This window comes from Canis aureus, chromosome 12 (assembly GCF_053574225.1).
Source record: "Canis aureus isolate CA01 chromosome 12, VMU_Caureus_v.1.0, whole genome shotgun sequence".
NCBI classification, from domain to species: domain Eukaryota; kingdom Metazoa; phylum Chordata; class Mammalia; order Carnivora; family Canidae; genus Canis; species Canis aureus.
Window position 1 is genome coordinate 25,436,673 of NC_135622.1, and position 61,882 is coordinate 25,498,554.

The 61,882-nt window shown below is 52.2% G+C and overlaps 1 protein-coding gene and 3 long non-coding RNA genes across 11 annotated transcripts; 2 read left to right on the forward strand and 2 right to left on the reverse strand.

Annotated features, from left to right (window-relative positions):
- The first annotated feature begins 6,605 nt into the window (after nt 1-6,605).
- On the forward strand, nt 6,606-12,628 carry LOC144280776 (uncharacterized). Of its 2 annotated transcripts, XR_013349188.1 has the most exons (5): nt 6,606-6,699; nt 7,028-7,237; nt 10,101-10,804; nt 11,045-11,146; nt 12,084-12,627. It is a non-coding gene; the product is annotated as an uncharacterized LOC144280776 (long non-coding RNA). The 2 variants fall into 2 exon arrangements; XR_013349189.1 differs by lacking the exon at nt 10,101-10,804 and having other exon boundaries at nt 12,084-12,628.
- A 9,364-nt stretch (nt 12,629-21,992) lies between these two features.
- On the reverse strand, nt 21,993-26,824 carry LOC144280777 (uncharacterized). Of its 2 annotated transcripts, XR_013349191.1 has the most exons (5): nt 26,414-26,824; nt 24,610-24,746; nt 24,443-24,523; nt 23,282-23,474; nt 21,993-22,267 (listed from the first exon to the last, which is right to left on the reverse strand). It is a non-coding gene; the product is annotated as an uncharacterized LOC144280777 (long non-coding RNA). The 2 variants fall into 2 exon arrangements; XR_013349190.1 differs by lacking the exon at nt 23,282-23,474.
- On the forward strand, nt 25,813-60,721 carry ATOH8 (atonal bHLH transcription factor 8). 6 transcript variants are annotated; one of them, XM_077843147.1, is made up of 4 exons: nt 25,816-26,605; nt 34,324-34,515; nt 48,357-48,431; nt 55,909-56,047. In XM_077843147.1, the coding sequence occupies exons 1-3, from the start codon at nt 25,853-25,855 to the stop codon at nt 48,360-48,362; spliced, it is 951 nt and encodes a 316-aa protein (XP_077699273.1). In that variant the 5' UTR covers nt 25,816-25,852; the 3' UTR covers nt 48,363-48,431; nt 55,909-56,047. The 6 variants fall into 6 exon arrangements, with proteins under 6 accessions (XP_077699269.1, XP_077699270.1, XP_077699273.1 ...); XM_077843146.1 differs by lacking the exon at nt 55,909-56,047 and adding an exon at nt 48,849-52,229; XM_077843142.1 differs by lacking the exon at nt 48,357-48,431 and adding an exon at nt 52,238-52,364 and having other exon boundaries at nt 25,824-26,605; nt 55,909-60,721.
- LOC144280778 (uncharacterized) lies at nt 26,882-36,621 on the reverse strand. Its single transcript, XR_013349192.1, has 4 exons — nt 36,461-36,621; nt 33,200-33,644; nt 30,455-30,572; nt 26,882-27,764 (listed from the first exon to the last, which is right to left on the reverse strand). It is a non-coding gene; the product is annotated as an uncharacterized LOC144280778 (long non-coding RNA).
- Nucleotides 60,722-61,882: the final 1,161 nt, after the last annotated feature.

The following is a 61,882-nucleotide window of genomic DNA, read 5'->3' on the forward strand; positions in this document are numbered from 1 at the left end:
CTGTGACGGCGTAGAGGGAAAGAAGGGTAGAAGCAGGGGGCTGCCATAGTGGTTTGGTGGGATGATGGGACTATATTAGTGTATCAGACAGGATGGGCCAGGCTGTGCTGCAGTAACAAACAGTCCCTAACCTCAATGGCTTAATATAACCAATATTTATTCTCCTTCAGGCTCAGTATTTTGTGGGTCAGCAGAGGGGCTCCACTCATCTTAATCACTCAGGGATTCAGGCTGACAGGGTCCTCATTTCAACGTGATTTCCATAGTCCCCATGGCAGGAGGAAGGGAAGTGTACTGGCTTTTAAAATTTCCCACCAGAAGCCGCAGATGTCTCTTCCTCTCACATGCTTTGGCCAAGGAAGTCACACGGGCATGCCTCACTTCAGCTGGGGTGGGGAAGGTGCCATCCTATCACGTACCCAGGAGGAGAAAAGCTGGACCACTATCCAGGCCATGCCAGTGAAGGTGGACAGTACATGGGTTCAAGATACATTTTAGAAGTAAAAGTGACAGGTCTTATTGATGAGTTATATGTAGAGTAGGGGAGCAGAGAGAAGAATCTAGATGATTCCCAGGTTTGTGGTTTAAGCATCCAGATGCTTGGTGGTCCCGTTTGCCAAGCAGGATACACAGTGTGAAACAAGTTTTGAGTGGAAGACAGGATGAAAGGTTGGGAGTTGACACACTCAGGTGTGGCAATTGAATGATACAAAATTTTGGGAGCTCAGAAAAGAGGTTTGGGCTGGAGACAAATTGGGGTGTCATCCAGGATAGATAGCGATTAACACCTTGGGACTGGAATGGCACACCTCAGGAGAAGGTGTGGACAAATAAGAGGGTGCAGGAATGAGCCCTGAGAACTCCAACACGGTGAGGCTGGGGAGGGAATGAGAGCCAGTCAAGCAGAAAGGGAGAGGCTGGAGAAACCATCGGGAAGCTGGGGAGTATGCTTCACACAGCAAGAGAGCGCAGGGTTTCTAACAGAAGGAGAGGTGGCTAAGAGGTGGTATCCGATGAGGCAGAAAGAAAAGTGCCTCTGGCTGGGACATGAGCAGGTTTGTGGGTCGAGAAACAAATGGAAGGAGGCCCAGAAGTGGATATGGTATGTGTGGACAATCGAGTAGAAAAGTGCAGCCTCATCTAGGCCCAAATGACGTCCCTAGAACTAATTTTCTTCCCCATTCTTTGACTCTCATCAGACAGGCCTTCCCCCAGGAGGTAAGAGAGTAGCCTCAGCTTCAGCTCCATTTCCCTTGTGCGAGCTAGTAAGAGAGATCCCTAGGAATCTCAGCAGCATTATCATTGCTTGCATTGGGTCATGTTTCTTTCTTTGCCTGAACTAATCCCAGAGCCAGGGAACTGGGGGCTCTGATTGTCCCAGCCTCACGGTACTGCTCATGGCTCCTAGAGCAAAGGGTGGGGTCAGTGACCCCAGAAATTTCATGAGGAGGTTGATCCCAGAGGACAATTAAGGCCCACATTCCAGAAGAATGAGTTGACACAAGGTGGCAAAAGTAATAGGGGCTCCTGAAATTGAGTTAAATCTGAATTTCCCGTGTCGAAGCTGGTATTTGCTGTTACCATTTATATAAAAGCCGAGAGCTGCCAGGGGAAGGAATTGCCAAATACATTTTGCTTCAGGCCACTCTGCACTTCTGTGCAGAATCATTACATGTCCAGAAGGGCTGTAGCCCTTTCAGAGCCTGGGGTACCTGAGAGCCCTGGCATGCCCCGAGGAGGTGCCAACTCAGTGGAAAGTGAAGTATATATCCTGGCCACTGCTCCTAGAGGCAGGAACCCCTGGAATGGATGCCCTACCTAAGTCATAGAATTAACAATTCGGGATTTAGTAAAAAAAAAAAAAAAAAAAACCACAATCCAAAAGGTATGGATCTATGGGGAAATGTAACCTCAGCCCCACCCCAGCTCCCATCTGTCATGTCACCTTCCCATAGTCAAACCTTGTCACCTGTCTCTCATGCATCATTTCAGAAATTGTCAGTGTGAAGGTAAGCATATATGAGTATGTTTCCAGCCTCTCTCTCTGTGTCCTTTTTACAAAAATGATTGCATCTTGTATGCACTTTTCTGTACTTGCTTGTTCCTTCTTAATGTTACTTGGCAATTGTTCATCTCAACACGAATATAGTTGCCTTATTCTGTTAAATGACTGCATAGTTCTTCATTGTATGTATGTATTATAATTTATTTTAGTCAGTTCCCTGTTAAATTGGTTGTTTTCAATCTTGTGCTGGTAAAATGATGCTGTAATGATTTATGTGCCTTTGTGCACATGTGTGAGTGTATGCATAGGGTTAATTCTTTAAAAAAAAGTCAGAGTATGTGCATTTACAATTTTTATGGTTGTCAATATTTCCCCTTGATACTTGTTGTTGTTGTTGTTGCTGCTTTATCAGTTTCCCTTTTCATCAGTGATATTCAGGACTCCTGTTTCTCTATCCCTCACTGATGCTGACAGTATCTGAATCCTTGTGGCTGTTTTAGAGTTTTAGCACAGCAGTAGAAAGTCAGAGCAACAGGCTCATAGGACATGTAGTTGAAGGGGTTCATAGCAACGGGTTCATGGACTTTCCCTGTAAAGCAGAAAGCTCAAACTTTCTGTGTCTGAAGGATCAGGTTTTATAAAATTCCAAACATGATATTCCAGTGTTTTGGAAAATGCAATAAAAGCGAATTACTAGAAAAATGAAATTAAAAAAGACATTCATAATACAAACCCCATTTTAAATTACTGGGCCAGGCTTGGTGTATTCACTTGTCATCAGATTTTGGTTTTGCAGATGTTGAGGCCACCATGGGCATCATAATTATTTCCTTGGGTGCAGATTCTTGGCCAGCACTGGGAGGTGGTGGCAGGCAGGGGATGGGGTGGGGGAAACAGGCTAATGGAGAGAGGGTCTCTCAGAAAAAGGGGATGGCAGAGAGAAGAAGTGGAGCGAGATGGAGGGCCACTAAGGTTCTGCTATAATAGCAACCGTTACTTCTTTGGGTCTTTACTACATGCCAGGCACTGTGCTAAGTGATTTTCATGCATTATCTCTTATAATTAGCACAAAATTCATATTAGGCAGGATCCATATTATTATCCCCATATTACAGATAAAGAAACTGAGGCTTGGGTGAAGGCCACTGAGTATCATACCATAAGTTAAACTGCAAAGCTCTTAGTTAAAAACATCCAAGGTCCTGTTCTTAGCTATTCCTGGTGCTATGTTGCAAAGAGGCATTTCCCAGACAGCTGCAAAGTGTGGCTCTGAGGATGGAAACAAACAAACAAACAAACAAACAAACAAACAAACAAACACCTTTTTATTCAGTTTGCAGGGCAGGGGTCCTGCAAGTTTCTCAGAGAGCAGAAGCTGCGGTCCTTAGTCTCTGCTCAGCCGGGGCTCCGGAGGCCACCAGGAGGCAGCAGAGGCCTGCACTGGCGGGACTGCCTTGTCCCCAGCTGACTGCAGGCTCCCAGCAGCTGTCCTGAGTCAAAACCTGAACCGCTAATGGCCAAGAATAGCAAGGGGCTATTCACATGGGTACTCCTTCCCAGGGTTTCGAAAGTCCCTCACGTCATCCCTATCATTTCATAATCCTGCTCACAGAGAGCTTTTTCCATCTTCCTCAAACAGGTCTTATCTTGGCCTGTGAGAAGAAGGGCTTCGGGGACACACACACACTTCCTGCAGATGGCATCTTCCATGCTGGGTTGTGTGCTGGGATTAAAAAACAAACAACCCCCCAAACACTGCACTAGGTCTTGCCCCCAAGGCAGACTGTCATGTAAATAAATAACCAGGGTACACCGTGTACAGCGCAATACTAGATATGCATGTGAAATCTGGTGGCAGCACGAAGTGGGAAAAAGAGGAGTGGAATTATAACTTAGCCATTTAGCTCAGAGGGAGCGCAGGGGAGCGTGCCTGCCTGCGGAGTCACCTTTCTTGTGATCTGAAGCAGAGGAAAAGGCTGAAAGCACTCTGATCTAGAAGGATGATGGGTAAAGGGTCCCAGGTTGAAAAGTATTAAATGCTAAGAGGATGTCAAATGCTCTACAGATCATAAAGTTTTCATGTTTTAAGTCCTTCGTCAAGGTGTGGGCTGGGATAGTTGAAGCAGGCCTAACCTGGGCTCAGCAAGACGGCGACAGAGGGTAGAGGAGTGTGGCTAGGAGGTTATGACATGGTCCATTGACAAGGTCAGTGAGCTCCAAGACCCAGCAAAGCCAGTCTGGAAGACATCCAGCCTTGCCTACCACCTCTTGCTTACCATAGCAGCCACAGTCCTTCATCCCCAAGGATGTCGGGAAAGCCGGGACCAGCCCAAATGCTCCCTACCCTGAGCCAATGGTGCAGACTCTCAGGCTTATCCAGGGGGATTCCAGGTCTCCATCCAGCCCTGTATCCCTTCCCCCCAAAAAAGCTTGAAATGGGCCTTAGCTGGGTCTTTGACAATCTGGACTCTTTCTTGGTTGATAACCTGGGTGTGGTCGCTGAAGCTCTGTCCTTCTCCAGGATTGTTCCAGAAGGGAGTGGGGGCGCAAGGGGAGATGGGGGACACTGGAGGCATTGGCACAGCTCTGTCTACCCCCTGCAGCCCAGCAGCTTCCTGTCATGCCCTGTGCCTCTCCATGGACACAGGTGTACTGCCCCAATGCCACAGGAGTGTCCGTGTCACATGGGACACCCCTGGCTTGCCAATCTTTAATTTTATTCCCAGGCAACTTCCTTCTTGGCAGGCTGATCTCAGAGGGTGGTTTGGGGCAGCCATTCTCAGCACAGCCTGAGGGCCAGGGAGAGGGAAGAGCACCAGGGCCTAGGGGCCCAGCACGCAGTGGCCCCACCACAAGCAAAACATTTTGTTGACCTCTCATGCTTTTTTCTTAAAGTTCACATGACTTGCGCCTTCTACTTTTTAGTGTGTCTTGGCAAGTTTTAACATAAAAACAACGTTTTAAATGACTCACCGTTCAATATAAAGTGAACTGAATGACTGGCTTGTGCTTTCGGTTCTAAGATGCTGTCAATTGCAAGAGCACCATGGATTTAAGAACATTTAAAAAAAAATTTGGGAGCAAGAAGCATAGTTGCGTTAACACACCTATCAATGTATTCAGAATTTTTAGAAATGTTTATATGAAGAAAAATGCACAACTTACAATTAGAGAAATTCTTGTTGGTAATTTTCAGCCTCAGGAAAAAAAACACAAAAAACTTGGGAGTGAAAATTGGCTCTCCTGGAAGATGTGTGATGTTTGCCCTTGGCTTCATGTCCCCATCATGCGGCAGTGAGGGGCACAGGGTGAGGTCATGCTTGTTCTGAGTTGGCTCCTGGGTTTTTCCAGAGAGAATTTTTTCTGGTCCCCCAGAGTGCTCAGAGGCTAGCATTCAGTTCATCAAACCCTTCCTGTTAAATGAGGGCTACTCTCAACACATTTAAGAATTTTGACTTCTAGTGGCACTTGGGTGGCTCAGTGGTTGAACGTCTGCCTTTGGCTCAGGGCATGATCCTACCTAGGGTACTGGAATCAAGTCCCACATCGGGCTCCCTGCAGAGAGCCAGCCTGCTTCTCTCTCTGGCTATGTCTCTGCCTCTCTTGATGTGTCTCTCATGAATAAATAAATGAAATCTTAAAAACAAGACAGAATTTTGACTTCTAAAGTTAGAAATAGTTCCAAAAGAAAATCTCACCAATAAGCATTTAATGAATACCTAATATGGATCTAGCTCTTTCTCTTTATGTTGTCCTCTCTATAATATTAATGGATTCTCACTTCAAAGGCTATTGATTTCATGGAGGTCCTCCTGGCCACCACCACTGACACAAGTTTTCTAGAATTAGAAATTAAAGAAATGGAAGAGGGGGAGTAATGAGAATCTAAGCCATTGGTGTGTCATAGTTTTCAGCCAACACTTTGTGTGCGTTGTCTCGTGTGATTCTTATAACACCAAGAATCCTATTACCATAAACATTCTCATCGGACCAGGGGAGAAATTGAGTCTCTGACTGAAGAAACTCCTTGCCTGGCACCATGTGGCTAGTGAGTGACAGAACAGGCCTTCCACTGGGCTCTCTGGCGTTGGGTCCCCAGGCCTCTCTCTTCCACACGTGGCTTCTGTGGTGTGGGAAACACCTGGGCTGCTTTTGTTTCATTTGTTTGTTCCAACAAAACCAGAATGCTTTTAAAAGAATCTTTCCCCTACACTGAGGACCAAGCCTCAAATAACTCTAAGACATTGAAGAGAGAGAGAGAGAGAAGTGCTACAGAGCTTGGGGATATATGTGGGTACATGACAAAGCCCTGTTTAATGCATTTAATTGATAACTATTTGTTTGAGTCCCACCTGTGTGCCTACCAAGGGACACATGAGCACCAAAGTGGGCTCCCTGTTGCCATCAGCTGTCTCAGTGAGTCCTGAGGCCCGTCTGTAAACCCCCAAGGGCAGACCCTGGTGACCACATGAATGTGAGGACGGGGTCACACCTGAGCTCCGCCAGGGTCCAGCCTGCCCTTGAGGCACTGCTTGTCCTTTGGTAATGGGGAAGATGGGCAGGTAGGCTGTGAACCCATCTGCTAACATGGCCGTGTGAGCTCACAATGGTTGAGATGTTAGAGCAGGGGGGAGTTATATCACTGAGGAGGTGACATTTGAGCTGCCCTGTGAAGGATGAAAGAAATTCACCAGGTGGGTGGAGGGCATTCCTGGCAAGAGAACAGCGTGAGCAGAGCTCAAAGGCTTGGGAGTACATAGCACAGAGAGGGTGGTATGGGAATGAAAGTGTTTGTGTGTGTGTGTGTGTGTGTGTGTGTGTATGAGAGAGACAAAGAGGGACAGAGGCAGAGAGAGGCAGGCTTCTATTTGTGTCCGCAGATCTTTCCTTGGCCTTTGGCTCCCAGGGACACCCTTCCGAGAGCTCTTGGCCTAGCTCTGAACTCTATGGGCCTCTCCCTGCTCCCCTCTGGGCTCGGAGCTTCTGCACTTCAGCCCCACAAGTGTTTCCCTGTTCCTGCAGCAGCTCCCCGCCTGGACTTTGTTCTTCCGAAGACTGCCCTAAGCTTGGCCTCCAGAAGGACACTTGATCCCATCCCATGGCTAGCAGTGGCGCGCAGCCCTTGGAGCAGCTGCAAGGATGGTGTTGACTCCAGATGGAAAGTGTTTCGAGAATTCTGACGTGACATCATCACGACATTGCACTGACAGTAACTGATCTGGGAGTGGCCAGGTGAGCTATTCCCAACTTTGCCTCTTGTCAAGGGCTGGCTCAGATCAAGGAGCTCAGCTTGGGGGTGGTAATCTAGAACCAAGGCATAGCACACGGAGAGGACTTCTGAGTGTCCAGACCATTGCTGAGAGCAGCCTGGAGGCTAACAGACACCCTGTATCCATCCTCTGTGATTTGAGCCAAGTGAGGGGCACACACTCATGCCACTGGCTGTGGCTGTGAATTTGGTGTCTCTAGGCTCTCCTACGCCGCCCTGGGGCCCAGACCAGCTCTGCTCCCAGAGGCTAGGCCTCCACTCCCAAAAGACTGCCAGGGTGCTGCATGTGGCGTCTTGCAGCTCAGCCCTCCAGCCTCACTAAGCCCCCCTTAGCCAGGTGAAGAGCTGGGGCTACCCCAGCCACACGCTGGAGGATGAAAGGGGAGTGCCCTGCCACAGCTGACATCTGCACCCTGGGCCCACACCCAGGACTTGTCTTCATGGCACCATCTGTTGCCTGCCAGAGCTGAGCAGGGACAGAAGGCTGGCACAGAGGCTCAGGGGACAGAGCTGGGAGGGGAAGTCACAGGGGCCCATGCTGCAAGTTTTGAGGGCTGCCTGGGAGAGAGCACCTCTTTGCCTCTTCTGCCACCATCATCCACTTATGCAAAGTTTGAAGGTGGGGCTGAAGAGTAAAGGAGCTAGAATTGGTCAGCCCCCAGCTCGGGCTGGCTTCAGCTTCCCTGACATCTAAGAGCATTCCCTTCTGGGGAAGCCAGAGGGCACAGCCAGATGGTCTCCAGCCCAGGCAAGCGTCCAGTTCCAGGCATCACAGCGGTCACCGTGAAATCATGAGACAGGAGCCGGCACTGGGCATCAGGCCATGGATGGGCCGCCTGGCGTTGGTGCCCTGGCTGGCTCTCTGCCCTTCCCTGGGAGCAGGCCATCCTCAGAGCATAGAGAGGCACAGGGAGAGAGGCTCCCCTGGGTGGGAACAAACCTCTGCTAGTCAGGGCCCTTGGCATCGGGGCCAGGGCATGTCCCAGCGACTGGGGAGAGGAGGGCCACCCACTCCTGCTACTTTGGAAGGGGCCAGTGCATTGGAAAGAAGACAGAAGGGGAAGGTGAGGGGATTTGAAGATCGGGAAGGAAAGCAAGAGAAAAAATGTGAGAGGGGAGAGGAGGAAGAAGGAGAGGAGAAGTAAAAAGCAGCATTGGTTGGGCTCCAGGGAACTGAGACCCCAAAATAACAGTGGGTCAAACAAGATAGCAGCTTCTCTAATGCAAAACTGTAGGTTCAGGACTGGCACCAGAGCCTAGGATCCTTCTCTTTCTACCATTCCCCAGACTACAAGCTGCCGTGTGGTGGAAATGGTGGGCCAAGGGCACTCCCCTCACTTTTGGACCCAAGTGAGAGTCGCACACACGGCTTCCTCGGCCATGGCATGGATCCAAATGTAGTCACAGGACTGCCTCTAGCTGTGTCCAGAGCAGAAAGCTCCATGAGAAAGGAGACAATGGATAATCCCTCCAGAGGGAAATAAAGAGGAAGAGAAAGGAAAGACTCTTAGGAGCAACTTGTACCTCTGGCCAGACCTGACCTCCCAGCACATTTGACCCACTCCCAGGGGTTTGTCACAGGCAGGCTCTGTGGGGGCAGGAGCTCTCGCCTTTCCTCAGAGATGTATTAACCTTGCTACCTGGGCCCAGACCTGACATGGGTTGGGGACACCTTGGCAAGGGTCTCCGGAGAGGGGTCTGCATCTAACAAAAGGAAACAAGATGAAGTGCAGGGTTTTTACTTCCCTACTTAGCCAAGAAGAGGTTCCAGAGTGTACTTTGGTCACAAAGAAGGATGCAATGTCATACCAAGTAATATTCTTTCAGGATGTGAGGAAAGAACTTGCCCAGTTTTCTTCAAGATACATGAAAGTGCATAAAACTGGGATCATTTCACATTTCAATCAGGTCACTCTGGGCCACAGAAAACCCAACCAAAACGTTGGATAAGAGCACTTATTCTCTCTCAAAACAAGAGTTCCAGAGGAGGGCTCTTCTGAGATTGATTAAGTCAACAGCTCTATGATGTTTGGGCTCTGCTTCCATTTCCTGGAAACTCTCATAGCTCTTCTTTTTGGTTGTAACATGGTAGCTAGACCCCCAAGCATTATAGTCTCCTAAATTTGCTTTTAAAGGAAGGAAGTATTCTCCTCACCAGAGCCATCATACCTGTGAGGGAAACCTTTTCCAGAGCCTCAGCAATTCCAGAGAATTGTTTGGAATTAGAATCCTTCTTAGCTAGACTAGGTTATATCTCTGTCCTTCAACCAGCCATTGGCAAGCACTGGTGAATAGGGTCACCCCTTTGCATGGGGTGGTTGGTTTAGGCCACTCACAAGTCCTCATCTAGGGCCTACCTTCTCTGAACACATTGCAGCTGGATCCTGAACAAAGACAAATTCTGTTATCAGAGAAATAGGGAGCCGTGGCTGCTGGTTAGGCTCAAGACAGATGTTAATAATCAATTATAGCTCTTTTTCTTAGATAGTCATGACCAATCAAACGAAGTTGGCACAGGAGACAAAGCATATGTGTCATCTCAGCCTTAGATAAGGGAAAGTAAGGAAGCCATAATTCAGGGCATCGTTAGTGACCCAGTCATCTTGTCATTGCTGCTTGTGGGGGTCTTTAAATACATCTACGAGTCCTTTTACAGTCCACCTTCAAAGGGTGGCAGGCACTCCCTTTGAGTGTGTTCTTGATCTAGTAATTCACTTCTTGTGAGCAGAAAATGGCAGAAGTGATGATGTGTGGATTTTGAATGGTGTTATAGAAGGCAGTGTAGCTTTCACCTTGCTTTCTCTCAAATCACTTGTTCTGGGGAAGGCCAGTCACCATGCCTGAGGATGCTCCCGCAGCTCTACGGAGAAGTCCGTGTACGGAGGAGCTGAGACCTTCTGCCAATAGCCGTGTGTGGAAGTCATTTCAGACAGACATGGATCTTCCAGCCCCAGTCAAGTCTCCACATGACTAAAGATCCTGCCAACATCTTGACTGCAACCCGAGGAACCACCCAAGCCAGAACCCCCCAGCTAAGCCACTTTCAAATTCCTGATTTACAGAAGCCATGAGCTAATAAATGTTGATTGTTTGAAGCCACCAAGTTTTGGGGTGATATGCTATGTGGCCAGGGCTGGGACTAGGGTGAAGTAAGTGAGGAACCCAGGGCATAAAATTTGAGGCCCAACCCTGAGAGTGAGCTTCTCTGTAAATTGTGTGCTTTAGGTTCCTCACTCACTTCCCTGTTGTCTCGACCTTGTGTCTGGCACTACATCACCTTCCATGCCTCTTCCCATTTCCCAACATTCTCCAGCTTGCCCTTGGGGATCCTTGGGGTTCTGAAGAAGCTGACTCCATCGCTGGTTCCAAGGGTGGGGTTTGTGACTAAGCCGGTCCGCGCATTCCAGTAGCCTTAGGTCTCAGCGACTAGATCAGCTGTGGCCTGTGACCTAGTCCTGTCCAACCACAGGAGAGAGCATTTTGTGAAGGATGCTGGGACAGATATGATTCCACTCTTGTCATCAAACAAGGTAAGTGTAACTGTGTCAGAGGGCTTCTGGCAGCCTTTTTGAAACCTGGGAGGAGAAGCCATTTTGGGGATAAAGCTCCTAGCAGGGTACAAAGGGACTGGGTCCTTGGTGACATTGTTTAGCTGCTAGGTTAGTGCTTATCTGAAGCCAGCCTCATCATCTCTGGACTTTTCAGCCCAGTGAGCTAATAATTTCCTTTTAAAAAATTTAAGCCCATTGGAGTGTGGTTTTCTGTTACAGGCAAAGGAAAGCACAAATGTGATGTTAAACACACAGAGGAGACCCCACATCAGTTACTCATACAGATGCTGCCAAGGATCCAGCTGTTTCCCACTGTGCAGAGTGAGTATCCAGATGTTCTGAAAAAGTGTTGTTTCAACCAGATGTTGAGTATCTTGTAGATGGAAGGTTAACATGATTTAATGCTTAAAGACAAACTTCCTTACCACCCCCTGCTCCACACCCCCTGTCTGGTGCCCTGCCCACTCAGAGTCCCTTCAGGTGGCCATGTCCCCTCCCTCCCCCAGGTCCTCAAGTAGGTGTCCCATTTTGTATCTTGTGGTACACCCCTCAGTCCATTTGTCCTCTTCTTCCACAGCTATTTGGGTTGGGGATTGGGATCCAGCCCAGAAAGCCAGTCTAGAGGCCTGGCATGAAGGACTGAGCTGGGCCAACTGGTCTTTCTTTATCTCTTGGAACTAAGACTTTCTAAAGAAGGAAGCAGTTATAGGCAGAGCTGCGAAGTAGAGATGGGGCCGTGGGAGAACAATAAGCAAACAGAAGTTGTGTGAGGGCAGAAAAGAGGAGCAGGTGAGGCTACAAGGAAAGAACAACCCCAGGTGGCCCAGTGATTGAACGTCTGCCTTCGGCTCAGGGCGTGATCCCAGATCCCAGGACCGAGTCCCACATCAGGCTCTCCGCAAGGAAACTGCTTCTCCCTCTGCTTATGTCTCTGCCTCTCTCTCTCTGTGTCTCTCATAAATAAATAAATAAATAAATAAATAAATAAATAAATAAATAAATCTTAAAAAAAAAAAAAAAAAAAAAAAAAAAGAGGAGCCCAGGGCCCAGGGCAAGAATAGGCTGGGTAGTAGGAGAAAAGGGTGGGATTGATTCACAGAAAGAATAAACACCCTGAGCAAGGGAGAGCACCAGCACCGAGGAGGCAGGGAGCAATTAGTCAGGATGGGCTAGATGCAGCTGTGAAAATGAACAGTCCCAGATGCCGGTGGCTGACCCCGCCAATTTATTCTTGACCACACACTACCTGTCCCTCAAGGCTCAGCAAGGACGTTGCTGCATGCTCTGGTGCCAGAAGAGTTCAGACCTACAGAAGTTTCACATTGGCAGGTGCTTCCATGGTTGCAGAGGCAGGGGAAGGAAATTCAGCCAACTGCTCATCAGCTATTAAGGCTTCTGCCCAGAGGTGACACATGACCCTTCTGCTTACAATTTACATCCGTGCCTGATTTTAAAGGTGGAAGAGTCTTGCCATGCTACTGTATGCATGAAAAGAGGAGAAACAGGAATGTTTGTGGTCACTCTTACTCATGTCCAGAGAGAGGGCAGCTGCTGGTCCCTAGAGCCACTTCAGGCTCCAGAGGTTTGGAGTTCATGAGGCTCTGCTGCATTGTGGCCCAAGATCTTCATCACCCTTACAGCTCCACACATGCCTTACAAAGCCCACCAGCCTCTACACACACCTTTGCTTATTTCTTGTAACTTAAGACCTCACTCCAGGGATTTCATATTTCCTTTGAATGCTCCTTTCTCAACTGGGGACTCCCTCTCTCAGAAACCTAAAGCCAGCACAAACCACCTTTGTGTCTCTGTTTTCTAGTAAGGTGGGGATCAACAGGTCTGCCTGCCTCAGGAATGTCAGAGAAGATGCTAGAAACTCTATTTGCACACAGCAAGACTTTGTAGGTTCCCCTCGCAGGTAATAATACAAATCTATTAACATTTTCTAGTGCTTACTGTTAGTTAAGCACTGTGTTAAGAACTTCATCTGAATTCCTTCATTTAAAATATTTTCAACATCACTTTGTGGGTGAAGAAACTGTGGCATAGAGAGGTAAGCAACTCCCTTGAGGTCTGATTTTTTAAGAAATCTGTGCTCCTCACATTATAGGACATCACGAGAGATGGTGAAGAGGGCTTTTGGGCTGATGAGCCAGTCCTGAGGGACTGAGGCTGATCTTTGGGGAGGGAAGAAAAAGGGTAGAGGCTGCCCCAGGTGGGCAGAGAATTTACTTCCAATGAGGAGACAGTCTGGGATCCGGGAGAAACACACTTAATGGAGCAGGGTGTGGTATGCTTCGGATGCCCGTGGGCTCACACTCAAGTCCTTCTTGGAGAAGATTAAGAAACTGGGGTGGGGGGAGGAGCTGTCTTTGAGCATATATAGTGATCACATTGTGGTCTCTAAACATCTTTCCTCAGTGAAAGGAACCAAGGCTTCTTGGAGGATGGGCTGTTTCCAGGCCTGGAGCAGGAATATACAAACAGAGCCTAGAACAGCTTGTACCAGAAGCCAAGAAAGCTATCAAACACCACTGGGGTCATGTCAAAAAGACACAGGTGCAAACTTGAAGTAGTTCCTAATAGATAGAAAGGGATCGTTTGTGCATCAAAATCAAAACTAAATAAATAAAAACCCTGCAATGAATTGCAGCATATCAAATATTTTAAAAATCCATAAATTCAAAATGATAATAATAAAGACACTTGAAGGATGCTTACAGAAAACTAATTCACTATTCTGAGAACTGATAAATAAAGGGAAAGAAGTTTTTTTTTTTAAGATTTTATTATTTATTCATGAGACACACACACACACACACACACACAGAGGCAGAGACACAGGCAGAGGGAGAAGCAGGCTCCATGCAAGGAGCCCAATGTAGGACTTGATCCCGAGACTCCAGGACCACGCCCTGGGCAGAAGGCAGGGGCTTAACCACTGAGCCACCCAGGGATCCCCAGGAAAGAAGTTTTTTAAAAGCTAACTTTAGGGCCTCCCAATAATAAAGTGAATTTGAGGCCTAGTTGGAAGGCTTCTCATGTACTCCCAAGACTCTCCCTCTGGCTTTCTCCAGGCCTGAATATCCACCATTAGAGATACATTTCTTTGTATTAAGAGATGTCATGAATCAAAGCCAAAGTACCCTTGAGAAAGGTTTGTTAACTAATTCCCGCACAGACTGTGATAGAGGAAAAGTGGAAAGTCCTATGATTTCTGGGTCTAGAGAGATAGAAGTACAGCTAGAAAGGAGGATCTGGGAGGATCAAAGACCTTGGCAACATCATTTAGGGCAAGAATTGTTCAACTTGAACGTGCACAAGAACACCCCAAGCTGTCTCTCCAAAGTTTAGCTTCTTGGTAGCCCAACCAGATGGCATCTGTTCCATCAGGTGGAAAGAACAGCAGAAGTGTATGTTTTATTATACATCCCAGATGATTTGGACACAGGTAGTTCTGTCCCCATTTTCTGGGAGACACTGGGCCAGGGCTCCTGTGTGACATTCTGCTCCAGCAGTGCTTGGACTGTCTCAGCTGTGTGCTTCCAGCTTCTGCAAACCTTCGCAGGCCCCTCTCCCTGGGACCCCTTTACCACTGCCAGGTCCCTTTAAGATGCCAGGCCCTTCCCTGTGTGGGGAAGCTGGCACCATGGAGAGGGGACCTAGTCACATGGGACCCAGTGTGAGCTCGGAGTTGCTTACGCTTCCCCTCTCCCTTGGGTTCCTGAGCTGTCCTGACATGCCCAGCCTCTCATGTGATGGCCCACTACTCCTAGCCCCTGACAGTTGACAACACTTGGGCTCTCCTGAGTCTGGGACCTTGCATCTCAGCTGAGGGATTCCTGTTTCCCCCCCTGATGCCCTCACAGGACCCTTGTCCCTGGGCAAGAGGTTCTTTACAGCCTGGCTGATCAGCTCTGTGTCTTAACCGGATTTAGGGTTACTCTGTCCTCACTCTGGAGGTGGCTGACCACCTCCTGCTGTCCTCTTTCCCACTCTATCACCTGACAAGCCCCCTCCTATCCCTTGGACCTCTCCCAATCCCTCCCTCCTGCTTCACCGCCCTCCCCTGCTGAAAGGAGCACCAGTGTTTCAGGCCTGAGCCCATCCCTCAGGTAATGCCCCTCTGCCCACCTCTTCCCTAAGGACTGAGCACCCGATCCAGGCTTGATCTTCCGAGTCCCAGCCCCACACACTCGGCCTTTGGCTCACGGCTCGGCTGAGCTATCCTCTTCAGACACCTGGCCTTCGCCTGACCCCATGGGCAGGCCTGGGCACCGGCCCTGGCCCTCCCTGGCTGGCCTGTCCCCCTGCCACCCAAGCCTGGGTATGACATCTTTGCACCAAGCGGCTCTCATTTGAGAAGGCAAACACGGTGGTACTCTCGGGCTATGCTCACGCTAGCATATGCACACACGCACCCCCTCCTCGCACTGACACCTCACCCACTGCCGTGAAAATCTGGCTGGCCCTGTTTATTTTCCTTCCTTTAATTTCCCCTTTAGAACAAACGCCAGTCCTGTAACACCGACCACCCTCCCCTCGCAGATCTGTGGCCTCCCCACCCTCACCCTGTCCTCCCTCGCAGCTGTGAATGAGAACAGAGTGAGTCTTTTAGCAGGAGGCAGTGGCCTGAATGAATCGATCACAGCCTCCAAGCCAGGAGGGGAGGGCTCGTGAGCATGTGCCTTTGCTTCTTAGAAACTCTTTGCACATCCGAAGCTCATATTTTTCCATGTGCCTGAGAGCAAACCGCCCCCCCCACCTCACCCTCCTCCTTTCAAATTTTATTTTAATTCATTTTTGGTGCCATGTATTTTGTTTTCTGTTTTCTACAAGGGAGCCTGAATCAGGGCCTCAGAAAAACAAGGCTGAGCTGCCAACTGGAAATGTTTGCTCTGGGGGCGAGTTCGGAGGCTGGCGTCAGGCGGGGCAAGATCCGTGCCAGTGGAATGTGATTTGGGGGGGAAGCTGCAGGTCACTCAATTGCTGGCAGCCCGCCCAGGAGCAACTGGATGCTTTCTGGGCTGTGTGTGTGAGTGTGTAGACTTTTTTCCCTCATGCAAACAGAGCCCTGGAGATGTGGAGACAGAAGCATTAGGAAGAAACTAGACAGGGGGTTGGAAAATCAGGGAACTGGGGAGATTAAGTGGGTGGGGTGGGAGGCTGGTGCCAGGATCTGCACAGCCACTTTATCTAGCACCCATTGTGTTCCCAGCCTGGAGCTGGGGGCTCTTGGGAGCGAGGGGAGATACAGATCACCCCGCTCCCAGAGACTCATGGGCTCTTTGGGGAAACAAAGCTCCCAGTACAGAACACAGCCAGGCCAGCCTGGAAGGTCCCCCAGAGCAGGCTGCAGGAATGACCAAAGGTGTTCAGGGAAGGCTTCCCCAAGGAGGTTTGATAGGGTCCCAGCCCTGAAGCATGAAGTATTACTCTGAAAGGAAAGGAGAGGTGTTCAAGTTACTGTTTGTGGCTACCACGTGCCAAGCCCTTTATGTTGACAATCCTCTTCAGTCCTCCTAGCAGCCCTACACGGGTCACTGGTCTTTCTATCTGACTTTGCAAACAAGGAAACTGAGGTCTAGAGAGATGAGGGAACTTTGCCAAGCTCCCAGCTTGTAAGTGGTAAGCCAGCATTCAACTAAGGGCTGTCCCACTCTAAAGTCCCACTTCTCCCCACCACACCGGGGGTCATTTTCCATTTAGCCAAGTTCCCCCAGGTAACGGCCTATCTTTGCTATTTTGTTTTATTTTTATTTTTATTAATTAATTATCTATCCCCAGAAAGAAAACTGTCCAATTCTAAGTAGGGATCTAAGATGTAGATTTCCAAGAGGCAGCATGACAAGTACTTGGAAGTCAGAGAGGACCCTGCCTGGCTTCACGATTCTCAGGAGGCGGTGGCTGGGGCCCTTGACAGTCCTGCCAGGTCCCATCCCAAGCCAGGCCTTTCCTGCAGCCTGAATCACCTTACCAATGACACACATCCCCTCCCTTAGTCCCCAACATACCCTCTTCACAGGCCAAGTTCTTTCCCACGTCAGGTGTTCACTTTGGGACCATCTACTCTGGGGGTCTTCAGAAGCTATGTATGCTACTCTGAGTGGTGCATGAAAGTGAGGTGAACCAGACAGGATGGATTTTTCCAGAGCCGTTGCTCTGACTGCAGCATGACCCTAGAGTTAGAGTCAGGGGACTAAGATGTCTAACAAGTCCTTTCTCTGTTCAGGTCTCCATTTTTCTCAGTTCTACAGTGAGGAGTGACCTGGATGGCCTCTGAGCTCTCTGAGCTGCCACAGATGGAAGGAGAGAATCTAAGGATGCAGAACTGATATGCAGGTGTGTGGGGTGGGAGGTGAGAGGAGCTTGTCCAAGGAGCCAACCCACTGTAGAGACAGTCCCTGGCAGAGGAAGCAGAGTCCATAATAAGCCCAGGAGAGAAGAAGGAAATAAGCCAGGCTCAGCAGACAGGAGAAAGTGGGGTGAGGGAGGTGGAGTCATGCTAGGATGGTTAGACGGTAATCTATCTCATTAGGGTGACTCCACTGGCCATCTGAGGACGTTATGGTCCTGAGGCCAAATAGTTGGTTAGTCTCCCCCATTGGTTCTTTCTGACCTAACTAACCACTAGTATTAGGTAACCACTGGCTTGGGATCACTTGCGCCTGCCAGATGACCTCCATTGGTTGAACTGACTTGTCAGTTCCACAAGACAACTGATCTTACCAATCGTTTCCAGAAAACAGGTAACTGATTGAATTCACCAAACCCAGTAATTGTTCTGGCTTTTCAGAGACAGTCTTTAGATCCAATATCTTTGGTCCTCAGACACATTTAGGCTACCTGCTAGTTACCAACAACAGCCACACCCTCTGAGAAGCCTGGAGAAAAAAACCTTATGGACAATAAGCTCTGGGACTCAGTCTCTCCGACAATAAAATGGGAAGGTTGGAGTAGTTCAGAGTGGCAAACACATGGCGTGAAAGCTATGACCCTTCCTTTCATCCATGGCAGACATTGCTAATCAATTACAGCCACTCATTCCCATGGGATCCAGATGCAGCTTCAGAATCCTTTTCAACACAGGACTTTGGGCAGCCCCTACCAATCAATTAGATTTGGCATGCATGATAAAAAGCATTTATCCTCTGGGCAGTAGATGATCTCCAAGCCTCCCTCCAGCTGTGCTGATCTAGGATTGCAACTGATTAGGTGTCTGAGCGCTCAGCCTGGAGACCACCAGATCGACAGCTGTCCCTGGGGCTTCCCAGGTCTGTGGAGCTGCCCTTGAGCTGGGCCATGGCTGAGCTGGTGCCTTATTAATTTTCCTCACTGCTAATAAATGTGCATTGCGTCAGCTCCGCTCTGCCCCCTCATGTTCTCCGGCTGCCGCCAGCAGCGGGGACTTTTTCAGAGAGCTGTAAAAATAGTTTTTTTTTTAAGGAGCCTGCACAGAAGAAGCAGCCAAGCCTTTTTTGTTTCCTTTCTTTTCTGAGGGAATGGGGGAGATGGGTAGGGAATACTTCACAATGAAGGAATGTGCTCCTTGGGGAATTTAAAGTCGTTTTCCTTTTTTTTTTTTTTTTTAAGTTGTTTTCCTTTTTTTTTTTTTTATCACACTCTGGTTTCACATCTAGCCACAGAGCATGTCTGTAAGGATTGGTAACCGCTCCCAGGAGATGACCGGCTTAAGCCAGGTCTTGTTAGGCTGTTGACAACTTGGTGCTGATGAGCAGAGCCCTAATGAGCTGCTCACTTGCTCGCCGCCTGCTCCTGCCGGCTGATCCAGCTTCGGTGCTCCAGTGGGCTTGATGGCTCCAGGAGACAGCTTTTCTTGCATGTAATGGGGGTTAGGCATGCAGGAGAGCTTTCTTTCCAGCGAGTGAATGTTTTACTTTTCCCCACTGGTGCTCTGGGTTTTGAAGAGACTTACGGCAAATGCTGAGATGCTGGGGATGGGAGATTCTCAGGAGAGGTAGGCTCCAGGTCCTCCTCACTCTTCCCATTTCATAGGTGGAGAGACTGAAGCTTGCAGTGGGTAGGAGGACAGGGGAGGCAGGAGCCAAAGGGAAGGGGAATACCAGCTGATACTGGGAAGAGAATGCATCTCTTACCTCCCAGACCAGCAAGTCAAAGCTGCAGAACTCTGACAGTGTCTAGCCCAGAGCTTCTTGAACCTGAAAAGTGTATGCCGTTGTCTGTAAAGACAACACACTGTCACAGAGCCCTATGACATAATTGTACCCTTAGGCTTTATGCTCTTAAGTTCTTATATAACTATAAACAAATCAGTACATTAATAATACAAATTAATACAAACAAATCAATAAATCAATAAAACCACAAAGGTGGTAAAACATTAATGACATTAAGTTAGTATGATGGGTAATGCTGTTTCACTGAAACAGGACCCATGGGGCAAAGAGGAGGAGCAGAGGAAAAGCAACAGAAGACCCTGGGCCTTTCCCATCAGGGGCCGTTAGAATGAAGGACTCTGGAGGGACAGTATGAAGTCAGGCTGAGGGAAGAAGACAGGAGAGGGCAGGCCAAGTCAGATGCTGGTCAGAGAAAGCTGAGAGCCTGGAGACACAGGTTGTTCAGGGGGGAGCCCTCATCTCCTCTGGAGGTGTATGTGCCCAGCACAGCCTGGCTACCAGTGCTGCTTCTTTGGGCAGGTCTCCTTGAGGCTCAGATAATCCCCTTGCTTTTCAGCAAATTCTCAAAGTCCAGGCAGTACCATGTGACCATCTCCTCTCTCCTCTGCCATCTTGCCTACCAATGGGAAGAACTCTTGCTGGGCTTTGCAAGGGAGCAGGTGCTGCTGCTCCCTGCTCTTTCCTATCTCTTTTGGTCAAGAACGCAGACCATGAACATAACACGTAAGTAGAACATATAGTGTGTTAACAGCAGGAAAGGGCTGGTGGTTCAGTTGTAAAGGGATGAGTAGGCCTCAGCTTGGAAGTGACATGACAGCAAAGGCTTGGAGGAGGCGAGGGAGCAAGCCGTGGGTGTTTGTCAGGGACCGTTCTCCAGCGTGGTTTAAATGTCCCTTTCTCCAGGCAGTCTGGTCCCACTGCTCTCCAATGTGGTTTAAATGTCCCTTCCTCCAGGCAGTCTCCCAGAGCTGTTCTGCCATGCTCAGAACTCTCACAGCTTTTCCTACAGCATGTAACACTTCACACTGTGTCTTGCAGCTCTCATCAGACTTGAGTTATCTTTCTCCCGGACCAGGAGCCTCTTGAGGTGGACATCACCACCCCTCCCTCCACAATGTTTACCCCTGGAGGGCAAGGGTGTTTGCTCTCCTCTCTGCTGTATCCCTAGCCTCTGTTAGTGGTCTACAAATGCATACTGAATTGTCAAAGGTGGACCTAGGAGGCGATGGGAATGGTTCGTCATTTGCACTGAAGCTCCTGATGTGGACACTTCAGGACCCATGGGGCAAAGAGGAGGAGCAGAGGAAAAGCAACAGAAGACCCTGGGGCAGCACTTTGCCCCCGTCCCATCACGAGACCTGAATGGGCCCAAGATTTGTCGAATGAATGGATGACCATTGATTAAAACTCAATGTCCTCCACTCAGTTTATCAGTTCAGAAACCTAAAGTCAGAGGAAAGAAACTGAATCTGATAGGACCCCCAGTCTCTGGTAGTCAGAGCAGCCGTTCCTGTGATATGATTAACTCTGCTTCTGGATCCATTGATTCTTCTGTCAAAGCAGCTGGTTGAGCAATAGTTGAGCAAGCCGAGGTCCAAACTGTGCAGTGGGCCTCTGTTCATTCAGTAAGTACATTCTGAGTGCCTACTGTGTAGAGGCTGGGATACAGCAGTGGACAAAGAAGGCAAAAATCTCTGCCCTCATGGTAACTGCTTGAAAACTTAAAGCAGGGAAGAAAGAGGTAGAAAGGAGAGGGATACAAACTTTACATGGATGCTCAGGGATAGCCTCACTAAAGTGACCTAGAAATAGCAGAAGGGGTGAAGGAATGAGCCACGAAGATACCTGGGGGAAGAGCATTGCCAAGGCAACAGCCAGTGCAAAGGTCACTTGGACAGAGGAAAGTAGAAGGAAGATAGGAAAGTGAGTCCAGAAGAGCTTCCTGTCTGGATGTCTTATCCCTGTCCTCTGGGTCAGTGTCCTGTTGATTAATGGTGGCAGTGTGGACACTGTCACTGGGAGACAGGGAGAGGCTTTGGGGCCACCAGGCTGATTGTATTCTACTTCCTGATCACTCCCCTGGGTGGTCCTATCTAGGGCTGCTGCAAGCACTACTCTGGGTGCTCTAGTTATATGTACCCCATTTCCTTCTAGCATAGTTTCCACTTTCCCTTCTCTTTCTTGAATGGGTGACAGACACATCCACTTTGGAACAACTGGGGCAGGCAGCAGTGAGGACTCTAGATTCAGGAATATAGAATTTCATGTAGCAAGTGTCCGAGGTTCTAAGCCATCCTGCTAAGAAGATAGCAATCAATGAACGTCCTCCTGCCAACTTGTCCTATCCTCACCCATGGGTGTTGCATGCACATCAGGGTGTTGCTGGGCAGGTTCCACTCAACCATGATGGGAGGGCACCAATGCTGGACCCCAAGATCTGAGATCCATATGCCTGAGGCCCTTGAATGTCCAGAAGTGGTGCCTTGCCATCTGATCCCGACCTGGAAGGAGCTGGAGGCACACCAGGGTGGTCCAGTGGCTTCAGCTGACAGGTGGACAGCCAGGATGCTAACAAGGTCAGCACTATACGTAGCCTAGCTGCTCAATCCCCCAGATGCTAGTCCCTGAGGTCTCAGGAGGCAGCAAAGCACAGGATTCAAAGCTTGGGGTTTTGAGTCAGTTGCCCCGGGTTCAAATCTCACTTCTGTTATTTTCTTTCTGGTGCAAGTTTTTCCTCCAGGAACAGTTTCCGTATCTGTGGAATAGAATGGGTTTGCCTTCTTGGGTCATTATAATGATTTAGAGAAATAGAGCCTGTAATCAATCCCTGCATGGAAGTAATGATTGCTGCCTGGCTGTGGAGCATTTGTTCCCAGGAGCCTAAGCCCTGAGCGCTTGCCTTCCTTTCCCTTTCTAGCTTCGTTCTTGTTCCTTGGACCAGTCATCCAGGGCACGTGGACCCTCCCAGTGGCACACTGTGCCAGCCCAAGGTAATATCAAACAGTTGATTCAGTGGGGGATGTTTTTAATGTAGGGCATAGGTTTTCTTGGGGTGTCTGTATTGTGCCATCCCAAGCAGAGCCTTGAGCCTCAAGAACCATTTTATCCTGGTAACTCTCTGGATTCACAAAATCTATATTACTGTCATTGCAGGGCTACCACAGGCGACTTCAAAATGAGCAGGTTCCTTGCAGGGAGATGTGCAGTACAGCGTCACACCACCAGGGGGCGCTGCCCAGCTGGTATCTTTCTCCTCCATGCTCTGCCGGGTTTCTCAAGGAGGCTGGGAAGACAGAATCAGGAGCCCTGGGATGCAGGTTTGCCCGTAGGCTTCGATTTATGGGCTCCTAGCCTTGACCTTGAAGATCTGCCACCTGGTGGGCTGGGAATGGCATTAACAGGAACCCTCCACAACTCCTGGACCCTTTACAGTTTGCTTCCTGTTCCTGTACATTCCATCTTATCCAACTAAGGGGATAATGCCCAGATACTGAACTAAGGCTCAGAGAGGTGAAGAGGCTGCTTGAGGCCACACAGCTGGTAAGTGGCAAAGCAGAGATCCCTCCTAGGCTTGCGTGATGCCAACCCCTGGGCCACAGTGTCTGAGTGGGGGGAGGCAGCACGGTGCTGGGGGGGGGTGGGCAGGAGGGTATCCCAGGAGACTGGAGCCAGCTCTGAGTCTTGCTCTACCTCCACCCAGCACAGCTGACTATTACTATCCATTCTCTTCCCCTCTCCCCACGTGGGATTTCAGCGACCATCTCCAGTTTGGGGGGAATTGGTGAGGGGCTCAGGCAGCACCAGTGGAGCCCTCGATGTTCAGCCAAGATACATGCTTTTTCTAGAGCACAGCTTGGCTTCTTAAGGGATGATTTTCAGTCCTGCCAGAGACTTCCACACTAGCCATCCCAACTAGCCATAGACACCTCAGCCTGCAACTGTAGAGTCTGGGGCCAGATGCTACAATGCAAGGAGCCAAGGCAGTGTGCTAACGGGGGATGCCTAAAGCCACCTCTCACTCTACATCATCACTATGCTCAATGCCATACATGCAGCCTAATTTAATCCCTGTGATGGCCCTGTGAAAAGATTATGATCTCCATTTACAGGTGAGGACACTGAGGCTCATAGGGTACCTCTGCAGCTCTGGAGAGCAGTGGGCTGGCTTTCCTCCCATGCCTGCCACTGAGATGCACGAGGAGTGGGCAAGCACGGATCTTAGCCTCTGCTTGAGTTCTGGAGAATGTAAAGGACATGAGAGCTGGCTGTCCTTCAGCAAACATCTCCTGAGACTTACCAGGCTTCCAGGAGCTCACAAACCTAGGGGGGTCCGCCAGGTCCTCAGTGGAGGATAAACTGCAGCCAGACTTGTGAGTGAGCATGTGCAGAGGCCAGCAAGAGTGACAGGGGGCTCTGGTGGTCAGTTGGCCAGGGTTTACAGGAGGAGGGGAGACTGGAGCCAGTCATCAAAGGGTGAGGGCGAGCACGCTCTGCAGAGGGGAGGTGTGGGAGACTTGTGAGCAAAAGCCAGGTTTCCAGGGTCCTGCGGCTGAGTGGGGAGACACAGGTGAATGAGGTCTCCTCTCTGGGGCACACCTTTGGTCTTAGGAGATAAGATGCAGGAAGATGCTGGGTGTCCATGGAGGGGGGTGCCTCAGGGAGCACATGCATTATGATGATCCATCTCAGTGAAAAAGATGAGGTTTTGGATTGACTGTAGGCAGAAAACTGGATGCCTCCATGAGTGTGAATGTGTACACACGAGCGTATCTTTGAAGCCCAACGTCAAAGTCGTTGACCTACCACCCTGAGAAATTGACTGGACAGAAATACCATCCTCAATGACAGAGGAGAAAACAGAACCCCCGGGGGCCTGGGGCTCAATAGTGGAAAAGCCAAGGTCTATCATGGACTCCTGGTCCCAGCTCTATGCCCCTGTCTCAACCTTCTGCCTAGACTGCCATCCTATCTCTCAGGGCCCTGCATGTCACAGGCCACCATGTCACCTGCCTCCCCCTGCATTTTCACAGGAAAAGCCCCATGGTGGGTCTGGCAGCAGAAGTGAAGGGCTGAAACCAGAAAGAGGAGGATCCCAGTAGCTGCAGAAGTCAGAGCCCAAGACCAGGGTGGAGTCGCCATCCTCTTCTCCCAAGCTGCTGAGAGTGCCGGCCACTGCCGTTAGGAGGAAGTGCCTCAGAGAAAGGACCCGGGAGAGACAAAGCCCTGGGCTGGTTCTCCAGGGAAGGCTTGGGTAAGGGCTCCCTAGTTTGACCTCTTCCTTCCAGAGTCTTCAGTGGGATGGCACTGGGAACAGAAAGTCTGGGGAGTCCACCTCTGCCCCCTGCCTGTACCACTGGGCACTTGCAAAGCTCTCCCTTAGGGCCAGGCACTGCTCTGGGCGCCTGCACACATATTCTCAATTTCCACAACCACTTCAGGGGGAAGGTATAATTATTACCTCGGTTTTATGCGTAAGAAGAGGGAAGCACAGAGAGGTTCCGTGACTCATCCAAGATCACTCCATTTGTAGAGGGTAGAGCTGGGGTTGAACACAAGGAATCTGCCTCAAGGAGAGGCAGATCTGGTCATTAATAACAATAACAAGCAAAGCCATTTGACCAGTACCTCCTGTGTGCCTGGGGCTTCAGTCCTCACAGCAAGGCTGGGACGGGGGCACTCCTCATTTCATAGATGAGTAAATCCGAGCTTAGCAGGCGGCCAGGGGTGAGGCGCCTGCAGAATCTCACAGATGCTAGGTCTGCCTAAAACGGAAGGGTCCACTCTCAGCCTCTTTGCAGGCCTCTTTGACTCGCTGTGTGACAGTGGGAAAGCACATTCCTCTACAGAGCCTCAGTTTCCCTATGGCCTAGGCCTTCTATTCCTGGCCTCCCTGCTCCAGCAAGTGACGGAGTGGCTGGGATTGCGATGTTGTGGGAATGTGCGTCTCCTCCATGAAGAGCCTTTGCCTCCCCCCACCCTGCTCCGTACCCACTCCCCACCCCGCACCCCTCCCCCCGCCGCCCAATAAGTCCTCGCTCCGTCTTTTTTTTTTTTTTTTTTTTTTTCCCCTCGATTGGTGAGTTGGGACCGGAGGCGCTGGGTGCAGAAGGTCGCTGCTGTGTCACCCGGAGGTCAGCCAGCCTGGGTGGAGAAGGCCCGGCTCAGATCTGGGGAAAGGGTCAAAGGGCCCAGAAGCCACGTGCTCGGGGCAGTTCTGCGGGGAGCGGAGCGTCCTCCCGGGGGGGGGGGGGAAGGAGGCGCCCCGGACTTGGGGGGGGGCGGGGAGGGAGGGCCAGAGGAGGCAGGCTCTGGACAGAAGGGATGGGGGTGGGGGGAGGCAGAGAGGACGCGGACAAAGGAGGCGGCCGGCGGCCCAGCTGTTTTGAAAAATGCTTCCTGTTTCTTTAAAGGCGCTCGCGGCCCGGGCGGCCGGGGCTGGGGAGGCGGCGGCGGCAGGAGCTGCCTCCTCTCCGGGCGGCGGCGCTGACTGATCTCGCGAACCGGGCTTCTGTGTAAACTGAGGCTAAACAAACACAGATGGAGCGCAGCGGGCGTTCTCCAGAAACGCCGGCGAGGCGGCAGCGACTTCAGATGACACTCTGAGCGCCCCGGGAGCGGCCCGCCCGGCGGCTTCGCGGAGCCCGCGGCGCAGCTGCCCCGCGCGCGGGGGAGAGAGGGAGGGAGGAGCGCGGGCGGGGAAGGGGGAGAGCCCGAGACTCCCCGGCGCGGGGCGCGGCGGCCGCCGGGCAGAGCCGGCTCGCGGCGTGCGGAGCGAGCGCGGCGGGCGCGCGGCCCGGGCAGCCCCACGGCAGCCCCCGCCCCCGCCGCCGCCGCCGCCGCCGCCCCCGCCCCGCGCGCCGCCCGCGCCATGAAGCACATCCCGGTGCTCGAGGACGGGCCGTGGAAGACCGTGTGCGTGAAGGAGCTCAACGGCCTCAAGAAGCTCAAGCGGAAAGGCAAGGAGCCGGCGCGGCGCGCGAACGGCTATAAAACTTTCCGATTGGACTTGGAAGCGCCCGAGCGCGCCGCCGCCGCCGCCGCCGCCACCAACGGGCTGCGCGACGGGACCCAGCGGCTGCAGCCGGTCGCGGCCCCCGTGCCAGCCCCGGCGGCGCCGGCTGTGCCCTCAGGTGGGGGCGCAGACCCGGCCGGGGAGCGCCGGGGCGCCCGGGCGCCGGAGGTCCCCGACGCGCGGAAACGCGGCTTTGCCCTGGGCGCAGCGGGCCCGGGGCTCCCCACGCCGCCGCCGCCGCCGCCCCCGGGCCAAGGACCCGGGGGTCCCGAGGCGCAGCCTTTCCGGGAGCCCGGCCTGCGTCCCCGTATCTTGCTGTGCGCGCCGCCCGCACGCCCCACGCCGCCGGCGCCCCCCGCGCCCCCCGAGGCGTCCGCGCGCCCAGCGCCCCCCACGCGCCCCGGGGAAAGTTCTTACTCGTCAATTTCACACGTAATTTACAATAACCACCCGGATTCCTCCGCGTCGCCTAGGAAACGGCCGGGCGAAGCGACCGCCGCTGCCGCGGAGATCAAAGCCCTGCAGCAGACCCGGAGGCTCCTAGCGAACGCGCGGGAGCGGACGCGGGTGCACACGATCAGCGCCGCCTTCGAGGCGCTCAGGAAGCAGGTACCGGCTCCCAGCCGCGCGCCCTCGCCGCGCCCCGGGACGGCTGCCGCAGTGGGTGGGCGAGCGGCGGGGAGGTTCCAGGGAGGCTGAGGCTGTGCCCAAGGGGCAAGTGGTTCCCGCCCGGTCGGCCCCAGGGCCCAGACAGGTTGGAGCTCCCCAGGGCAGTAACCTTTGCCACGGCGTTGGTACGGATCTCAGCTTGCAAAGTGCGGGCAAAGGTCTGGTTCGCCCCCCTCCCCGCCGCCTCGTCCCCCGCGCCCCCCCCCCCCCGGGGGCGACCCTTCTGCGCATCTGACTTCAGCCCTCATAGTTCACTTTTATGGCAGCGAGTGTTTGTCTTCTCCAGCCCCTTGAGCGCGGTGGGAAGTGGAGAGAGGGAATGTAGGAATCTGTCCCTGGCAAGGGAGGGGGGAGGGGGAGACCCTTCCTCTTTGGGCATTGAGTGTGGTCTGGGTCTTGGGAGACCCAGATGCTGCGGAGGAGTGGACCTGGTTTTGCCTTCCAGAAGGGATACCCCTACACTCAGGCTGCTTTGGTGCCGGGCACCGCATCGCCCTGGTATCCTTAAGCATCCGGGCTACAAGCCCGTATCCTCTCCCTCCCCAGTGGCAGCCTCAAGAATTGGCTGGTGAGAGCCTTCCCAGGGGATACCCTCCGCTGCTGACCTTCAGCTCATGGTGAATGAAGCAGGCAGATCTACTGAGGGGACCGGTTAGTTGGGGGATCTTCAGAGTCTAGTCCCGGGGTGGGCCAGGGGCTTCTCAGTTTGGGGCTGGTGGGTGCCGCCCTCACCAGACAGCATCCTCTAGGGGGATGGAGAAGAACAGTTATCTGAGAATTACATGTAGTGGGGAGGAGCAGTTTTGCAATTACTTTAAACAAGACTGGGACTGCCCTGGGGTTCTAGACTTCTCATTTTCTTAGAGAGAAGGGAGGTCTAAGAAGAAGGTAGTAAGTGCCCTCTGCCCCCACCCCCACAGGGAAAGGGGGAAGGATTAGGGGTGGATGGGACTGGTTTGGACTTCAGGTTTTTGGCACACTCTACAGCTGACTTCCTGTGTGTCTCCAAGAAAGTTACTCAACGTCTCTTGGCTTTAGCCAACAACAAAGCGTTTTAGAAAACATGATCTTCTTTCTGGATCCCACTCTCTTCTTCTTCCTGCGGGTGGAGAGGACAGGTGCATGTGTCCATCCATGAGAAGGGGATTGAGCTTCTGGGAGAAAAGAGGCTCTATGAGTCAAGCCAAAGTGTCTTGCTTGGATTTGGGTAAGATGCTTGGTCAGTGAGGTGGCCAGCCTTGCCAGTTGGGTCACTGGGCAGTGTGCCCAGTGGAACACTCAGGCTTACTCTTGGGCAGCAGGTCTGGGTCTGAATGCCTGGAGAGGGTGGCATCCTACAGAGCATCTTGCAACCTACTTGCAGGATGGAAGGATGACAGGTGGGTAGAAAGATGCCTGTCCACCTGCTTACCTTGCAACTAGGTAAATGCTCTCAGTTTGGGGAGGCCACATGCCCAGAGGGTCACAGCTGGTGAGAAGCAGGGCAGGGCTGCCACCTAGGTCCTTTGACTACCAGTTCATGTCCCCTTTTGACCCTCTGGCTGCCTCTTTCATTTCCAAGGAAGTATTCATGGTCTCCATGTACTGAACTCAGCTAAACGTCTCATTTACCCAGTGGTTTTTCAGTAATATTCCATCCTGTTTGAACTCAACATCCTGTCAGGTTGAATTACCCCATTTAATGGAATGGAAAACTGAGGCCTAGAGAAAGAAGGAAGGAGACTTGTCCAAGATTGCTTAGTGGATTAGGGAAGATGATAGCAGTTTCTGGAATGCCTGCCTGGCCAAATGCTTCCCACAGTGCCATCTGTATCTGTCATGTTTATTAACAATCGGAAGCTGGTTTCCACATGGCTGAGTCTGAGATGAGATTATTTAAATCCTAGTCTCCTTTCATTCCTACCCTTTCTGTGGGGAAGTTCTACATAAAAAGGGCAGATTCAGGGACATACCTATGTCTAGACACATGATCATTACACATGGCCAAGAGGACACACAAATACACAGGCCCAGAGGTGCATGCTCCTGTCTGTTCTCTCCTTGCTCAGACCATTCTGTCCCTTTCCCCAGAGAGCTGCCAGCCCATAGTGGGCATCTGCCTGCCATCTAGGAGGGAAGGAGATAGAGGTAGGACACTTGTGATCTCAGAGCCAGGGGCTGAGGCTGCACCCACCGCAGCACTCATCTGATGGAGGAAACCCTACGTCCTAAAGGAGCTCCTTCCTCCTCTGGTCCTCAATCCCACATGTGAAAGGTACAGACATGCACACACATGCACACACACATTCTCATACCCCGATCCAGATAGGCTGTAGCTCTGGATCTAGGCTCGAGTTTGACTGTTTGAAATGGCCCCTTGGCAAAGAAGAGAAAGGAGGAGGATGATTCTGCCTAAAATGAAGCCTCTGCCATCACAGCACTGAGATCAGTTCTGGGATTATGGCTCTGGTCTGGAGTTTTGTGTCCCTAAGCAATTTCCTGACATGGTTAAAAGAGCACTGGATGAGGAGTCCAGAGGCCACGGTTTGAATGGTGGCTCTGTTGCATGCTTTCTGCATAACCATGGAAAGTTAGTTTCCCTCTTTGGGATTCAGTTGCTAAAGCTGGAAAATGGTGATAAGGCTCACCCCCCACATAGCTTCTTTGCAAAGAGCAAATGAAGAAAGGCATGGGGGCTGTAGGAGGAATGAACATTCCTTAGCATTTATAGTGTCCTCAGTGCCAGGCAGGGCCTTGAGAGATGTGGAAATAAACATTCTGTATTCATTTTAACAGCACTCCTAGAAACTACCATTTATCAGATGCTTGCTTTGTGCCGAGCACTGTGCTAGGCACCTCATATATGTTACAGTGATATTGTCATTGTTATTATTGTTATTATTATTATTATTATTATTATCTCCCCCTCGTTTCACAGATAGTGAAACTGAGGTTCAGAGAGCTTCATGTAAGTTGGCTGACTTCTCGCAGCCTTTTGCAACCACGTGGGGCCTTGTAAGTTTTGCACTGTGTAGCTCCTTGCTTGGCATACCATTCACTAGATTTGAGTGTGCTGTGCCTCCTTGGCCTGGTGCAGTCACAGCCTGCATAGCTGTGTGCCACCGTCACTGTAGAGCCTAGATTCTAATCAGAGTCCGTGAGTCACTCCAATGCCCAGGCTTTTAAGAGCTCTGCCTCTCAGCCTCTTGAATTCATGTGGGGTCATGGCCCCCTGGCATCCTATGGGGTCTGAGACTAAGGGAAGTGTAGGTTTGGGGGCACCATCCCAATGTCCCCTCACGGCCCATCCTGAGTTCTCTTGGTGAGGATCCACTGGGAGACTCCAGGGGCAGCCAAGAAGAGGACCCAGGCTCCACTTGCTTGGCATCCCCTTCCTGAATCTGTATCTGTCAGATTACAGCAAGGCCCTGAGGGCTCCTCACTGCCACCTTGGGCATCTGCCCCGAGAGGCTGCTATCCCTCCATAAAGGCTGAGGGGCTTCAAGTTTTGAGGGGAGAGAGGAAATCTGCACATACACCAGATGTCCCAGTGTGCTGCCAGGAGGCCAAGGCCAGAACTCTGGCCTCTCCCCGCACCCAACCAGCAAGGCCAGGCTTTCCTTTCGACCCCCTCCCACCTGGCCCTGGAGCAGCCCCGCACCCAGGCCAGGCCCAGCTGTGCACACATGGCCTTCACATGAGGCGGCAGGGAGGGCCCTGTGCAGCTGGGCTGGTGGCATGTGCTGTGGCCTGACCATCTGCCCCACACACACCCCACCCCCACACCAGACCAGAGGGCCTCTCCCCCACCTGCACTTCCTTGGCCAAGCAGCTCCTTGCTCTTCCCTTCCTGGTTAAGAGCATGATGGGCTGGACCAAACAGAAGGCTTCCCAGTGCTGACGATAGACAGCAGGTCCTTTTACTTTCCTAGAAGCGAGGCAATCTGTTAGGAGTTGAAGGCAAATGACCCTGCTGCCTCCTTTGCCCTGTGTCCTTTGATTAGGGGAGCCGACAACTGCTGAAGGGGTCCTCTGCAGGTGATGGGGTGGCTGGTAAGCACAAAGGCCAAAGTCCCATGGGATTATCAGCCCAGAACTCACCATCCTCAGCTTCAAAGGCAGCCTGCCCATCCCCTGACCTAAAGACTCATCCAAATCCCTAGTCCTTCCAGCTAATTGGAAAGAGCCCAGCTAAGGCATCAAGTGTTTCTCTGTAAAGTGGAAGTAATCATTTCTACTTCACTGGGCTATTTAAAGATAAATATAGATATTGTATTAAGTATACCCTTAGTTGATCACAATAAACAGCCAGGGGTGGCCTGGTCCCAACAATCACGTAGGGACAAACAATGTAGGCATTGTTGTTCCCAGTCTCCAGATGAGGGAACTAAAGGCTCAGAGAGCTGAAGGCATCTCTCAAAGTCACTGGTAAGTGCCTGCAGTTCAGATGAGCTCTTTCCACCCTTCCTTAGGACCTGCTGCCAGGCCAGACCAGGGTACTTCTTAACCAGGGTTCCGGGGCCAGAGGGCTGCATCCTGGGGCATGGGCACCAGGAGGGAGGGTCTGGACTTACCCATGTGAGCTGAGGAGCACCTCCCACTCAGGGGACAGGGAAGAGGAGGAGTGAGCTGCCCAAAAGGTGCCACTAGTGTCCTACATGTGGCCAGCTGTGGTGGAGGGAGCCTGGGGAACTCAGTGGCCATATACCTTCCTTGGGTAGCTTCAGGTCTTAGCTGAGTGACTGGGGCCCAGTATGTCACCTCTCTGTTTCTTCATGTACATTTGGGATATCAACCTTTATTTTGGGGAAGGTTTCCAATGGGACAAACTACCTGTGAATAGCTACTGTAGTGCCAGACACACAACTAGAGCCTGATAGATGGTTTCCTTGTCAGATCTGGGTTTTGGTAGAAGCAATCTGGCCCAGAACCTGGGCGGAGCCCCTAGGTTGGTCTTGGCCTCATCTTTGCTCTGCAATCCTGCAATGATGCTGGATCCCCATGTGCAGATCCTTCCCGAGATTCCTAGTCCCCACTGGCAGAAAAGCCCATCTGTTCAGGGGCCAAGGGCACAATGAGCCAGGCGACTCCCAGCCTGGCCCCTAGGTGAAAACAACAGTAGGGACCTGTGTCACAGAGCTGTGCCCAGCACCCAAGGGCCTCTTGCAGATAGGCACTCCTTCCTGGGGTGCAGAAGAGGCGGAGGTACAGGGCTGGCTCTTGAGACACCCTTCCCCTGTGCCAGGACTCCCGGGAACCTTTCTGTCCCACAGACCTTGTTTATTTGTTCAGGCTGATAAAGCAAGATTCTCTGCACTCTGGTTGGGAACAGGCAAAGTGCATTGTTCTGCTGCTTTTCTTGGCTTTTCTGGGATGAGTTTGGAGCCACAGCCAGGGCTGGGTGAATGCACAGGTGTTGGCATTCTCTCTGTCACCAACCTGCCCCTCCTTCGGCTTCTTTGTCTGGTAAGGGGCCACTCCTTGGCTGCTGGAAGATTTGACAGCAAACCTTGCCTCTGAGATGGGTGCCATTTCAGGACCCCAGCTGGTGGGGGGGCTAGGGGAGGTGGTGATGAGCAGGCATTGTGTCCTGGCTCCAGCTCTCCTGCTTCTCATTTGCTCTGGAGCCCCCTCCTTGGAGACAATTCTGCAGCCCCCAATCATAATGACTCACTGACTTGTGCCAGGGCTTACTCCGTGCCGTGTGCTGTCATCTCACTTAATCCTACCACACTGTGAGGGCAGCCCTGTTAGCAGGTGAAGAGGAAGCCCGGGCTTGGAAAGGTCATGTCAGCTGCCTGGGGTCTTCTAGCCAGGGAGAGCTAGAGTCAGGAGTGAACCCAGATGACCAAAAGGTATGTGTGATTAAGTTCTACACTGAATAGCTTGATCTTCATCCTCTGAGAGAGGAAAGGGTTTTGAGCACATTTCTAAACATTCTGGAGCCACCTGGAGAACATGGAGATAAATCATTCCTTTGCTCATTCATTCTCTCCTTCAACGAACCCTCTTGTGGGCCTGTTGTGGGCAAGACCTGTCTAGATCCTACAGACATGGGCCTTCCCCAACAGCTCACACAGAGACTGACCTATAAATGAGTGACAATAATTGGGAGTTAAGGACGGTTGGGGTGTTATTAGAGTATTATTAAGTACAGGTGCCTGCTCCAGCACTCCTCCCCGTGCCCCCTGGTTTAGGGTTGGGTGGGGAAGGTCAGATAGCTCCTGGACAACGTGAGAACAAAGTGGATGATGCATGTAGGGTCTCCATCTGTGGTGACTGTCTTATTTGTACTTTCTCAATCTCTGCCCTAGTGACAGTTTGGGCTGAGCATTTGTGTATGGTGGCCTTCCAGGACCCTGTGCATTGCAGGATGCTTAGCAGCATCCCTGGCCTCCAACCAGTAGGGTCCACTACCACCTTCCCTTCACTGTTCCCCAATATTGACAATTAAGAATGTCTGCAGATACTGCCAACACTTCCCCTGGGCACAGAATCATCCCCAGTAGAGGACCATTGGTCCAGAGCAATGCCTGGTATATGGAGGATACTCACCAAATACTTGTTGAATGGACATGCTGCGGTGACCCACTCTGCGGGATGACAGTTGATGAGTACCAGAATCAGTGGTAGAGGTGGATGCTGTGTATGAATCCTGGAGAGCCAGGGAGAGGAGGAAACCAGAGCCCTGGTGGCTGGGTGAGCACAGTCCAGCCATTTACATGAATGGTAGGTATATCAGAGGAGCAGTAGGCTGTGTTGGTTCGCACCTGTCAGATGGACTTGGTGGAGTCATTTCCATGCCTCAGCACAGAGCTCAGCTGTAGTCTTCATCGCTTTTTGCTCATGCAGTACAAACATTGGTGGACAGTGTAGAAAGGTAGAGACTCCATCTCTTCACCCCATACAAACCCCTATGGAATTAGTGAGTGTCCACTTGGCAATGAGTCACTGAAAAGCATGTCAAATCTGGTTGGGGCTGTAAATATATATTATACACCTGTATGCCCAACAGCGACCCAGGTCCAGAGAGCATAAAGAAAAAGAGAAAGGAAAAAGAAAGCCCTCATAGCTAAGCACTGGCACTTTCCTTCTTGTACATTCCCACCGTGCTGGGTACCTAACTCTGTTATGACACTGTAACAGCTTTCTTGAGTGTGAGTTCTCTGAAATCAGGAACCAAGTTATTATTCACAATTGGACCCCCAGTGTCCAGCAGAATAAGTGTTGCTGCATAAGTGAGTGAGTGGAATATCAGAGCTGAAAAATATGAAATATGTGGGTTCTCTCAGACAGACTTCTTTTTAGGGAGGGCAGGTGGACAGAGCCCTGTGATGGTGGGAATGCGCATGCTTCATTTCTAATGCCTTGTGGGCCTAAGCTGAGCTTCAGTTTTTTTCCCCTACAAGATGGGAACATGGATGCCTCCCGGAGTTTGTGAGTGGATGAGTTGAGATGTGTGTTTGAGATGTGTGTGAGGAAAACAGTGGGTGCTTAGATTAGAAAATAAAATCCGGGTCAAAGGATTAGACAGGCCATGTCTGCTGCCTGGCAATCCCCTCTTGGGCAATGGGACATCATTGTGGGTGGCCCCACGCCTATCTGGTCAGGGTGCCCTGCTGGGCCCTGCTCAGCACAGAGACCCTGGCAGCCCCTCCTGATGCCTTCTCAACCCCCAGGTGCCGTGTTACTCATATGGGCAGAAGCTGTCCAAACTGGCCATCCTGAGGATCGCCTGTAACTACATCCTGTCCCTGGCGCGGCTGGCCGACCTCGACTACAGTGCCGACCACAGCAACCTCAGCTTCTCTGAGTGTGTGCAGCGCTGCACCCGCACCCTGCAGGCTGAGGGACGTGCCAAGAAGCGCAAGGTATGTGCCAGCCCCTGGGGCAGCAGCCTCTGGAGGGGGACAGGAGAGATGGGAACGGAAATTGGGGCATCCCACTCTCACTCAGGCTTCTAACCGGGCCAGCAAGATGAGCCTCTTCGAGGTTTTGGGGGTCGCTCCAGCTTCAGAGCTCCTCACACAGCTGGGATTATGGGAGGGACGCTACTCCTGGTAACGGGGCTAGCGGGTACCTTGGACAGTCACCCTGAGCCTCTGGGCCTGGGTTTGCTCACTTAATGAGGAAGATGGTGTATCTGAAGCTCTTTCTGGTTTTCTGTGGTGCTGATCTGCCCATGTGGCCTCTGAGAGATGTATCAGAATGAGCAGAATGAGATCCTCTGAGCAGGGTGACAGCCCACGAGAGCTCTTCAGCATGTTTGGGAGTACGACTTGGCCTGTGGATTACTTGAGGCCATGTGTTAAGGCGAGTGATATTCGTAGTTCGTTCATTCATTCGGGAGAGATTTGCTGATCCCCAGCCATGTACCAAGCATGTGGACATGGATGTAAAGGTAACAAACCTATGGTCCCAGTCCCCATGAAGCTCACAGGATGGTCAGAGGGACCCCGCTGCCAGTAGATACGGGTGGTATGGTATGGCAAGGTGGTCTTAGAGGTCTGTCCTGCCTGGTGGAAGGCTGGGCTGAGGAGGGACAGGTTACCTCTCGTGCCCAAGGGAGTTTGAAAGGGCATCTTACTGTAAGTGGTATTTGATCTGGGCCCAGGACCACCAGGAGGTCACCAGGAAGATAAAGCAGGGCACAGCATCCAAGACAGAGGAAACAGCCTGTCCAGAGCTTGATGTGTTTGGAGAAATGTGTGCAGAGGGAAAGGTGGTGGGCACAGCTCTGGTCCCTAAATGGCCTGTGCTCCCACCCTTTCCATTTGGGGGTCAGTGCCAGGCAGTACTGAGCAAGGCTTATGGAAGCCCTCTGGATCTCTGTTCCTATGAGGCTAGGGGAAGAGACACAGAGCGTGGGACCTAGTCTGTATCCATGAGGTGGGTAGAGGCCGTGAGACATGCCTGGTTCCCCTGGGCATCCAGGGATGGAGAAGGTGGGGGAGCCCGGTGACTGGCATCCTCCCTCCTTCCTTCCACCTCCTCCTTCCTTCCTGGTTTGCCTTTCCCTCTCATCCCTGACACTCCTTCCCCAGCCCCCCCACCTTCCCATTCCAGAAGGCTCCTCTCTGGGTTCTCCAGGTTTCCCAGAGGCCTCTGGGCCTTGGGCCAGGGAGGCCCCCCATGGACTCTCCTGCCTCCGCCAGGGAGGGCCATGCATGTCCCCGCCGCCAGCTAGCCACTGCTGCTGCTGCTGCTGCAGTAATTGTACATTGCATTCCTGGGAGTGATTTAACGTGGACCAATTAGATGAAGTCCTCATCAAGTGGGTGAGAGGAAGCACCACTGGCTGCTGGCAGGGCAGCTTTCCTCTGGAAAGTGACACGGGTAAATTAAAGGCGTGATTGATGGCTCCATGCAGGGCTCTGTGACAAAGGAGGTTTGTAAACTCTGGGTGAACTTCCCTTGGCATTCAGGCAGCCTGGAGGTGTGGATGGGCAGGATGGGCAGGCGCCATTTGCTCCAGATCCACCTCTCATCTCCTCACCTCCTCACCCCCCCCACACACTCCCCCTCATGCACTGAGACAGGAGTGCTGAGGCCCCTTTCCTTCCCTGTTCCTTGATTAGAGCAGGTAGTGGCCTGGGCTGGGGAGGACAGAAGGGGAGTGGGGTGAAGATGTCCAGCAGAGATGAGGTTTTGGCTTCCCCTGAAATCACCTTGATTCTGAGACACCTTAGAGACCATCTGGTCCAACTCCCCATTGTCTAGATTGGGAGACTGAGGTGGCAGGTGGTGGTTCAGGGCATCAGAGTCCCTTCTTATCACCTACCAGCTGTGTCATCATATGCCATCCCATTTCTTTACCTCTCCAAGCCTCAGTTCTGTGGCTGATGACTGGGCGTGGTGGGAACATCAGTCATCAGTGATTTCTCAGGCACTTCCCAGCCTCTGCATCCAAGTAGAGGTCTTGCCTCACCTCAGAAGAGCGTGGGGTTGCTTGCATTCCGTGACCCCTCCTGCTGGGTGGCTGTTCCAGGGCTGCTGTCTCCCAGGTGCTGTACCTATACATAATCAGCACTGTCAAAGGAACTTAGATGGACAGGGTTCTGGAGTTGCCGGGACATCTGAGGACTTGTCCAGCCCCAGCACTCAGCCCTGGCAAGCTGGAGGGGTTCACAGGACCACCCCATTTCTGTGGCTTGTGCTTTCCTGCATGTCTGTCACCGTGCAGGTAGGTGAGTCCTGAGGTGTCCTCAGGGATGGTCTCCAGACCATCCAGTGGCCCTGAGTAGCTGGGGCAGGCCACCGTTTTATTGACCAGAACCTAGGGGCCTGGTATCCCTGGAAGTTCACTTGATCATTCATTCATTCATTCATTCATTCAGTGTTTTTATTAAACATGTGCAGTGAGTTCCACACTGGGGCTTGAGCCTCCATAGTCCCTATAAACAGAGTAAATGGATTTGGAGCTCAGATCAAGCCTCTGTCCCCCTCCCCTGTGGCTACTGAGGGTTTGGGGATGGGGATGAGCCAGGCTCAAAGAAGGGAAGTAGCTAGAAAACACGTGCCAATGAAAGTGATTGGCTCAAGTCCTCTGTAAATGGCAACTATGACAGTGGTGACCCTCACCAGCACCACTGATAGGAATTTCAGCTGTCTCACTCAATGGCTTGCTCACAGTTAATGTGTCCGCAAGAGGCTGGGCAATCCTTTCTTGGGTTACCTCCTTGAGAGATCATGTGCAATGTCTTCTGAGATCCCTTGTAGCTCTAGTGAGCTGCCACATGTGGTGCCCCCACCTGTGAAGAATGAGCTGGAAAGTGAATCAGCTCCCCGCCCCCCACCACCACCAGGCCCCAGGTGCCATCTTTGGCCCATTTCAGCCCTTCCCTGCCAGGTGCTAGAGACCCGCATCCCTTGACCCGCGCGTCCTCTGTCTCTGAGCCTCACAGGGACACAACTCTGAGGGTTCAGAGCCTCGTTTGGAAGCCTCTATCGTGCAGTGAGGCCTGTGTAGGAGGCCGCCCAGCCCAGAGATGGGGGTAGGGGTTGGGGGCGGGTAGGAGTGGATGGGCCCTGGAGAGCTCAGTTCTGACTCTGGCTGTAGCTGGAGATAATGCACGCTAAGCACCTGGCTCTGGGCCATGTTTCTGCAGCTCCTGTTTTTAAAGCAGCAACTCCTAGGAGCTTTGGAGGAGGAGGCGGAGAAGAAAGAGGAAGAACAACAGGACTGTTTCACACCTGGGTGGGGGGTGGGGGTGTTTGCCAGACCTGCAGAATAGGAAAGGACTTATTTCCCACAATCCAGGATGCCCCTTTCCAAAAACTTTAACCTATGGAATAATAAGAACAGCTACTAATATTGACCGCATAGTTTAAACCCTGGTGCTAAGTGGCTGGCAAGTCCCTGCCCTCAGGTTGCTTGCAGGCCGTTTGAGGATGGGGGAGAAGACATGGACGTGATGCCCTGAGTTTAGGGTATTCCAGAAGCCTGGACAGCTGGTAGGGCCCCCCGGGCTGTGCCGGCTGGGGGAAGGCTGGCTCTGCAAGGCTGGGTTGCTCCTCACCCTGTGGGTGATCTGGGCTGGGGGAAGCCCTGAAGTGGGTGCAGCTCCACCTGACTTCCCATCTTCCCTCTTTTCCTGCTGCTTTCTAGGCAGGGGAGGCTTTTCTTGGTGATGGCAGGTCCCAGGGCATCCTGACTCCTTTTTGGAAAGACATCTCGTGTGCAGACTTCGGTAGCTTTGGTGCTGGGGACACGCTGAGGTGGTACATCGGTTTTAGGCGGGGGGTCATTGGGAACCAAGGGTGTTTCGAGGGGCCCCTTACTGCCTGAGTGACTGAGCCCAGGCCTCAGACAGGACCTGGTGGCTCCTGCTGTTTATGTGGACTGTACCCAAGCCCCAGAACACATGAGGCAGAGTCTCAAGCAAGAACTCCTGCTCCGGCTGGATCCAGCCACCTGTGTCCCCAGAGTGTCTACCAAGGGGCACTGTCCCAGCTCTGTCCCCACCTGCATGTACATAGTCACCCCCACTGGGGCCTCAGTGTCCACTTCTATAAGGTGAGTTGTCATCAGAAGTGATTTCTGAGGCCCTTTCGGGTTGAGTTTTCCAAGCTGAGGTCACCTTAGCCCCTTTTCCTGTCTGAATGAATACATGTGTCACTTTTAACTTACCCTGTGCCCTTCATGGGCATTTCACACAGATCTGAGGTTGCCCACAGGAACTGCTGGGACCCCCACGCGGTGTGTCCCAAGAACACTGATAATACCTGAGGTTCTTAGAGCCTAGATTACAGGTCTGACATGGTGCTTAGGTCTTGTGATGGATCACCTCGTGACTCTTCCCACCAAGCCTTCGAGGTGGGTGCTGGTGCCGTCCCATTGCCCTAATAGTGAAGTTGAGGTTCAAAGAACTTGACCAGAGTCCCTTAGCCAGTAAGAGAGGTGTGTGTGTGGGGGGCCCCTCTGGCCCTTTCCTGTCCTGCCTCCCACATGGAAGTGGGTATGTGAGAAGAGGTTCTATTGCCAAATCTTCCTGGCCAAGTTACTGAGTTAAATACCATTTGCCTTCAAAGCCCATAGAATCCATCTATGCTGGGAAAAAAGGGGGGGTGGGTGGGAAACCACCATCAAATTCCCTTCTAGTCATAAAAATGGATGCAATTTATTTTTTCTGGCATTCCAATTACATAGACGTTTGTCGCCAGCTGTTTGCTCTAACACAGAGTGTTCTCTCAGCTGCTGTTTCTGCTCTCACATTTGACATCATTAGTCCAAAAGTCTGGCAGGGCCTGGGTTGGAGGGATCATTGGCTGGGGAGCCTCACAGGTGAGCTCAGAGCCAGCTTTCCCCGGAAGGCGGAACTCAGTCCTCTGATGTTCCCCGGGTGGTCCCAGCGGGTGGGGGTAGAGGCGGGGTGCTGCTTTCCCTCCTCTCTCACACTCTCCTCACCTTCCCTCCTGTCCCCATCTCCAAATTGCTCCTCTCTGGACATGCACTCATACATTCCTCCCTTCACCCCAGCATGCTGTGCGTAAACGAAAACCCGGAGTCTCGGGCATAACAAGACAGAACCAACCAACCACTCATGATCAGAAAATCACAGAGACATGGGAAGACCCCTCTGATGCTTGAGCTGATCACCCTTGGGGATGCATACATCCTTCAGAGAACCCTTTCCTCCCTAGGCACCTCTTTGAGCCAGAGTGTCCCTCTGGAAATCCCTGCAGAAGGTCAGTGACCCCTGGCCCAGGACCCCGGAGAAAGGGTATCTGTGTAGGTGGGTGTTAAGTTGGACCTTACCATTCTTTTCAGTTCTCTGAAGTGCTGGCATTGAACCTTAAGGCATACAAAATCCCAACAGGGAGAGACCCTCAGCAAGACTGTGACATAGAATCACAGTATAGAGCTTTGGGGCCAGAGACCTGAGTTTGAGTCCTGACACCGGCACTTACTAGCTGTGTGACCTTAACCTCTCTGATTTCTCCTTCCTCCCTTCTCTCATCTGTAAAGTGAGAACCCACATGCCTTCCTTGCCACCTTGCTGGAAGAATTAGACAAGGTCCCACTTAAGAAAGGGCTGGTTTCTCAGTGAATGCCAGAGAGGAAATCTCAGGAATTTATAATAGTAAGGTAACAAGTTCATATATAGAACCCCATGAAAGAGTATCTCAGAAAAGGGCAGTGCCTGGGGTGGATCAGTCATTCACTGATCAACCAAAAGGCAGATAAGGATGAGCAGTTCTGAATGGAGGACCCCTCCCTCTCTAGCACTTCAGCCCAAACCCCTGGTCCTGCACCCATAAGGGGAGGGGAGTGTGCAGCCAACCCAGAAATTCCCCGGGCTTTTAAAGTTCATGGATTCATACCAAAAAACATGCATGTTTGGTTGGGCACGGTAATAATTCTAATAAACTCTCGCCAACAATCGTGTCAACCAGGGGGTAAGTGCCCACTGTCTGCCAGACACCTCACATACATTATCTGCGCCTCATATCACAGTAACCCTGCAAGTTAGGACCACTCCCCCCCCATTGCACAGAGGGGAACCTGAGGCCAAGGGTGGGGGAGCACTTGCCCAGGGCCACGTAGCTAACAAGTGGTGGAGCCCTTTGGAGCCTGTGTCTCTTTGGTTTCAAACTCCATGCTTCTCACCTCTGGAGACCTGTGGGGCCCTTAAGCTCGCACGCTGCCCAGCGGGGTGGCCCGCACCCACAAATGCCGGGTGCAGCGCCTTGCCCCGGAGCAGCAGCTCTTATGTAAGCAGCTGGGCTGCAGCACGTGGAGGCTCCATTTAGCTGCAGGGAGCCAAGAGCCCACTGGTGGTGGCGCTGGGGGTGGCGCCGGGTGGGGTGGGGGGAGGCCGGGGGTGTCATCAGCTCTGAGCACCCCCAGCGCTGCACCGCCAGCGAGGCCTGACACCGGGTTAAGTCGCCTGGCGGCCTCTGGCTGCAGCTGGGAGCACGCCTGGTTCCCATTCGGGGCGCTGTGGTTTTGATTAGCTGTTCTGCGAGGCGGGCCTGGTGGCGGAGTCCATGGGAGCTCCGCTGGAACAGAGGGTCCCCCGCCCGGCCGCCGCGGCCCCCCCTCCTGGCAGCCCCAGACTCCAGATGTTCCGAGCGCTCGCTGGGAAGGCCTGCTGGCGCCACGGAGGGCAGAGGGCAGGGAAAGCACGCGAGCTGGAAGCCCAAGCACTCAGTCACCGCAGGCCCTGGCAGCCCGCCCAGCCCGCTGCTGGCACATTCCCCAGCTCTCCCCTGGCCATCTGTTCCCAAAAAACCCTTTCAGAGCCTCATCATCACTCAGGATACAACAGCGCGAGCAGCTGGTTTGGAGGCAGAAGGGAAAACCGTGCAAAAGGTCCTTTGTGAGAGAGGAAACTCACTTATGAATAACAGGGCTGGACGCCGTAAAAGTTGGCGGCTGGGATCCTTGTTTCTCAGGCGCCGCTGTTTTCTCTGGACTTTTTATCTCTGGTTTTTATTTTGTTTCCTCTCGTTTTCTTTTTATGTTGTTTCTCCCTCCTCTTACACCACTTACGACTTTTGTTTCTCGTCTAAGGTGCCTGAAGACCACCTCATTAGTTCTCCTGGATGCTGCCAGACTCTCTTCCTTCTCAAAACTGTTAAAATTGGGCATAGTTGGAAGTGCCTGTTTTCACAAAACCTCAGCTGGAGGGAACAGACGGGAAGGAAGGTGCCCGGGAGGGCACGCTGTGGGCAGGGCCCAGGTCGTCGGTGTTCAGGGCTTGGACAAGAGGCGCAAAGACACCAACAGCGTCAGGGGGACAGAGTGGGCTCGTCAGAGAGCGACACGGAGATGCTGGGGGAACACAGTGGCATTGATAAACACCCTTGTGCTTGGGCCCCTCAGCTGATTGCAGAATGACATGAAGCCTTTTTTAAGAACTGGCTGCCTCTGCCAGAAGCTTCTGGGAGATGTCTGCCTGGAATCCGGGCATCTCCTGGGAGCAGTCACCGGGTGGCCTGTCCAGAGGCCACGGGGTGCTGGGGCAAAGCTGGCAGCTGGGACACCAGCATTGGGGAGGAAGGGAGATGGCGAGGCTCTGCCCGCCTTCCTCACAACCCTGGAGCCCGGATGAGGAGCTGGAGTCAGGCGCAGGAGGAGGCTGGGAACGGGATGCCTCCCGAGTGTCAGAGGCTGATGATTTCATGTGGGAGGGGTGCACACAGGTCAAGGCTAGGAACTGGGGGGGTCTCCCCTTTCCTTTCTCAATTCCCTGCACCCCTTTCCCACTGTCCCCCAACCTGCCATCCCAACAGTCCCAGAAGCTCAGGAGCCCCTCACCACAGCAGTGGGGAAAGCCTGATGTCCCGCATGGGTGGCTGCCTCCCTTAGAGGCCAGGGACTCTGGGCATTGGAGGGCGTCTGTGTGTCTCATCTACACTGTACCCAGTCCCCTGCATTCATTTCTGTGCCCACTTTCCCCTCTTCTTCCTTCTCCATTTTAGTTGGAGAGAGGCAGCTCTGGAAAGGCCAAATATTTATGTTTATTGCAATTTCAGAGCCAGTAATCTCACCATCTGAAGGGCTCAGAGTGGGCTGAGACCCACCCTCTCCACTTGGTCTCAGTGGGCAGGTGTCTGGGTATGGACTCTGAAGCCAGCTCAGCTCTGCCCTGGGGCTGTCTGTGTGACTGGGTGGCCTTGTTCAAGTGTCCTATCGGGAAGATGCCCAGCCTGCCTCCCAGATCTACTCAGGAATTGATGCACAAACTATGTGAAATTGTTTTTGTTAACTCCCTCCTCCCTCTCATGTCTCTGCCTGAGAAATTGGCCTTCATGGGGCCAAAGATAAGGAGGGCCTGGAGAAAGAATGACTACTGGCCCCAGGCCTCTGGTTATAGTGTGGAGTCGGCCCAGTGACCAGAAATTGCTTTCCAGCCCTGTGGCTTCCAGAGGACAAGGGAGGTGGGACAAGTCTGCCCTGCCTACTGCTCAACCCTGAGCCCCTGTACCCAGCACAGTGGGTACAGGCCTGGATCAGAGGGGTGCCAGCAGGCCCCAGTCCCTTGCCCATCCTTGACCCGGTCATCCACTCTCCACGTCCCTGCCCTAGCAGACCAGAAAGTGGTTCTAGGGGAAAATATTAATCCTTGCCTTCCTTGAGCTTCCTAGTAACCCTATTTCTGTAGGGAGCTATTCTTTCTTTCAAGACCCTCCTGTTCTCTGCCTGGAATTGACAGCCACCTGGGACCTGGCCCAGCTGCTCCAGCTCAGCGGGCCCCCACCTGAGCCCCTCCTGACAGTGCTGCCAGAAGCCAGGTCTGACCACCTCACTCCCTGCTCAGGACCCTTGGGGGCTCCCCCTAGGCCGTGGGTGGAGGCCACACTCTTACCCCCCAGTGACCTGGCTCCAGCTGGTCACTCCCTGTGTCCCAATTTATACTCTAGCAACAAGGAACTCCTCGCCCAAAGGGGCTATTTTTGGCCTCTGTGCTCATGTCCCTTCTGCCTGAAATGCCCTTCTCCCCTGTCTGTCTGGCTAACTCCTGCTCTTTCTGGAAGGCTCAGTTCCTCCTGGAAGCCCTCCCTGACCCCTGCCGGGTCTCCTCCTCAGGGCCTCACAGCATATGCCTCCTCGGCATCATGGCCGCTCTGCTGCCTTCACCTCGGGGATGTGTCTAGGCTAATGCAGGAGCGTGTCTCGTGATACGCTATGAAGTAATGATATAAGATGTTGTATTATGTGATATACTGGAGTTCATGCTATGTCATTACCTCGTATTTTTAGCTGGTACGTTATACGATATATTCTGTGATACGTAACCCCAGCACTACGTTACATTATGTTATACGGTGTTTGTGTAGTGCCTGCTTCTCTAACCAGACTGGGGGCCCTTTCAATTTGCTGTCCCAGCTTCTGGCAAATAGTAGGCCCCCAAATAATGATACTACATTCCTTTAACTAAAATCCACATAGCTGGCGCTGAATATTCCTATGCTGATGACCAAGACTCTAGGGAGGGGTAACCTAGGGGCTTCAGGACACAACCAGGGAAATGTCCTGGTGCTCCCTGAGGCCCCTGTTTGGGGACTTTGTATCCTTGTTCTCTTGAATCAGTGAGGAAAGCTTTGCAATGCAGATCACAGAACCCCCTCAAGCAGCAGCTTAAACTAAGTAGGGGCTCCTGTTTCTCAGGACAGGTGAAGGGAAGTGGCTGCTCCTTGGGCTCCAGGGCTTCTTCTTATGGTCTAGTCTGCCTCATGGCTGCATAGTAGCTGCCACAGCACTGAGAACTTCATCCTCCTGCTGCATACAAAGGCAGTACAGGGACTTTGCTGTTTGCTGGAAAGAACATTTCTCCTCATCAGTTCAGTCACCGTGCCCAGACATCCCCTACCTACCCTGGAAGAAGGGGTGCTCCCCCTGAAATTGAGAAAGACACAGGCTCTCTTGGCCAGGAGTGCAGCAGGCTTAAACAGCCATATGGCTCATCCTGGATGATTGACCCTGATTTGTGACAGTGGTTCTCATCTCAGTGGGGCTAACCAGCATTACAACCTTAACCATAGTTCCAGAGCCCCACTTCCATAAGCTTGTTCACTCTTCACCATGACTCTGCAAAGTGAGCACCAGTAGCTCCATTTTCAGCTGATAGCACTGAGATTAAAAGAACCTGAAGGACCAGGCCAGGCCACTAGTGACCTTGTACCTCTCTGCACTGTGCTTTATAGTTTGCAGAGCCCTCTTGTGTGTATTACTCACTTGACTCATACAGCAGTCTACATGCACATTTCTTACCACGGCAGCTAGATTGGGAGGCTGGGACCCAGAGGTGAAGCCACCCACCCAGGTCATACAGCTGGGCAGGCCCGGCAGGGCGAGTTAGACTCCTCAGCTCCAGGACACAGGTGCTTCTGAATCTAGACCATCGATGTCCTCTGCTGCCCCCAGGGTGGGAGTGTGAACTGCAGATGGTGTCTGCCAGTACAAGGCCCTGGGGCTGAGAGATGTGGTTCTGAGTGGCAGCCCAGCCACTCATGAGCTTTTTGATCTCAGGCACTTGCCTTCTCTGAGCTCTGCTCCACCTAAAGCATGGAGGAAAGTGGCCATGGGTGAGCAGGCTTCAATGAAACAATGTCTGTGAATGGGCTTTGTCAGCTGGAAGGGGTTCCTGGGGCACCAGGAAGGTGGGCAGAGGGACCCCCAGCATCCCCTCCCTACCCAGTGATTTAGAAAATGGATACCAGACTGGGCTGCCCACCGAGGACTTGATGCCATTGCCAGGTAGAGGACACCCCGTCTGCTGTCGTGTGTGTACACACACAGGTGTCCTGGAGTGCCTGTAGGCACCGTCCGTCAGGGTCACACGGGGGGGGGGCTCCTACATGGGTGGGTTGAGTTCCTGTCTAGGGGGTAGAAGATGCTGCTGAGGATCACCCGCCAACTCCGTGACACAGTGATGCTCTCCTGCCACCGCATCCCCCCACCCCCACACACAGGATGCAGGTGGACAGCCAGTGTGGTTATTTGCAAAGGTTGACCCACTTAGACCCACCGACCCCCTTCACATATACACACAGTGATTCTTACTTGTTCAGTCTCTTTAGTTATATAAGCAGAAAAAGATGAAGAAACCATGAGGGCCCTGCACATTTATTTAAGAATAAATACTTTTGACTGTTTCCTATGTACCAGGCATTGTTCTAGGTGCAGGGTCACTGTGGAGAACAAGACAGAGGCCCCACCCGGTGGAGTGCAGAGCTCCAGAACACAAAGGCCATGCATAAAAAGCTCATAGGAGAGCCCTGGGAGGTGGGGGGCATTCTTCTGAGCCCCTTATTCTTAATCTGTGCATAGCTTTTATGAGCTTGACTCCCTGGTGCCTCTGATCAGAGCAGCTGAACAGAAAGAACCTATTGAAGTGGGAGACCAGCTCCTGGAGCAGGTGCTGGCGACAGCACCCGGAGTCACAGCCAGTGGCCCGATGGTGTGGGAAGAGACAGAGAAACAAAAAGAGCAATGCCAGAGATTCAGAAGAGCCAAGAGCCTTGTGTCATTTAGTGTTGGGGGAAGGGGCCCCAGAAGCCTTGAGGACCTGGGGAGTCTCCAGTGGCCCAATGTTTTTGGGCTTGACCTTGGGTTGTCAAGAGGAAGCTAAAGTACATCCAGTAACTAGTCTGACTACAAATGCAGGGAAGTGCATCAATTATTGGGAAGGGACCTGTCCAAGCTGTTTGGCACAGAAAACACGAAGCTTCCTTTCTCTAAAGAAATCTGCTTCTGTGGAAGGGCTGGTTCTAGGATGTCAGCCTGGGGAGGGCAGGGCTCCTTGTCTGTTTTGCTCATTGCAGGATCCCCAGGGCTTCAAAGGGAGCAGGGCATGGTCTAAACACTCAGTAGATATATGCCGAATGAGTGGAAGAATGGAAGCAGAGGGGAAGGAAGGGTTTCCACTTGTCTTTCACAGCCTCTCGCAGGCGGCTCCTCTGTGCCCAGTACTGAGTGAGAGCTAATGGACAAACAGCAGGGAGCCCCCAGACACACAGACACACACGTGTGGTCTGACTTGTGGCTGCCCAATGCTGAGTACTTTGCATTGCCACCATTGTGTTCAAGCTGTAGATTACTGTTATTACCATTTTATAGGTGAAGAAACTGAGGCACAGAGAGGTTAAGTAACTTGCTCAAAGTCACACAGCTGGTAGACTGGGGAAACCAGGATTCAAACAGAGGCTGTGTGATGCCACAGCTGGCACATTCAACCCCGGAGCTGTATTGCCTTCAAGTAGGTATTTTACCCATGCACGTGGGTAAAATACTCGTTTCTTTTCCTGTCTTGGCCTTTCCCTTGTGCAGCTGGAAGCTACTTTTGTGATGTCACTGATGGACAGGGTAGCAGTGAGTAAAGAGCCTTGATCAGAGATGTCCCACCCTTGCCTGGATTCCCATAGTGCTTCCAGAATCTAGCTGAGGGGTCTAGGGATGGTGAGAAGGGGGAGGAGGTGTTTTTCTCACCTTAAAGCTGCATTTGCACAGTTTTTTGTGGAAGTCACTTGATTTGGGGGGGCTCTCTGGGGACTTCATGACCACCTGTTGTTTCCCTCACTGGTCCTGAAATATCCACAACTAGACTCCTTCCTGGGGGTCTCCTGGACAGGGAGTCTTTGCAAAGGCTTGCTGGCCAGCGCTTGAGCATGAAATGGCTTGTCTGCCTGGTGCCCCATCACTGGCTGCCTTCAGTTGTGGTAAGGACTGGGGAGGGGGGCACTGAGAGACGCAGAGGAGTGACAGGGAGCCATCCCCAGCTGGGGAAGAAGCAGGCCTGACAGGGACCTGTCGACACAATGGCTAGATATGCATGTCTGTGTGTAGTGTGTGTGGGAGCAGGGGGGAGAGGGGAGCAGTGAGGGTCATGGATCAGAGCCCACCAAGAGGCGGGGCCTTCCTCACCTGGCCAGGCCACCTGTCTGGCCAGCTGTCTGCTCCCCTCGAGTCTGAGCGCCTCCTCTGGCTGTGGGGCAAGGTCATGGGCTCCTTGAGCTCCTGGGGTCTGGAAGAGCAGTGTGTAGCCAAGTGGAATTGGCTGGACAGCATCACAGAATGGGAAGCAGATGGGAAGCTGCGGCAGCTGGGCCTCCGGCCCTCTCTCAGGCCAGCTCGACCCTCACAGTGCCTTGTGCTCGGGGTCGGGGCCGAGAAAGACAGATAGGCTGACGGACAGGGAGAGAGAAACAAAGGAGAGGCCAAGAGAGAGTTGGCACAGAGATGTATAGGGGAAGCGTGGAGAGGGAAACTGAGAGATTGGCAGCCAGAGAGAGTGGCCTGTAGCCCAAGAAGGCGTCAGTATGGCAGGGGCTGTGGGCTCCCCCTTTTGCAGGCTCAGTGGGCTCCTTACAGGCTCTGATCAGGGAGTGCCAGGCCTCCCACTGCCTGCCACCTTTCCCTTAGGCTCACAGGACAGAGACTGAGATTTTCTTAGAACCAAGGAAGGTGGCAGCTGAGTGGATGGCCTGGGGACCTGCCAGTCCAGCTTGCCAGTGGAGAAGCTGAGCTCTCCAGAAAGTGGTCATGGGGTCTGTCTTGCCCTCCTGCCTCCCAGCAGTGTGGCCCTAGGGAAGCCAAGAAACTGTGCCAGCCTCCCTCTCCTCATCTGCAAAATGGGAACAGCAGTGGCCACCTCCTAGGGAGTAAGAGCACATGCAAAGGAGTGTAGCATGGCACCTGGCACGAGGCCACCCTTGGTCAATAAATTGTAGCTCTAAGCACTAATTCACTCCCTTCTGTCCTTAGGCCTAGGAGGACAGGGGTGCTGAGGATGACATGGCCCCTTCCTTCCCTCAGGAGCCGGTGGTGGAGGTGCTTGGGGTGAGCGAGGGGATGATGGCAATCATACCAATAATAATTCGTGGCGGGGGGGATGTAAGAGTTCACATACAGTGCTTCAGGAATGCACAGGAGAAGCACACTTTTCTCAGCCTGCAGTGGAGGTGGGGGCTGAGCGGTTGACACTGGACTCTGGTTATCCCTGATTATCCCTGACTGGGGAACAGCAGGGACCCAGCCCCCAAACCCCACCTTCCTGGAGTATATGGTCCAGCAGGTGGGAGTAGTTCCCAATAGGACTTTGGGGGCAGTGTGGGGTGTGTGGTCAGCGCTCTCTCGATGCTGGCCCAGCACACCTGGGACTCAGCTCTGCCTCTGGCATCTTAGCACAGGAGGGGAACCCAGGGTCACCTGCTCTCATCCCCATTGTCTGATATGGTGGTTCTTTCTTACTGGTAGGAAGGTTCTTCTGTTTATCATCAACTGGCTCAGGTTCTGATGGATCCACTGGCTTCAGTGAACGAAGGGCTTAGACTGCCAGAACCACCCATGCTCCCGGGCTGAGGGGCTGGGGCGCCCTGGGCAGACAGCTGTCCACACACTGTAACCTAGAGCCCCTGGCAATCTCTGTCACTCCAGTGAAGAACGAACACAGCAGGGACCAGGCAAGTCGGCAGTGCGTACCAGCAGCAGTGGTTTCCAGCCTCACCCTGGAGTTACATTATCAGCTGCCCCAGGGCAGGGACTCTGACCCCTTGCTTGTCAAGAGGCTGGCACCCAGTAGGGACTCAGTACATCTTTGTTGAATAAATGAATTCTCCAATTCATGGTCCCTAGCAGGATTCTCCTGGCTCACCAGGGGCTCTGGCCCATAACTTTGCAACTCTTAGATGGCTGGGACCTCAGAGGGCCCTCCCAGCCCGGACACAGTGGGATCCTTGATTCACACCATGCTCCCGCCCTCGGAAAATAGCAGCCAACTCCAACTGCTCATAAATTTCCTGCCTGTCACCCCTGGCGCCCAGGCCAGGCAGGGCGGGAGGCACTGGGGGTGGGCTGGTCCATACCTGCTTCCAGTTCCCTGGGAAGTTGGGAGGCCAGAAGCCCGGGCCTGTGAATGTGCCCAGAATAACCTCAGCAGAGCCTGGCCTGCGGAGATGTGAAAGCACGAGTGCCAAGGCAAAGGCATACTGGCCAGAGCATTAGAACACAAACACCAGCTTACGGTGTGGTTTGCACAACCTAATTCCACTTGCATAAAATTCTCTACTGGCGGCAAGGATACGTAAATCATAAACATTAAAAAAATAAGTAAATAAATACCCAAACCAACAACAAATACTGTATAGTTGTGTCTAAGCCTGAGAAAAGTAAAGGAATAAAAGTCAGCCCGTGTTACCAGGGGTTTGCCCTCAGTGGGGAGATTGAGGTGATTGAGATTCTTTTTCTTCTGTTCACTCTTCTGTATTTTCTAACCTTTCTATGATTAACTGGTACTACCTACCTAATTTTGTAAAACTTCACTGCTTTATTGAGATCACATCAGGTTCACCCACTGAAAGCGTACAACTGAATGGTTTTTAGTACTTTCACAGCTCTGTGCAGCCATCACTACAGTGAATTTTAGAACTTTCTTCCCAGGCCAAAAAGACACCCTGGATGCTTTAGCTATCACTTCATACCCCACAGTCTTCCCTGCCCCCGACCCCCAGGGAGCCACTAGTCTGTGGGTTTCCTGGCTCTGGACATTCCGTGTGAATGGAATCCTAGAACACGTGGTGTTCAAGACTGGCTTCTTCTGCTTAGCATGCTACTTTTAGGGGCCATGCACATTCTAGCCTGTATTAGTACCTCCTTCCTTTATTAAGGCTAATATTCCATTGTATGGATGCACCACACTTTGGTTATCCATTCATGAGGTGAGGGACATGCCTTATGTAATTTTAGAAATGATGTCTTGTTTTTTTAAATCCATTGAAAGCAAATTGGTCAAGATTCATGTAGGAAAGGCGTTAGGGTTTGAAGCCAATAGCTAAGAAAGAATTCTTGAGACGTCTTTGGTGCAAAAAGGTGGTTTTATTAAAGCGCAGGGACAGGACCCACGGACAGAAAGAGCTGCACCAGGGTCATGGGGAGTGGCCCATTATAGACTTTCAAGTTGGGAGAGGGTTATGGACAGCATAAGAGGTATTTTGACAATAGGGTCTCCAGGATTTGAGGGAGCTAGCTATTATTAGGAAAAGGTCATTTATTACTGTTTAGTAAACCTTCAATTGTGACTCTTCAGATGTATATCATGGGTTACGTGCTCGGAGGGTGATTGCCAACATATATCTTGAGAAGTACAGATAAAGGAAGTTTCCAGGGAATTTCTAGATGTTCAAGTAGATTTATGGGATCTTGGGGGTCAGTCTAAGATTGCCTTTTGCCCTTAACAAAGTATTAACATCAAGGCAACTGAGTCCCTAGAGGAATGTCACTCTGCCTATTTCAAGAACTTGTCAATGGGCTGTAGGGAGTAAAGATATTTAATAATTTCTCTTCTGCCTTTGTTTCCCACATCAAAAATGACAGATGGTTGGTTCAATGTGACTTTTCCTGATTACTTGAGACTCTTCAGCCTATGATGCCATTTTATGTTTTCAAATACATGTTAATCATATAGAGGACCCAGTTCTTTGTGGGGACATGAGCCAGCACCTTCTAGTGCCTCTGGGGTGTGCCAGGCCCTGCAGGGGCATGGCTCCAAGGTCTCATTGATTCTTGGCAACTGGCCTGGAAGGTGGGTACCATTACTGTGTCCACTTTAAAGATGGGGAAATGGAGGCATGGAGCGATGAGCCCACCTGCCCAGGGCACCATGGCCTGCCGACTTTGGGGCCACTGTGAACCCCACTGTTTGCATTTAGAACAAAATACCCCATTCCCAGCCCATAGGTTGGTGTGCTCAGAAGTGAAAGATAAAATAATACCTGTGGGTCTCACTGTGTCCTCCCCGCTTGTCTTTCATATTTTTGTTTTAAAATAACATTGGAGGGGATCCCTTGGTCGCTCAGCAGTTTGGCGCCTGCCTTTGGCCCAGGGCGCGATCCTGGAGTCCCGGATCGAGTCCCGCGTCAGGCTCCCAGCATGGAGCCTGCTTCTCCCTCCTCCTGTGTCTCTGCCTTTCTCTCTCTCTCTCTCTCTCTCTCTCTCTCTCTGTCATAAATAAATAAATAAATAAATAAATAAATAAATAAATAAAAATATTTTAAAATAAATAAAATAACATTAGAAATCTGTTCTTTTTAGGATAAACAAACAAAACCTGTCAGGATTTCAATTTCATTGGATCTTCTGCACATGGAAGGCTATATCCAAAGTGCTAAAATATATAAAAGTGGATAATTAGAAAATAGTAAAAAATAGTCAAGTAGGTAAAGTGGATTGAAAACGAATGTAAAAATCATAAAATGAATTTAAAAGGTAAGATGCCTTAGAAGGCAGATTAGTCATTTTTAAAATGCCCCTAGCATGGTAAAATAGCAGTGCAGTTACACAGAAGTGATCAAGAGAGGAAGCCAGTCCTCTTAAAGCCAGAGACAGACTTGTAAGCAGAAGAGGTATAATTAGAAAGAAAAAAAACAGGAAGTGAACAAAAGCGAGAAAGGTGTGGAATTGTTCGAGGATTCATGACAAATTACCCAAACTTTCCCTGAAGTGTGGGCCTGTTTACAAAAATGCTGAGTTACGTTTGAAACAGGAAACATATTCCAGGTATAAAAGCTATAGTAAATAAAATGCTTGTGACTGGAAATATTTATTTGCTTGTTCAACAAACATTTATCGAGATGCACCCGTGTGTCCAGGCTGTTCTAGGCTCCGAGGCTACATCAGCAAACAAAACAGACCGTGTGGACGCCCGGGTGGCTCAGCGGTTGAGCATCTGCCTTCGGCCCCAGGGCCTGATCCTGGAGTCTGGGAATCGAGTCCCAGGTCGGCTCCCTGCATGGAGCCTGCTTCTCCCTCTGCCTGTGTCTCTGCCTCTCTCTCTGTGTCTCTCTCTCAGTCTCTGTCTCTGGCTCTGTCTCTCTCTGTGTGTGTGTCTCTCAGGAATAAATAAATAAAATCCTAAAAAAAAAAAAAAAACAGACCGTGTCCCTATCCTCGTGGAACTGGTGTCCTGACTCCATGTGACGTTCTGGCCACAAAGGAATGGACAGATAAAAAGATGATTTCTAAGTGTAATAAATTCAACCACTTTGCCATACTGACTAAATCACCTCCCTTGAACTCAGCACGACAGACCCAAAAGGGACCCGAGAGGCCATCTTGTCTAGTCATGTTCAAAGTTTATTTTTGCCGCAGAACCTGTTTAAAGGGTATCTTTTATGGTAAGGGGCTGGGATGTAGGGGCTTCTTAGGGCCGTCAGCCAGGAGCCTTTCCCAGCTGTACCCAGAGCTTTGGCCCACAGAGGAAAAACCACCCACAAAAGACCAGAGCTGGATGGAGTCTGAGAGGCCCTCTCAAGCTGTGCTTCTTACATGAGGTGACACAGGCTGTTGCCCCCGGTTCCATGAGAAGGGGACTGTAATATGGTTGTCACAGTGAAGAATATTTGCCAGCCCTCTTCTGTATTTGTAATTACCTGCCTGTAATTAATACACACACACACACACACACACACACACACACACCCTGCCCCTTCTGAAGGGGTATCCATGGGCTTGTCTCCTATCCCTTATGCATAACTGGTCTATGGAAGAAATCTGAGAGAGACTGCACCAACCTGCTGCCTCTACTGGGCATTTGGGTTGGGATGCTGAGAGACTGGGCCAGATGGTGAGGCAGGGAAGAAGCAGACACTTGAAGTTCAGGGAAGGGCCACAGATTGCCTCAAGGTGCACTTGTGATCACAGGATCAAATGAATTCAAAAAACAATGAGTAAATAAAGCCAGGCAAATTTCTTTACTGCAGGACTTCTCAGAGCCTTTAATATGCTAACATATATAGTGACTTTCCAAGTTGGAGCCGAGGTCTATGGTGTTTCCTAAACTCATGGGCTCTACCTCACCCATCTATGTTCTCCAGAGTGCCCTTTGGGGAGAGTGCATGTGCATGCATAGTATTTGTACTTGCTGTAGAAGTGAAGGAATTAAAGCACAGAGAGGGAGTGTGAGTTCCCCAAGGTCACAAAGCTGGTTAATCACAGAGGAGGTCCTGGCACCTTAAGGCCTCCTCGTATTCTTCCCACCACACCCTATTTGACATAAGACTTTCTTGATGGCTGGTGCCTGTGTTGGGATTCCTGTGCCGAGGTGGATGGTGGGAACACAGGTCCAGTGTAGACACCAGGGGAAGGGTGGGATGGAGAATTGAGGGTCAGGCTTTGGCGAGAGGACACCCGTCTCACCTCCCTTGCTCTTGGTTGCCTTTGGGTGGTAGTCATGGCTTCCACGGGGTCAGAGAGCCAATAGAGGGCTTGGGACAGGGCCCCGGCGCCCCGACGTAGTGGCCAGTAGGACAGCTCGGGCCTCCTGCCGAGCCCGCTTTCTGCGCCTTCCCAGACCGCAGGCAGGCTGGACAGAAAGGGCCCGCCCAGGCAGCTAGCGCCCGGCTGACGCGGGCTGTAAATCACCCTGGACCACAGACCCTGTGCCATCCCCTTGGGTTTCCTTCCCGCCTCTTAATCCTCCTCCTCAGACTCGGTAACAGAAAGCAGATTCCTGATTCCTGCCGGGCCAGCCGTGCACCGCATCGTGGGCTCAGAGGGCGTGAGCCCGGACTCAGCACGTCGAGATGCTCCCGCCTCCTGCGTTCCTTTCTCCCTTCTCAGCCTCTCTTAGCTGGGGGACACCCCCTCTTCCTGGCCCAGCTCTCGCCTGCCCTCCTCGGGACCCCCTCCCAGCCTCACCCCGGCCTCAGCCCCTGGCTGCGGGCCAAGCCCAACGTCCCAGGCCTGCGAGGCTCGCTGGGGCCTGCGGTTGGCAGGCCCTCCAGAACCGTGGTTTGGCTCCGGCCCGGCTTCCCCAGCCTCTGGTTCAGCAGGAGCAGCTTTTCTGTGGTCGAATAAACATTGTCGATCTGGATTCAGATCCTGCCGTGGCCAGCGTCTAGCGCTGCCCCTGAACCAGCGATAGCTCACCTCTGAGATGGGGGGGAGGCAAGAAAGCCCCCTGGCGTGGCGGAGGTGCCTGACAGATGTTTTGCTTCAAAAGCAAGTAATGTAGCTGTTTGTTCAGGGTCATTGCAAGAATCACAGGGAAGCAGTACGTGGAGCTGCTTTAGTAGGAGTGTGCTGTGCCGGGTTGAGGCGCCGCTGTTACTCTGGCATGTTCCTTCTCCAGGGCTCTGACCTCCCCTGAAAAAGTCCCAGTAGCCCCTGTGACCTCTCCCTGTCTCCTGTCCCTTCCTGGTAGCAAGTCACACCCCGTGGTCACTTTCCTCATGAGCAACACGAGGTCCAGTTGCCAGAGCGAAAATCCCAAAGGTCAGCTCTGCAAGCAAGGCATTTAAAGATGGGCTGACCTAATGGTTCCCAAACTGTGTACCTTGGCACCCTGGGTTCTCAGAGATGTCCCATTCACGTTGGAGGGAATGCACCCTGTGACCACCACCTTGCCCTCCAACCGTGTCCTCCCTACCCTGCCCCTCTAAATACATGGGACCGTGTTTATCTGCTTTCTGTGTTAGGGGTCCACAGGTCAGACTTCATTTCTACTGCCTAAGAGAAAGTTTGAAAATTACTGACCTGTTCCAGCTGTGTCATTTTATAGATAAGAACACTGAGGCCCAGAGAAGTTATGGGACTTGTCTTAGGTCACCCAGCTGGTAGGTGGAGGGGCAGCACCTGGAGTTGGCCCCTTGACTCCTGGTATAGTGCTCTTGTCTGAACAGTGTCGGGGAAAGAAGCTGCAGATGGCCATTCCCATGGGGGGCAGGCCTGCCTCTGACATGCCTCAGAGGTGTGACCCGGAGGATTGTGTTATCAGCTCAGGTGTCCCTGAGCTCCCGCTAGCCCCAGCAACCCTGCCCATTTCCTCAAACCAACAAAATCAGCAGTGGCTCTGAAATGTAGAGTGAGGGGCACCTGAGTGGCTCAGTCAGTTAAGCATCTGCCTTCAGCTCAGGTCATGATCTCAGGGTCCTGGGATCGAGCCCCACATTGGGCTCCCTCCTCAGTGCAGAGTCTGTTTGAGATTCTCTCTCTCTCTCCCTCTTCCTCTGCCCCTTCCCCATTCACACTTTCAAATAAATAAATAAAATCTTTAAAAAAATAATAAAAATAAAATACGGAGTCAGGAGGAAGGGGCCAATGTGGGCTCTGGGGGCAGCCAGTCCTGGGTTCAGATACTGGCTTGTCACTGAGCCCATCAAGATGCAGTCCCCTGCCTGGGCCACACAAGTCCCTCCTGGGGCAGCAGCTAGGAGTAAAGGAGAGGAGGCGCTAAGGGTGCCAGCACCTGGGGCCAGTTGGCCTTTAGGAAATAGCAGGCAGGAGAGCATGGTTTCTTCTGATGGTTGGTTGTTTCTTTCAGGAATGACTGGCCCCAGGCTAGACCAAGGATGCTGCTGCAGGCCCTCTCTGGTCAAGCCTGAGGAGAAGGTGAGCTCTCCAAATCCAGCCTTGTCTTCTTCTCCGAGATGCCGCCAGATGCTCAGACCACTGCCTCTCAGGGTGGGGCAGGGGCACACCTGCCTCCCTCTCACCCTCCTGTCCCCCCTCAGCCACTCTGGTGACTCCGCACTTTGCCCTCTGCCTCGTAGGGAGGGGAGAGCTAAGCCTCCCCCTTGCCCCGGGGCTGCAGAAATTCATTGCCAAAGATTCCACAAAGACATTGAACAAATTGTGGTGATAAAACCCCACGGTGAAAAGCCACACCATGGCTCTATGACTTTCGCTCCTCCTATTGCCTGAGTTCCATCCCAAGCCAAAGACGAGTCAGCAATCCCACTGGAAACTCATGGAAGGGATGCACATTTGGTGACCATTGGAAGTGCTCAACCCTCTGACCTGGAACTCTCTTCCTACACCGGGCCCTGAGCTGGCTGGGTACAAGATAAGCCTTCGGGGGGTTATGATAGAGGGCTGGGGGTTCTTGTATGGAGTAGGATATGAGATCCTGGCCCTCTTCTTGCCCCACCCCCAATGGCTGCCCAGGCCTGTAACTCTGATTCTCAATGTTCCCTGGGTCCAGGCTCCCTAAGCCCTGAACATCATGACAAAGGAATAAGAGGGGGAAGAAGCAATATTGACCACCCTGTACCCCACCCCAGGGGCTTGTCCCATGGAGGTGACTTGCCTAAAGGGTCTGTGCTCCCCAGCCAGCCCAGCCAGCTACTCCTTGCCTGTGGCCCACCCTCCTGGCTGGGAAAACAAGATGGTGCCCTGCATGAAGGCCAGTAGTCTGTTCCTGGTTATGTAGGGGGGCAGAGAGGGGGAAGGGACCAGGGGAATGGGCCAGTAAGTTGGGGAGGGCAGGGAGGCATGTTCAAAGCCAAGGCCTGTTCCTTCCTTGTGCTCAAAAGGCCAAAGCTGTTCACATCTGTGCTCAACCATCTGCTTCAAATTGAAGTAAAAGCCCCAACATATAAAGAAAACACCTGCTCGTGTTGAATGGATTCTGTGGGTGACCAGGACTTTGGCTGGTCAGTGGAGGGGCGGTTGTGGGGAAGGGGAGAGGCCAGTCTTGGCCTAGAGGTTGAGAACCCTTCAGGAAGTGGGCAGTGTGTGAGTGCATGTTGTCTGTGTGTGTCGGGGGTAGGGGGCCCTCACCATGGCCTCAGCCTGGACTAGTAACTAGGAGGCCTGGTCTGAAACATGGGGTCCTCTTTCTACATCACACCTCAATCTATTTGATGAGTTTATGAGGTGGGAACTGTAGTTTTAATTCCATTTTACAGGTGAAGAAACCAAGGCCCCAAGGAAATAGTGATGGAGCTGACCCTCCAGTCAGGGTGGTCTCACACCAAATCCTGTGCTTTTACCCCCTTTTCAGTCCCATAGTCCAGTCCTGGACCAAAGTCTTTGTATCGCCTTCTCACACCACTTCACCTCAGTGGGCCATTGGGGATGGGGAAGAGGTAATAGGATAAGAACGAGGACAGGACTGTCAGGGGCAGGGCTGGCCACAGAGAAGGGAGGTGATGAGGAAAGAAGTTGCACTCCTGCAGGATGCATGTTAGTCACTTAATTCAGCTCAGGGATGCCCTGTCTTGTCTGCTCCTGAGGCTCCTGGGCTGGGGCCAGAATGTCTGCAGGCCCCGCCAGCAGATAGGAGCCTCCTCCCTTTGCACCAGTGTTTTCCAGGCACAGCCTTTTGCCAAGGACCAGGTTGTTGGGCTGACCTGGATCTGGGACAGGAGCAGGGGACACAGATGGCTCAGGGCACTGCTCAGAGCAAAGGTGCCTTGGAAGCCAAGCAAACAGAATGGGCTTGGAATGGGGGGATGGATAAGGAAGGTTGGTCACCTGGGGCATCTGGGTGGCTCAGTGGGTTAAGTGGCCAGCGCTTGATTTCAGCTCAGGTCATGAGCTCGGGACCCTGGGATCAAACCCCGAGTCAGGCCCTGTGTTCAGTAGGGAGTCTGCTTGAGGATTCTCTCTTTTTCTTTTTTTCTTTCTCCCTCTCCCTCTGCCCTTCCACCTGCTTGCACTCTCTTTCTTGAAACAAATCTAGAAAGAAAGAAAGAAAGAAAGAAAGAAAGAAAGAAAGAAAGAAAGAAAGAAAGAAAGAAAGAAAAGAAAGAAGGAAAGAAAGAGAGAGAAAGAAAGAGAGAGAGAAAGAAAGAGAAAGGAAGGAAGGAAGGAAAGAAGGAAGGATAGAAGGAAGGAAAGATAGAAGGATTGGTCATCTAGAACTCCAGGCACAGTCACAAGCCCCCCTCACTTGTCTCTCTGAATTTCTGAATAATGCTGGTGGCACTTCTTAGGGAAGCAGGACATGTGGACCAATCAGCATCAAAATTATTGACATAAGAGGACACTTTCTGTTACTATAAGGTGAGAAGGTACCCCCATCCTGCTGCCAGGGGACCAGATCCATGCCCCTACTACCCAGAAACAACCCATGGCCTCCACTGCCCACCCCTCTCTTGTTTTTGGACTTCACTATGTACTTGCCTCTCATTCTGAAGCATCTATTGATCATCAGCTGCTTATGAGACATTAAGCTAGGTGTTGGCAGTAGAGAGATGGGTCTCACATAGCACCTGTCTCCACAGAGGTCCTGGTTCTCTACAGACAAGCAAATATTATGATAACAGTCCAATGTCTAAGATGTTTTTGGGAACTTCAGGAAAGAAAAACACTAACTCTCCCTGGGCAGGTGTCTGGAAGAGCTTTCCTCCAAAGGACCCACAGGAAATGGGTCTTTAAAGCATGAGTTGAAGTTTTCTGTACAGAGGAATGGGAGAAGGACTTTCTATGCATAGGACTACTTAGCCTGAAAGGACATTGGAATCACCTAAGGAGATTATTAAATATTGATATGAAGTATTTATGCCAAAGTCCCATCTCCAGAAATTCTGATGTATTGGTCTGGAGGGTTACCTGGGCTTTGGGATTTTTAAAAGCTCTATAAGTGATCCAATGTGCCAGCAAGCTTTAGAGCTGCTGGTTTAAGTGAGCTCAGGTCTCAGGAAAAAAAAGCAACTTAGAATCACTGATATGGGATATAGACTGGGTCAAGAATGTGGATGGATGTGTGCTTGTGTGTGTGTGTGTAGATGTGTGTGTGTGTATGCACACACAGATATGAATAGGAATGATTAAAAGTCCATGCTTTTCTTTGTTTTTCCAGCTTTTGCATTAGCACAGCAGCTTGTGTTTTTGCACACACACACAGAAACATACACTCCCTCTTGTGTACACATGCACACCCGTATACGTACTTGCATATATTCCCAGGGAAGGGAAATACATTTGAGATCGATTCAAATTTTATCAACAATCTTTTAGACAGTTCTACGTAAGCAACCATGCAAGAAGACCCTCGCCAAAATAAAAATTGTCAAGAGCCACTCTCTTCATGCCCCAGTCCCGCTGAGGGCTTGGTCACAGAGTCCCTGGAGGTTTGTCTGTGGCACACCCTCCTGCTTTGTTTGCTCTGGCTCCTGGTCCCACATGCCCGTGATGGCTCATCAGTCGCCAGCCACAGAGCGCCCCAGGGTACCCGCGTGAGTGTGTACCTCTGTGTGTGTGCTGGTTTCCTGCAGCATGCGTGCTTCCTGCTCTCTGCAGGACAAACGCTACAAAGCTCCAGGACTCGGAGCTTCCAACTCCACCGAGCTTTACAAGACCCTCCAAACCCAGTGCACGAAGCTGCAGTGCTTCCTGGTTCCAGCCTCAGACCATCCCAGAAGAGAGGCTTAAGTCCTGGGGAGGGCGGTCCACAAGTCCCAGGGCCCCCTTCTGGGCTCACAGCCTGGCCAGGGCCCCGGGTTGATTCCGTCTCACCACTCTGTTCCCCCTTCTGTCCCCATGGCCCACTGCTCTGGCCTGAGTCCTCCTCCCCTCCCTCCACCACCCCGAGTCCCCAAAGCCCTCGGCTATCCTATCTGTTCCCCCTCACCACATCCCCGCATCTCCCCTATCTCACCAGCCAGTGAGGAGGAGGGGCAGATCCCAGGGGTGGGGAACTGGAGAGCTGCGCGTGGGGACTGTGCTGGGAGCTGGAGCAACAGACAGAGCCCCTTGGTGCCCAAGATCCAGGGCGGCGATTTGGGCGCCACTAATTAGGCGGAGGCAAGTGCGGTGCGGGGGTCTGCCAAGGTAGGCCAGCTGGGGGCTGGACCGGGCACTGCACTTGCCTCCTCTTGCCGTGCTGCTTCCTGAGCCACAAAGTCATCACCGTCAGTGGCCCAGCGACAGTGCAAGACTTGGACATCTCCAAGTGTTTCCTCGAAGAGGATCTGTACTGTCATTCTCACCCTGACCTCTTGCTGACCTCTCAACCCTCCTCAGGGGTCTGTTTCCAGGTTCCAGGAGGACAGGGAGGTATGGAGGGGGCCCTTGCCTGGGGAGCATAGGGGAGGAGGCGAGGGGAAGGGCAGCTGGCTTCCTCCTCCACTACCCATCTTGGTTTTCACCTTGGCACCTGTCACCCCTCTGAGATCCCTGGGCCCCAGACAGGCTCCGTCTGCCTTCCAGAAGCCATGCACCTCCAAGGAACTTGGATTTATACCGAACAACCTGGTTTCACAGATATTTGGGCACATGTTGAACCTCCAGATGGTGCTATGAATTCCTAGAGGGCCGAGATTGGGTCTAATTCACTTCCAAATCCTCGAAAAGGCCTTGCAAAATGTATATATTGGTTTCTCTGTTAAGTGAATAAAAAGTGGAAAATATGGTGATTCACGCATTTATTTTCTTCCTTCCACAAATAACTACCAAGCAACTAATTTGTTCAAGACCCCGAGAGAATGGGACACAGGCCTTTTCCAAAAACCTCAAAAGAGGCTCCAAGGGAGAAGGTCCAGAGCGGAGTGGGGCTCGGGCTTGGCAGCTTCTTGCTGTTTCTGCCGCTGAGCCTTTGGGAACTGAGCCCCTGGCAGAGGACCCCGGCGGGGCACAGAGCAGGGCACCCCTACTGACCGCGTGGATGCGTGAAGGAACATCCGTGGTGGCTCGGGGTGGGGGTGGGGCTGGCCCGAGGCTGCCCCGAGGACGGAGCTCCCACACCCACTGGAGCCCATTGAGGGGTGCTCCCTCTTTCCCTCCCCGGGGGAGTTGCGGTGGGAACACCCTCAGGCCAGCCTCCAGGGCAGTTGGGACTCGGGCTAGGTCGCAGGCCGGCCTTCCTCGGTGCACTTCGGGCGCGTGTGGCCGTAGAGACCCCTGTCCCAAGCCCCCCTGGGCGCCCCGGGCCAGCGCCAAGGCCAGGCTGCCGCGCCGCCCCGCGGACCTGTCCCGAGCGCTCCTCCTCTCCTCGCGCGTCTCCAGGGTCTCCCCAGGCCCCGTGACCCCCCGCTTGGCTGCCCCGGGTGCTGGCCAAATCCCAGGCTCCTTTTCTCTGCTTGCCCACGAGTTCTCTCAGTCCCAGAGCCTGGGCAGCCGGAGACCCTGCTTACCCAACAGCGGCCCGGATGCTTGTCCTCCTCCCGTCCTAGGGGCTCCTCTCTCCTGTTTAGATACAAATAAAAACACCCCCACCTCCACCCCATAGTCACAGAAGCCCAGCATCACCCTGGATCTCCAGGGTTCAAGGGGGGTGGAGGAGTGTACGCCCATGGGTACGTCAGCTGTGATCTCTTGGGTCCACTGAATTCATAATCTGCCCCAATTGCCTCCTATGGCTGACCCCGTCTCTCCAACCCGCTTCAGCTGAAGGGCACACAGCCACTTCTCCTCGATTTCCCACAAACGTTGCTCACATAAGGCAGTTGTATGTAGAGGAATTATCTCTTTGTTGATGATTTTTCTTGAAAAAATGTTTACACTCACAAAACCAAACGAGACCTTGCCTTTTTCTTCCCAATGTATTTAGCTGATTCCATGTATTTTTGACA

Excerpts from the sequence above, each read along its gene's own strand:
- ATOH8 (XM_077843142.1), top strand. The coding sequence starts at position 25,853 with ATGAAGCACATCCCGGTGCTCGAGGACGGGCCGTGGAAGACCGTGTGC. Across the intron at positions 34,516-52,237 it reads GACGTGCCAAGAAGCGCAAG|GCTGTTCTAGGCTCCGAGGC; the intron begins GTATGTGCCAGC and ends CCGTGTGTCCAG. Across the intron at positions 52,365-55,908 it reads GTCTGGGAATCGAGTCCCAG|GAATGACTGGCCCCAGGCTA; the intron begins GTCGGCTCCCTG and ends TGTTTCTTTCAG.